The sequence below is a fragment of the Erythranthe guttata genome, chromosome 12, assembly GCF_056151865.1.
Source record: "Erythranthe guttata isolate IM_541 chromosome 12, IM_541, whole genome shotgun sequence".
In the NCBI taxonomy this organism is placed as follows: domain Eukaryota; kingdom Viridiplantae; phylum Streptophyta; class Magnoliopsida; order Lamiales; family Phrymaceae; genus Erythranthe; species Erythranthe guttata.
The window spans coordinates 7,963,962-8,036,050 of record NC_142544.1 but is presented as its reverse complement, the minus strand read 5'-3'; the positions used below and the strand labels follow the sequence as shown (position 1 = coordinate 8,036,050).

Genomic DNA, 72,089 nt, shown 5'->3' with positions numbered 1-72,089 from the left:
AAAAACACCAAAGTCTGTAGAGCAATACTCACCGGCACAATCAGTTCAAAGAGTTTTGATCGTATCTACTGTCTCAGTTTTCACCCGAGCCTTAAAGCTTTTAAAATGCACTAAAAGTTTCAGATTTTTCCTGTAAAAAGTAAACCCAAGTTTTTTGAGAAAAATTGTCAATGAAGGTAATTAAGTATCTTTTACATCCATTCGAAATTGGTCTCAACGGCCCCCACATGTCAGAATGAACCAACTCCAAAATTCCATTTGTCTCCATGTTTCCCTTCTGGAAATTGGGAACGATGTTGTCTACCAACAATACATTCTTCACAAATTTGAGAAGGAGCTGAGATTTGAGGAAGACCGGTTACCATATTCTTTTGTCGAAGAGTTTATAATCCCCCAAAACTCAAGTGGCTATATTGAAAGTGCCACAACCAAGATGGATCTTTCAGTTCGATCATCAAGAAGGTGTGAAGAGTCTCAATCATCAAAGGGAATAACCTGTTTGAACTCATTTGAACAATAGCAATAGCTCATCTCGTCGGATCATAAATTTCGCAAGCACCATTCTGAATAATAATAACATAACCCTTTTCTTGTAATTGACCAGCACTTCCCAAATTATTTGTATATTCACATCACCTTTTCCCATCACATTCATAGTAGAGAAATCTCCAAAACTGACAGTAGAATGAAAACCTTCATTTAAACGAATAAAATAAGACTTACTTCCACTCATGTGATTGTTGTAACCCGTATCCACATACCAAACACTCGGCTCCGGTTCTTTTTCACTTTGAACCGCCATTATTAAAGTTTCTCCTTCTTTGTTTTCAACAAAATTTGACTTCTCTTCCTTGTCAATAGGCAGCCTTGTGTAACATTCGTAGCGATAATGACCAAATCTATGATATCTAACACACTCGACTTTAGACTTGTCACCGTCTCGGTTGCTTCCTTTACTGTGAACTGGCCATTGTTAGCTCTAACGTTCATATTACCTCTACCGCCTCGATCTCCTCTTCATCCATATATTCCACCTCGATCTCCTCTTCCTCTACCCCTTCCTCTATAACTACAAAAATGAGTATTAGTAGAAGCATTTAGGGCCTGCTCCTCTACTGTTGAACCTCGGTTCATCTTTTGCTCATGGCCCAACAATGAACTTTGTAGTTCATCGAGAGAAAGGGCATCTATGTCCTTTGATTCATCAATGGAACATACAACATAATCATATTTTAGTGTTTGGGAACACAATATCTTCTCCACGATAGTGACATCTCCCATCTTCTCGCCATGAAAACACATTTTACTGCCGATCTCTATAGTTCTAGCACAATAGCTAGTGGCTAATCCTCCATCTTTCATCTGGAATGTTTCAAAATACCTTCTCAAGGCTTGAAGCTGTGCACGCTTCACTCTCGCCGAGCTTTCATATTTCTTCTTCATGGAATCCCAACTATCTTTGGAAGTTTCTTTGCAAAAAACAGTTTCGAAGATGGGACGATCAATCGTCTGAAAGAGATAATTTTTCGCCTTTAAATCTTTCTGCCGTTTCTCTTCCAAGTCTATCTTTTCACCTTTCGTCAAAGTTTCGACATTTCCATGTTCTCCAACACCAGTTTCTACGATTAGCCAAAAGTCTTTGGATCGCAGAAAATTCTTCATCAACATGCTGCAGTGGTCGTAGGACCATCAAATTGTGGAATGGCTGCTTGCACAAAGTTATTTTCTGAACCCATGGTTGATAAAGCTACAACATTTTCAAAGAAAGTATCTCACGTATTTTTCTCTCCTTTTGTTTCCCATCACCTTATTTCTCTCTCTTTTTGTTTCTCTCACCTTTCTTTTCTATCTTTCTGTTGGAACACTCTCACTCAAGTTTTTTTTTTAATTTGAGGACCTCACCCAATGATACCACTGATAGTAAATGAAAGATGATAATAATAATGAAAACACATGGGATGAAGGGATCTACAGCAATCAATATCTAAAACTTCATTGGAAAATAGTCTTTATATAGGCATACACAAAACATAAAATAAGGACCCCCTTAATAATCCACTAAATCACTAACACCATGAACTAAACATTTGACCCAGTAACGTAATATAAACCACCCACTAATACATAATGAAATAAACTACCCACTAATACATAGCTAACAAGGAATATAAAGAAAGAAAAATCAAACTAAGAATAAGATTGAAGGCGAAATGGGATTTTTAGTCGATATTTAGTCCACCCCAGTTTAAAATCAATATTTTAGGCCTATATGTTATAAAATTATGAGAGTTTTGGTTCTATGACCTGCTATAAGAGGTAATTCATTGGTTGGTTGTATGAGTTAACATTTCCTTTATAAAAATAAATAGATTAAAAAAAATAGATTGTGTGGCCCATGGATTGGATGGTTTTTTAGGGAAACTCGATCCTCGATAATAGAAGTGTAATATTTTTGGATTTGGTTTTTGAATTTTCGGAACTTAAAATCCAAAATCATAATCTCATAAATATTAATTTTCGGTCCAAATAATTAAAAAAAAAAAACGGAATTTTAGAGTTCATAATGAAAACTATTGTTCCAAATTTGACTTTTTTTGATTTGAATCGGTGGAAATAAAAAAATTGTTCCAATCTTCACCCCGATCAAAGACCCTAAAATGGGGGTGGGGTGGGTGGAATTAACATTTTCATTTGTTTATAGGGAGGTGATATTTGCGGTACTATTTTTACGAATACGAGTTTAAGTAATCCACTCCCTACCTATATTTCTCTTTGTAGAATTTTTTTAATAGCTTTTATATTAGAAATTGTCCCAGATCCCATGTTATCGTAGTGATTTACAAAGAAAATTGAATTCATCGAATGAGGATCGAGATACACAACCCAATGAGTTAAAATTTGTTCTTCTTAGTTTTATAAATCAGGAAAGCGCGACTCCCAACAAATTTGGGCGCCGAAAAATACGTTTCACGACCAAACTGGGCACGCGCAAACGTCCAACTCATTCCCAAACCGGACGCTCGGTCGGGTATTCCGCGCCCTGTTTGGGCGCGTAAAACTACTTTTCCCTCCCGGTTTGGACGTTTAAAACTATTTTTCGCGTCCGGTTTGGGTGCAGGCCACTTCTGGTTTTTTTACAGTACTATTGTTATTGTTATTACTCGTTAACCTTATTTTATTCATAATTATTTCAGGAAGAGCAACAACAAAATTCTTCTACATTTGAAGTTGATCATAATGATCATTTTGTAGTACCAGAACTATTAAATCGAGGATTGAGATGGTAGAATGGGCGAATACGACTGCCAAGAACCTTGGTGTAAAGTTGGTGAGTCGTAGTAGCCCTACCAAATAGAGTATATCTTACTTGTAATCTATTTGGGGGGGAATCAACCAACTACAACGGACATAGATGTGCCAAATAATAGATGGACTGCACAATGAAATGTTATTGTAAATTCTACTTGGTGGGAGCCCCACATTACGAGGATAGATGGGAACTTAGAATATTATATGGGAAACATAATCATGATCCCGTATATTTGTGGAGGCATGGGTCTACGGAAAAGACTCAAGAGGAGGTGGAAATTACTCGAATGTTGGCAAAAAATCATGTGTCATCGAAGAAGACTTTAATACATTTGAAAGATAAGAACTTGGCACATGATGTGCATTTGAGACAAATATACAATGAAAAGGTGAAAATGAAAAAGGAGGCTAGAGGTGGGCATAAAATTATGCCGCAGTTGGTTGGGTTGCTTGAGGAACATAAGTATTATAAGTGGATCCACACTAATCCAACTACGCATGAAGTTATTGATCTGATGTGGGCTCACCCTTAGTCGGTTAAAGTGTTGAGATTGTTTCCGTACGTTCTACTGTTTAACTATACGTACAAAACAAATGTGTACAAAATGCCTTTGTTGGAGATTATTGGTGTTTGCTCTGAGGGTCTGAATTTTACTGTTGTAGTGGCATTTATGCGCCATAAAAATGAAGAGCATTATACATGGGCGTTGAACAATTTGAGAAGGCTATACCTCCTAAACAATGTACTGGGTGTCGTTGTGACTGATAGGGAGTTGGGGCTGATAAAGGGGTTAGAAAATGTGTTCCCAGAGTCATATCATCTTCTATGCACATTCCATATCAATAGAAATGTGGGTCTTCGTGCTCCTCAATGCTTGGGTAACAATAAGTCTCGAGGAATTACCTTCGTTCGTGGGGTTTGACAAAGAGTTATAATGTGGCGCTCATTATCGAGATACATTGTACTTTTTTTTAATAAATAAATACAATGACTTTAATTTGTCATATGACTTCAACTTAATTTTATTACTAGAATCAAGTACAAGCGGCAACCAAAGCTCACAACTAATCTTGTATACATAGTTCTTGAATTACAATCATTCTTAAACACAACACATGATTAAACTCTATAAAATCTCTGAATAACTTCTACTCCTAAGAGTCTTCAACATAATCGTCCACTAATGTACCTGTTATTGAGAATAAGATGGAACATAAAGGAGGAGTAAGCCCAAATGGACTTAGTGAGGAGTACAAGTTAAAAACAGTGGAACCGAATAATAGTCACAACAAGAAAACAATAGAATTGTTAGACTTGGAATTGGACCATCTAGAGAAGGATCGCTCGATAAGGAACAATAGATACATGTGCCCCTTGCCTTGTGAGTCCCTTAGCCGTAACTACCTTATGACACTGATTAGGAAGCTACCCTGCTAATCGATCAATAGGCATGCCCGGGCGCATGCCGATCCATCCATTAGCACAATTAACCTCCAACTATGCCGATGGTCTAGATCCAATATGGGTCGAAGAGACCATCCACCATCAGCCAAAAACCGCCCAGCAATCTTTTTCGAATAGCCCCAGACCCAACTGGTTAATTATCCTTAGGGCGTCCCCAAAGGAATCAAAAATAATAGATATCGAATATACTTCCGACTATCTCAATTTAGGGTTTGAATCCCAATAATGAATTCCAGTTTGGAAAGAACCAATATCACAGTTCAACGATTGTGGGATTCCAATAAGTCATTGACCAGGATAATCCCAATGGGATTCCAATAAGAAGTGATAATATCTTGTGGTCACAAAATCACAAGTCAAGAAGGGTACGATCAATGGTTTCAATATACGAGTGACCACAATTCAAGAATGTATAACAACGATTCAAATGAAAGTAGAACAATAATGATTTCGATAATGATTGGTGAAAATGGATCTCAATCAACAATATTCTACGGTTAGAATTGAACCCGTAGAATTGTATAGCTCGAAAGACAAATGGTTTGAAAAGATCATCGAGAGGTCAAGATATGAACGATCTATCAATTCACCAACGAATGATTTAGTGGATGAATACAATAATCCTAAATGGTCCAAGAGTCGGGAAAAGAACGATTTTGGGTTCAATGAACCACTGTAGAAACAAATCATACTGAATCATAATAGAAGTGGTTCCAACTAGTATATAAGTAAAGATGTGAAAAAATTCCGAATTGATAGAGAAACAAATTGAAACTCGTTGAATTATTCAAGGTCGATAAAAGAACTCAATTGAGTAATCAAGGAATGGGGATGAGAAATTACTCGAATAATTCCCGAATCAAGATGAACTTATTAAGTTCCATGAAGAGGATTTCGAATCGATCAAAGATTTCAATAGCTCAAGAATTAATAATTCTCGGAAATCAAATTAGTTCACAAGATAGGTAACAATAAATATATATTGAATTTAAACGACAAGTCATAACAATAATAAACCGAACGATACTAGTGCTCGGCATATATCATGTTTTCCCAGAAAGAATAGGCGAGGGATAGGGATCCTCACCTGGAGACCAATGCAAGTGCTACAAATTATCTTTACGCTCAAGCGACTCTCAAGTCTTGAGCGAGAGCTTTAATACGCTCAATACCTATAAAAATATTTATCAATTAATAAGATTCCAAATACTTATTAAATGAATTCATATACATACGACATTTCTTAGTTTCCTCTATGTCCTTAAGGCCGAAAAACTTACTTACTAATTCTAATTTAATTTAATCCTATAACCCAACACCTAAGCTCAACACAATTATTTCATTTACCAAACCGGGCCGCAAACCAATAGAATTAACTCATTTTATTAAACGAGTTTCTCAACCTAATAATAAAACTAATATGCTGCCACAGTTCACTTGAAAACCTATAACAGGTTCCACGTTTATCCAAATTGATCACACGATATGTCAAATGAAAGATAACATAAAATACTACAAGTTCATCAAAGGATTTAGTCCCAAATTCTGAACCAAAAATAGCAGAAACTGCCTCAAACCAGCATTAAAGAACTGCTAGGATTTTGGAAAGATTATTTCTGGTACAACTTATTTGAAAAACCATAACAAACTGCATGTATATCAAAACAGAACAAATGATATGCCAAACTAAAGCTAACAACAATATCTACAAATTCACTGAAGACACCACTTTCAAATTATGAGTGAAACAATAGCTAAAACAGCCCAAGAAAATGATAACATAAACTGCCGGGATTTGAAAAAACAATCATTTTGGCACTATATTTTGAAAAATCATAATAATTCGAAACATTACCCAAATTTGACAAATCACATAACTAATCGAACATAACGTCTTCATCTACAACTAAACAGAAGACACTAACCTCAAATTATGACTTGAATACATAGGAAACAGTCTCGAAAGACACTAACCTCAAATTGCCAGAAGTTGCAGATGGAACTATCCTGTCGACCCCCCCCCCCCCCGTCAAACAAACCTTAAAACTCGAACAAACCAGGCAAGATTCAGATTATCCTTAAACATTCCCATACTTTCTACGATGTATAAGAATGAACTCCTTTAAATTTCTAATATGCCTATTGGGCCAGTCCAATAGACCTACGATTTATTTATTTACTGGACCACAAGCAGGTTTAAAAACTATTACAACGGAGGCCCAATCACCTTCAAATAAGATTTGGGCCCGATAAATTGGTCTCGTCCAAATCAAATAAGTATAAATAGAACTTAATTACTTCCACTATCCGCATGATTGACTTGAGCGTCGGAGGGGTTTCTGTCGGATCAACCCCCGACCTAGTTCACGTGTTCTCTGTTCGCAGGTATCTCAGGACCATCTAGTACGTGAGCAGTGATCCACTTTGCTGTCCCAGCTCCCTCTATCGCAACTACTTAAGGTGATCTATCATCATCATAACGGCGCCATCTGTGGGAAGGCATACAAGATCACGTAGCACGTATTATGTCACTGAGTCATCTTCTTGGAGAGAACGTGCTAATGTTAACAACCTCCCACCTCGGGAGGCTCTGGCTTGCCACTTTCTCCTCGTAATCCGGATCCACCTCATGATGTCCAGATAAATCCCCCGCAGAATCCACCACCGCCACCGGATAACACATGCACCTCAGACCCTAGGTCTCGGATGCAACAATCTACTCATCGCCATAATGCACGAACTGGGCGACGAGACCCACGTTCACCTTCTAGAGGCAACGCCTCTTGCCAACGAGTACATCCACACAATGCTGGAGATGATGAAATTCACAGTCGGGTGTCTTGCTCAAATCGCCTTCCCCACATAGGTAATCCTATTGGTGGAAGGGCAATACCTCTAATAAGGCGCAGTCCCTTCACTGTTGCAATAATCAATGAGATACTGCCCCAACGGGTAAAGGTCTCGAGTCTACCACAGTTCGAAGGAACTAGTGACCCACATGAGCACCTTGAAAAGTTCTACGCCATGGCAGATCTATATGGCCCAACTGATGTGGCGATGTGCAAGATGTTTCGTACAACGCTCTCCGACTGAGCATTGAGCTGGTTCAACTCCTTGCCCACTGGGTCAATTGAAGCTCTCTTTCAACTGAAGGATCGCTTCACCCGCCATTTTGCTATCAACAAAGAGTACGCCAAGACTCCCGCGTACCCAGAGAGAGGGCGAAACCCTCCCCAACTACATTCAATGATTTGTAGAGGCAGCTCACGAAGTTCCTAACGTGGGAGGAAGCATGCTCTCTGGAATCATTCAACAAAATTTGAAGCAAGGTAGATTCAAGGAATCTATTGCAGGAATACCTCCAACACTCTGGAAGATTTACTAAATCACGCTGAGAAACACGTGCGCATCGAAGAGGCTTCGGCCCTCGCTCATCCTAAGGGGAAAAGAGATAAAACATCCGGCGACCAGATGGCTGACGACAATCGTTAACATCTCATTGATAATATCCTTCTACGTCTCTGGACTTCCAATGATGTCAATGACACTTGGAGCCTCTCGAGCCCATAACATAATTGGTGATCGCATCATCCTAAACTGGGGGGCTGTCCTACCCTAAGGATGACACATCCTTTCACCTCTCTACATCAATTGTATGAAACACCTACATCATCTACTCAGTACAAGTTTAAATATTTCGAGCGATTCGCTCTCTACATGATTATTTCCCTTCGCCTCAAGTAGGCTTGTAACATTTAGATTTTCAATCAATGAATAAAGCAAGTTCTTTTTCCTTGCTCTCGGAATTATTTCTCTCCCACTACACAATTATCAGCTCAAGTCAACATTGACCCTGAGAGCACTTAGAGATGCTATGATGATCTATATAGCCTGGACAGCTTGATTTCATAAACTTCTCTATCTGTTTTTGTTGGGTCCTACATTTAAAACGTGGCCACAATTCTAACATATTTACGACCCATGAGGTCTAACAAGGGGCACGATCCCCATAAAAAAATCTTGAGAGACTGATCTCCTCATCAAGTACATCACACACAATGCTAAATGTAAATACATACAAGCAACGCGTCAAACCAATGACAATGTCATACAATATAAGCGTCAAATGAAATAGTAGTGGACAAACTCATCACTCCAAGTAGCAACACCTTGATCGGCCCCCAAAATACCTTCATTTCCAGTCGTCACGTGCCCACACGCGCCGCGGTCAGCCCCAGGCACGCGCCCAAAAGCGCACGCGCGTTTTTCTTCAGCGCCAGTCGTGCGTAGGACATACAGCCCAATCGCGCGTCGCGTGCCACTTCCTCCAGCGTGCGTCGCGTGTTAATCCCCTCCTCATCCAGCGTGCGTCGCGCGACCCTCCCTCATGTGCGTTGTGATTCCCCAGCCCCATGCTGACACGCCTCCCCATCTGCAGGAGTGTGATTACTCTCTCTCTCTCAAAGTCTTGGGCTCCGTGCAAGCCAGCCGCCAATCGCGCGGCTCATTTCTCAACACAAATTCGGACGGCTTCTCCTATTCGCGGCGATCCTCTCACATCTTGGACCCGCGCGGCTCACCCAATTGGTTTCACAACCACCGCCTCCACAAATCCTAATGGCGTATCAACCGCACGAGCGATTTTTTTCTTCGATGCCATTACAACAGCAATTTTTTTTTTTACCGGAACTCGATCCAATCACATTCTCTACTCGGCCAGGGAATATATTCTTATCTACAACAGAATATGCAACGAAAACTAAATGCCAGTCAAAATTAAAAGATACTAATTATATTTTATTAATATCTATTCTTCCACGACACAAACGAGAACATCGAAATACAGGTCTACTCTCGACATGACCTGGCACCTATTCCAATATAACACCCACATCAACTCGAGAGTAGGGGGCTTAATGATATGCCTATTGGGCTAGTCAAATGGACCTACGATTTATTTATTTACTGGACCACAAGCCCAGTTTAAAAACTATTACTACGGAAGCCGAATCACCTTCAAATAAGGTTTGAGCCCGATAAATTGGTTTCGGCCAAATCAAAGAAGTACAAATAAAACTTAATTCATTTAATCAAGGTACGCCCAATTATCGAGCTAATTCGACAACTCATATTCTCTCAATTACTTCTACTATCCGCACGTCTGACTTGAGCATCGGAGGGGTTTCCGCCGGATCAACCCCCGGCCTAGTTCACGTTTTCTCTGTTCGTAGGTATCTCAGGACCCTCTAACACGTGAGAATTGATCCACTTTTCTCTCCCAGCTCCCTCTATCTCAACTATATAAGGTGATCTATTTCTAGCATCATCATATTCTAATCCCAAATCCCCCAAAATTTGCCCCGAAACAGGAACGGCATAAGGTTTATTAATTGCAGAAATTATGGAATAACTGTCGGGATAACATCAACTTCGTACAGAGGTATAAATTTGGGGAAAAATCGTTATTCCTATAGTATTTAGTCTGTTCTACATATTCTATGAAGAAACATAACTCAATTTCGAAGTATAAAGACCTTAAATCGGATTCTAAAATTTCAGAACCAAGCTTACCGTCTGGATGAAATCGAGCAACCACCACCAAGCAAAACGGGCTGAAATCCCAATCAAATTAAAGCTTGTAACGAGGGTTTTTCAACGGTATATTCCTCTTGTTGAAACTCCACCGGAAAGATTGTCAATTCACCACTGTTCCTCTCTGTCGGTTGAACCATAACTCACCTCTAATATTCTTCATTTCTCTTCAAACTATTCCTCTGATTAATCACTCAATTTCTTGGAGTTCTATGTGATTTGTGGATGATGATTCTATCGACGAGAAGGAGTAATTTATAGGCAGAAGTGAAGTTGGAAGATGCTATCAATTGGATGAATATGACGAATAGAAAGTATGACTCACTCTTTTCTTTGTTATCCGCCTATTTCATAAAATTGTTTGCCAAGTTTTCAATTATAGAATTATTATTTATGCTTATCCCCAATATTATCTCATAATAACACATCAGCCCCAAATCTCATTATTAAGTACAATAAACTCTTAAAGGAATCTCATAAGCATAAATTACGGGGTGTTACATGTAACTTCACTATCTATTACAGAATTCGAAGGTAACCTTGCGGCGATGGTCGACGAGTACATAAATAATCCAGATCTACTCGAGTACATAGAAATGACTTGGCTCAGATACAAAGATATGTTTGTTCGTGCATGGACGTATTCCACCTCGGCAGTACCTCGACAAACACGTAATACAATATTACTTGTGCAATATAAATACGTAATTTAATATTACTTGTGAATTAAAATTTTCCTATACTGATTAATTAGGGTTGAGAGCGGTCATCAAGCAGTAAAACGTCGTCCACCGGTGGATTTAACACCCTTTGGTGACAATATCACTCATCGATGATTATTCAACTCAATCAGATTCTTAAAAAAATTAGCAAATCAAAGAGGATCCGAGCGAAAACTATCAATATAACCATTTTTAGAATTTTATCTTTCGGAATCGTCACACATGCGACCCTTCGACTTTTGGACGTTGAGCTTGAAAAAAATGTCGAGAATTGCAATTGTTACTTGAAGAACACTCATGGTCTCCCCTACAAACAAGACATTGATCTTAAAGTAAGAAGACGTGGTGGTGTGTTTTATTCTGAAGATGTCGATAAATTTTGGAGGACCATGATTTTGTTGGATGGCAATCAAGCAGAGAGTGTTGATCCAGTCCCCGATCATAGGACACAAGCACTTGTAAGATTAGAAGGATTAGTTGACGAGTTGCATCAATGTTCTGACGTTGAGATTAATGATGTGGCGGACATAGTTTTTGAAAGGATACACCCTGGAGAGACGGAATTGAATGATCTGTCAGTAAAACGACCATGAGGCATACCAGGGAACAACTCCACACAGAGAGAATTGTCAGCGTCAGAACCTCAACTAAAAGGTAGTAGAGGCTGTCGAGGCAGTAGAGGTTGTGGGACACCTTCTGATTCATCTAGCAGAAATCATAGTCAAGGTCGTTCATCTACTATGAGTGCGTCCGAACCGGAACAAATTTCCCAACCTGAGTTTATCCGAAATCTACGTTTTGCACTTGTACCCGATGTGGTGATGTGGAAGAACGTGTTAGGCGATGGTAACTGTGGGTACCAAATCTGTTGCATGTGCTGTCAAGGGCGACGAGGATAATTGGTATGATTCTTTAGAGGAAGCAGAGCTTCTTGTGTTACCTTAATTTCAAAAAACCTAAAGAAATATGAAAAAGCAAAAAAGATTAAGTAGTAATCTGGCATAATAAAATAAACCTAAAATATGTAGTAGTCTGTCGATAATAAAAAAACATAGAAATAACTAACAGTATACTGATAACAAAAAAATATATAAAAATAACTAGTAGTCCCTCATGTGTCGTCTGCTCTAGGAATATGGCATACGTGACGGTCCGACATCATGCTCAGCATCCATATAATCATCGGGGGTATCGGGTGGCTGCAACTATAAATAATCAGAAATGGCGTGCACATATCCTGAACCTGTCTGAACACATCTTCCGGTACGATATGATATCCTGGAATATGAGATGGCGGCAAGTGATCGTAGTAGTAATGATGCAACAATCGTGTGATGTCGTACACGAAAGGAACTGGAGATTGCTCTTCTCTCTCTAATAAATAAGTACTGGGATCTACACGAAGGTGAGTACGAGGTATATACCAATCCATGTAATTGGTAGTAACCTCCCAAGTTGGATGCGCCCTATGACCGTAGTAAGTCTGCTCAAGTTTGTGCACGTGCGGGATACTCCATCCATGATCGTTGGACTCGTAACGTACTTTATACGAAATAAGTTTTATTTCCCTCTTAGCACCACGCATTGGTTGAATAGGGGACGCCGGAACAATCTGTGGAAAGCCGAACTGGCGCAAGACTCTATCGGACATGTAAGGCTCGATCGTATCCATGAACCTGATGGAGTGTCTTCTCGACATCATGTGCCACATTCGGGTTAAACGGAGTCCAATAAACCTATTATAATAGAATATACATATTAATAATACAGTTGATTCAGACAAATGAAACAATAAATTATACAAGTTACTTACATCCGTTGCACGTAAATGATCAAGCATTCAACTATACTCAAATTATCGACTGCTATCATTTTGAACCACGTCTGATATAAGCCACCTCATGCACCACGGCTCCCCTATAGCGTGTGTTTTAACCATCGGATGTCGAAAACTCGAAAAATACTCGTATATCCAATACTACACCAACGTATTAAACATAATTTAAAAACAATACAAATATTGATTATATTAAATAATTTAAAAAAAATACACAAATTAATAATTATCTCTAGCATCGTAAGACATCTGGAAATCTGCTTCGCCTCAGCTCGTGAAGCCATGCCCAACTCGGTATAGATTTGTCTATGTACCGGAGCCCCACGAGTACTCTTCAATCTACTTGATGTCCTCTATAAGTGGGCAAAAATCTGGCTTCACTTTGGCTCCACTCTTATTGACAAATAAAGACAATCCCAGCAAGTAAGTGATGTATGCTCGGACCTTACACTCGGATGAAGCTGATGTAATCTTTGTATAGCTCATGTAAGTCCTGTAATCAGGGCCGCCACTGTGCCACCAAATCTCTATCGGGAGAATATTGAGTCCGAATGCCCTCGAGCCAGATTCAATCACCAAGCGCTTCTGTATATCAGTGTAAGGACGACGTCCACTAACTCGGAATCCCATGATATAATGCACATCATGGAGTGTAATTGTCATCTCTCCAAAAGGCATATGAAACATGTTGGTGTCCGGCTGCCACTTCTCAATGAATGCCTCCATCAATGGATTATTATGCTGAGGGAGTACACAATGCTGCAATTGGTACAAACATGTACCCTTCCAAGCATATGTTGGCCCACGCCAATCAGTCACCGCTTTCGTACAGGATTGCAATTTAACCATAAGTCGCGCTTGTACAAGATATATCCGATCTTAAGTATGCAACTATCTACTATACGCATTTAGAAAAAAATCAATAAAAAATAATATAATAAATATTACCATTTCCTCCCAAATGTGATAGGTGACGTGCGCTCCGAAACTCGGTATCAAGTGATAATTAGTAGGTCCACCAGGTGTTGGACCAGTCCACCACTACTAGAAAACTGCCATTTAGCAACGGACATATCCGTGGCTAAATACCATTAATCCGTTGCTAATGAGGATTTAACGACAGAAATGCTCCGTTGCTATGTCCGTAGATAAAAGCCGCGTCGCTAAATTTTAGTTACGAACCATGTTTAATCCGTCACTAACATAGCTACGGAATAATTCGTCACTAATGATAACGAAGACGTCGCTAACCCTGGTCAACAAAATGAAGTTGCTTTGACTTTCAGCGATAGATTAAAATCCGTCGCTACATTTTTGTTGCTCTATTGAATATATTTGTCACTTGTTCCATTTCTAAATCCGTAACTAATTGAGACCATATATATATATATATATATATATATATATATATATATATATATATATATATATATATATATTTCAAATGTGCTTGCTACCATATTTAAATGCATGGTTGAATATACTGTATACCAACAAAAATGTTCAAAAACTCAATATATATTCAATAAGCTATAAATATAAATGCATTCCGATGATCATTCAAAAGTTTGCTAAATAGTCAAAATAAAACAAATTTAGTCATATCCTATAAATTCTTTGACAAGCTTTGCTCGTATTCAGTCCTATTCTGTAAATTCGTTGTTCGCTCTACATCTTCAGCACTCAATATCTTCAGCAGATCCTACTCGATAACTTTGATGCATTGCTTGAATGACAACTGAAAAGAATTAAAGATAATACTACAATAAGAAATGAGCATAATTTAAGATATGAAGAATTACAACTAATTCATCTATATTCTAGCTAGAAAGTCAAACATGTAGTACAAAGACACGTATTAATAATTTAAATATCTCAATGTTGAATGCGTAAATCACTTTCTTTACAACAAAACCAACGAAAATAGGTATTCACTTACTTGGCCATAAAATAACTACGGTGAATCATCAAAGCTTGATCATTCTAACAAACCATGTTTACAATTTATCCAAGCAAGTCAAGCTAAACTGTGTATCTGCAAGTGGAAAGCAATAATTCGCATTCAGACTTCATAAAATAATAAAAGATAATAATTAAGTCACAATGAAGCATGGTCCACACTATTTTTGAGTAGTTGAGTACTTTGGAATTAACCAGATTTTTTTGCATCAGCAATTGGTTTCTTTCTTTCTGCGAACAATTTAAAACATAAATAAATATTTTTACATAAAACGTTTAATGCAAAATGTTGTTATGCATGTATCAAAGTTATACAATAGAATAGTGAGTCAAACAAAATATATGGTGATTTACCTCAACTTCATTCAATGGTGATGTACCTCAACTGCACCCATGTTGACACCATTTTCATGTAGAAATTGTTTAAATCCATCATAGTAGGTATTAAGATTAAACACTTAGAAAAAATGGTAACATAGTCAATCAACTATATCTAATAGATTCAGACAAATGCTCATGGAACTACCCAACTTAGTATTCTAGATATACTCCTAGAAATATAAATCATGGATATAAATGTTTACCAAAAGTTTAGATAGTAAACATAGTGATCTAAAAGATATAAAATTCCAAACCACCAATCCCTTTTGCAGATGACATACTATTTGTTTTTATGTTTTACTATACTTTACACTAATTGATTTCTTTATCAATTTACAAAACTAAAAATGGAAACGCATATTACAAAATGATAAGAATTACTTTTTTCCCTTTCTCTACACTAATTGCATGGAAAATGATTAACAACCAAAATACATGTATCCCCATTCTAAATGAGTTCTTATGATTACAGTGCTTCCAAAGAATATAGTATTTTACCAATAATGTATGTTTACCAAAAATTGCAGAGGAAAGAAGGTTTTCAAGATGTTATCTGTAGTCAATATAGTACAATATTAAAATGCTTAGAGTACTAGACATCGCTCAAATCAGGAAAAAAAATATACACAAAAGCTCAATAAAATAGATTGGCAAACAAAATAAAGTTTGGGTAGGTAAGCACGTACCATATTTTTCTCAATCAAAATGGATCGATCTAGAAAATCACTCACTCGACCCTAAGTCTCTGTTGAACATTCAACTTTTCAGTCCCAAAATACAATTCAAGAACTTTTACATACAATTTTAAGAAATAAAGTTATATAACCCAATATTTTAGATGTCAAACTAAAACCCAATTTAGGGCCTTTACGCAAAAACCCTAACTTCCAATTGAAGAGTGGGATAGCGAGAGAGAGGGGGGAAAGCAAACCTGGCCTATGGAGAGACTATTGTGGCGGAGGTGATAACAAAAGGCCACCCACGGTGGTTACAGCCAGAGCAAGGCGAGACATAGAGACGTCGTCTTCTGTTAACCGCATAAGAGAGAAGGAAAATGAAAAATAAAAGGGGATAAAGAAGACGGCGGTATGAGAGAACGATATATGTGTTGAAATATATTGTTTCCAACAATTATATATTTTCATACTTATTAATTTATAAATATATGTCATATATATTTTAGATTGAATACTAGTATAAATTATTACATTAATTTTATTTTGATTGATTATTGATTTCAATTAACTAATATAAAAATATAATTTTACTATTGCGAGAATCTACTGTTTAAATTTTATTTTAGAATATTATATTTATCTGTAGCTATATTCGTTACTATATATTTTATTTTAGAAACGAAATTATTATTCGTTACTAAATTTTGTCCCCAAATATCTACGTCTGTGACCGATTGGATGTCTGTCGCTAAATCTATTTCTAAATAATTATTTTAGAAACGGATTTGTTCGCCGTCACTAACTACTGTCGCTATAACTGAAATTTAATAAGTAAAGAGACGATCTTTTTATTCGTTGCTAAATATGTTGCTAAATACAATTTTCGAAACGGATATGTTGTCTGTTGCTAATTTCCGTTGCTATATCACAATTTTCTAGTAGTGCACTTCCACGGACGAGTAGCAGTATCGGAAGAAGTACCACCCCGACGATGAGTAGCACCACCGGATGAAGTAGCGGCAACACCGGCCAAAGTAGTCGGAGATGCGGAAACGACATTACCAACATCATTGCCATTTAATCCAAAATTTGGCACCGAATAAACATACTGACCCTCGAATCCTACATGTGAATCATCATCATCCTCATCTTCATCTGTATGTGCCTCTGACTCTCGCAGTCGCAAATTACGCTCGCCCCGCCGTGTAGATCCAATAAACTTACGCATGTGTGTCCTACCCTCTCATTATGCAGTAGTCTCATCTACCGATCCATCGATTCCAGCAAATCTATCTGGTCTCATGTCACGTGTCATCGGTCCCTTACCCAATCCGCGTGGCCAACTCATCGACATCTACAAAAATCAACATATACAAATTACGTAAATAATAAATAAATTAATTAAAAAAATAAAATTGAACATGACGACCGGTCCAGACGCCGGTCAGGGGTCTGCACGCCTGGACCGGACGTGCAGGCCCCTGACCAACGTCTGGACCGAACGCCCAAAAAAAATAAAAAAATAACCTTAACCAGACGATCGGTCCTGATGCCGGTCAGGGGTTTGCACGTCTGGACCGGACGTGCAGACCCCTGACCGGTGTCTGATTCGGTCGTCCAAACCAACTATCCACGCCCAAAACGGGAGTGTGAAAGCAGTTTTCACGTCTGGTTTAGGCGTGAAAACAGCTTTCACACGCCCGTTTTGGGCGTGGAAAAATCGAAAAGCCAGCAACCCCAACAACTTCAAATCGCAATTTTCTGAGGATTTTCACATGATTAACCACAAATTCAATATATATAACTAATTTAAATGATTAATTACCTTTCAATTTTACGAGATTTCCGAATTTGGAAGGATTTGTCAATGGTTAAGGGTTTTCATGAATTTTGGGGCTTTTGGGGTTTTTGGGGTTTGGGTGGATTTGAGGGTTTTTAGAGAGACAAAGACAAGACTACTATAAATGGTATTTGTAATTTTAGTACCGCGTAAATCATTTCAGTTATTTATATGTATATATGTTATACTTTTCAGTAAGAAAACCCGAATAAACTAACTTTTCATTGAATAAAATATACCATCATATTTTTCTTACGAAGGAAATTAGAATTTGCTTTGTAACTATTTTTTCAATTAATATTTCATAATTTTTAATTGATAAAAATATCAATTAAGTCCATATTTATCTAAATATTTAATTTTTACAAATTTATACTTGGCGCTGAAAGTGAAAGCGAACCAAAAATCAAATTCAACATAAAAAAAAGTTACTTTCTAAGATATTGAAATTCAAAAAGGTAAATATGTGATACACCCTCTATTTCTGAAAATATATATGAGGAGGTCCTATGGATTTTTCGGACCTAGTCAAAAACTCAGATTCTGATTTTAATTTGGTAGACTACTTGGGCAACTTGAAGTACATGTTTCGCCCTTTTAGTTTCAATTCAATAGATGCCCTAATCCCACTATCCAACCAGATGGCGTTTCTCTTCTCTCTCTCTTCTCGTTCCACAACCCGTCAGCCACCCACCGCCACTCCGCCGCTCACCGCCAATCCCCTTTGCCTTGTGCCGCTTTTCACCTGCCTTGCGCCGCTCTCCCTTCCGGCGACATCGCCGCCCATCGTCGATGAATTTCCGCTCGTAGATGATGAGAGGAGGATTGGTGACGGCATCTTCCTTCTCTTCGAGAGAAGCACTAACCCGGCGGTGTGATACCTTTTTCAGATCTGGAGATAGATAATAGCAAAATTGCTAAACTTTGTTTTTGTCTTCTCTTTCAGTGCTGACGCAATTAGCAGGCAACAACGATGGACACATGCATAATTCTTTAATTATTTCAAGGTCTGGTAATCTTTGCCTTATCAACAATGGCTTACCCATCTATCCCTATACATACATCACTTTTACTTATGTATGGACACATAATAAAGCCCTTGTACCATATTCTCTCCAGGAAAACTGTTCATGATTCAACAATTTTACAGTTCATCACATAATAAAAAAAGCAAAATTCTTTTTGCATGTTTTGTTGTTTGTACGTAGTTTTAATAATCATGTGATGATTATCTCCGAAAAACTTAATGCTAATGGATGAAATATAAGGATTCCGATGTAGACAAAAGGCCCGAACAAAGTGATATTAGTCTGCTATAGTCATATATAGTAACATATAGTAACATGTAGTCATGTATTGGTTATGTGAGTTTTTTAACGTAGATTGATGATGATGATTTGTTCTTTGTTGAAGAACATATTCGTGTGATTGTGTATTTCGATCTATATTTGTACAAGTTGATATATAATATCAAGATTTAAATTGTGATTTTTGTTGTTGGTTCCAATGAAGTTCTTTTTTGTATATAATCGATGGTCTACAGAATATGTCGAACTTTGGAGCCAGAAGAAGGTACATGCCTATATACAACTTTGGAGTAATAAGAAGGTACATGACTGTATATAACTTTGGGGTAAAAAGAAGGTACATGACTATATACAACTATTCGTGATTGTAGAACATTTAGTATACTATAGTCATTTGTAGTCAATTTCTTTATAGAAAACTTATTGAAAAATTATTTTTAAAAAGTATTAAAAATAATATAAAAAATTAAAAAAAATCAAAAAATTTAAAAATTTTAAAAATTTAAAAAAATTTAAAAAAAAAGTAAAACATGGTATATTATATAAAAAATAATAATAAATAGACAGTGATACTTTTCTATTAAAAATCTATAAAAATGATAAATGCAAGTCCAAAAATGCTAAATGCAGTTGGCCAAAATGCGTAATGCAGTTGGGCGAAAATTGCACGTAAGGGCACAACAGTAATTCTGCCGCTCCAGAGGTATTTCAAAGAAAGATTTTAGGGGTGGACCTAGACCTACATATTTTTTGTATTTAGGAGTGTATATCAAATGGCCCAACTAAAAATATGTTGTAAAGCTAAATGACATGCAAAATCATAATTAGTATAAAAGAACAAATATAATAACAACTATATTTTTTATTGCAAGCTATAACAAGGTCTATTATATGCTACATCAGGTGAAATACATTCGGTAGATCTTTACTATTCATATACATGTTGGGTGCTAAATACCAACACGCAAGTGCACGTATCGCAACAAGTAGTAAAGTAGACTCGTGAGAGTCGGATGTCGATCCCACAGGGAATACGCAAATTATTTAATCCTAAGTACAAAATCCTAACAATTGTGATTTTTATCCAGCCTACGCAGGGTTGTCAATTTAATCAATTAAACAATTAAACTAATTAAGAAAGCAAATAATCACGAGAAAATATCAATATAAAACGGATCTAGGATTTTATCTTCCCCCTATGTGATAATTCTTCACCCAATTAATTTCCTATCATGCAAGTTACGATTCCCGATTATTAACCCAAGACACGAAATTACTCATAACCAGCTGTCGCTGTATTATAAGCCTATTATTCATAAAAGATTCACTATATGTCTATGCAAACCTAGTATAAATAAAGCATTAAATAACAAGTCTCGTAAACGGCTACCTAAGGTATTATCTATATGTCTACGATAATACATGCAATTAACACACTCATCCGGTGAGAACTACTCGAAGGCTCTTCTATCCATGTTCTAATTATTAAAACGATCTGTCAATCAATTCTAACAATAACAAATAGCAACATAAATTAGCTACGTTCATGCGCTAAATAAGATCAAGATAGAAGAAATAATTGAAGAATTAAACTTGCATAAAAGTAGAAAAATAGGTTCGAATTACCACATAGGGTTCCAATAAAATCCTAGAATAAAAACTTAGCTACTCATGTTCGTTACGAAAAGCATAATAAAAATAAGAAAAATCATAAAAGCTAATAAAAGAGGAGAACTATGATGAAGAGTCGTCAAATCTTCGTCTTCGTTCTTGTGCTCCTTGATTGCGTGTAGAAAGATGAAAAATAACAACTAAAGATAAAAGATAATAAAAGATAATTCCTAATTGTGTGCTTTTGGCCTTTAAATAGGGTGCAAAAATATAATAGGGCGGGTTTCCTTGTGTAATTAAACTTCCTTCACTACGCCACCTCGACCATCCGGACGGTCGTGCGAGAATACGCTTTAAAATCCGGACGGCCGTCCGGTCCTTAATTCTCCAGAATTCTGATTTTTTCACTTTTGGCCCACTTTTTCCCCGAATTTGCAGTTTTCACCCCATAAGTTGCCAATTCTTCAATTTGCACCTAAAATACAAATAATAGCCATTTTAAGCACCAATTATCGTCAAAACATACCAAAAGCTCCAATTAAAAGGTGTAATTAAGTGTATAAATATACACTTAACACACCCCCAAACTTGAACTTTTGCTTGTCCTCAAGTAAAATCAATCTAAGAGCACAAAACACGACTATACATCTCATTACATAGATCGATGGGTCAACTTCGCGTTTTCAGAATTTGCAATTATGATGATAATTCCTAGGTATTCGCAAGCTTAACATTCAACGGGACTTAGTCACTCACTATTACCAAAAACCACAAATCATACAATTGCTTCAAGTATCCAATATTTGCATGTTAAAAATAGAGAGAATTTATACTTACATGCATATATTTGACTCCAAATACTCACCAAATTATTTTACTCAACTAATATTGAACAATAAGCTATTGGGATCATTGGGACTTTGTGGCTTTCAATTGTTAGGCTCTTTGGTCCGAGGTAGGTAATATGGGAATGTGTGGCTAATTTTCTTGAATTGAGGTGATTACGCCAAAATTTGAAAGATAGGCGTTTGAAACAATGAATTCACCTCTAGGGACTTAAATAAACTCGATTCTCCAAAATTCACACGTCAACACTTTTGCCTTTTAGGCAATGGATCGAGTTTTCAACCCAATTCATAACTAGTCCCTATTTCTCCCTTCTAATCTATTCTTCTTCTCCTTTTTTTTTCTCTTTTTTTTTTTTTTTTTTTTTATTCGAAGAAGAAGAAAGATCTTATAAGAATTTTTCGACCGACCTCCAAGGGATAATTATTCAAAAATGTTCACTTTTCTACCTTCTACATATTGGCTAAAAGAAAGAACACCTTTTCTCCGAGGCTCAAATCAAGGTTCTAAGGATAATTTGGCAAAAAGGGTAGGCTTGAAAGGCTCAAACAGTTCAAAGAAGGCCCAAATCATATCCCAAATTACTTACTACCAACACTTCGTATCATAAATGTCCTAAGGTGAGATTTAAAACCGAACAAAGCATGATTGAGCACAAATAAATTCCAAAATTAAAATGCAAAACATTCAACCAAAGCAATGCACAAGGTGTGATTCCTAGCAATAATTTACTTCTATGTTCCGTTGAATCGAAAGCTAAACGAATACATACTCCTTATCAACATAAAACAAGTAATCTCATCATCAAACATTGACCATCTCCCATCATCATAGTTCATCGATGCATCGAAATATATATATATATATATATATATATATATATATATATATATATATTTTTAAATAATAAAAACGGAAATTCACAAAAACTAAAGCATGCAAAATAAAAAAAATAAAACACAAATAAAGCGCACATAAACGAAAACAAGTAGTTAACCACCCCCAAACTTAAAATTCACATTGCCCTCAATGTGATTCGCCCGGAGTTCAAGGATAGAAAACACCTGTTTTTAAGCGTCGGGACCATCGTCGGGTTGCTCACCAACTCCACCTTGCGCATGAGCATCACCATCTCCTTCATCATCCGAAAGCTCGGGTACCGGCTCAAGAATCGGTGCGGGCAACGGAGCCGGTTCGGCGCATTCGGGATTGCCGCATGCCAAATGGCGCACAATAGCTTGGAGCATCTTTCCCGACCACCGTTGGAGGGATTCGATCGTGCTCACCTTGTGCTCCACCGTGGCAAGCCGATTTCTCGTGAACACCAACTCTCGCTCCGTTCTTCTTTGAAAACGGCGGTCCGAACTTGTGCTTGGACCCTCAGATGGAGCTATTAGTTGGTCCTCGACGGGTTGCTCGCCATCTTGGATGGGTGCCTTGTATTGTCGGGCCGCAAGGTTACTCCCCGGCAACGGCTCCAAAAACTTGTTGGGTGCTAAATACCAACACGCAAGTGCACGTATCGCAACAAGTAGTAAAGTAGACTCGTGAGAGTCGGATGTCGATCCCACAGGGAATACGCAAATTATTTAATCCTAAGTACCAAATCCTAACAATTGTGATTTTTATCCAGCCTACGCAGGGTTGTCAATTTAATCAATTAAACAATTAAATTAATTAAGAAAGCAAATAATCACGAGAAAATATCAATATAAAACGGATCTAGGATTTTATCTTCCCCTTATGTGATAATTCTTCACCCAATTAATTTCCTATCATGCAAGTTACGATTCCCGATTATTAACCCAAGACACGAAATTACTCATAACAAGTTGTCGCTGTATTATAAGCCTATTATTCATAAAAGATTCACTATATGTCTATGCAAACCTAGTATAAATAAAGCATTAAATAACAAGTCTCGTAAACGGCTACCTAAGGTATTATCTATATGTCTACGATAATACATGCAATTAACACACTCATCCGGTGAGAACTACTCGAAGGCTCTTCTATTCCTGTTCTAATTATTAAAACGATCTGTCAATCAATTCTAACAATAACAAATAGCAACATAAATTAGCTACGTTCATGCGCTAAATAAGATCAAGATAGAAGAAATAATCGAAGAATTAAACTTGCATAAAAGTAGAAAAATAGGTTCGAATTACCACATAGGGTTCGAATAAAATCCTAGAATAAAAACTTAGCTACTCATGTTCGTTACGAAAAGCATAATAAAAATAAGAAAAATCATAAAAGCTAATAAAAGAGGAGAACTATGATGAAGAGTCGTCAAATCTTCGTCTTCGTTCTTGTGCTCCTTGATTGCGTGTAGAAAGATGAAAAATAACAACTAAAGATAAAAGATAATAAAAGATAATTCCTAATTGTGTGCTTTTGGCCTTTAAATAGGGTGCAAAAATATAATAGGGCGGGTTTCCTTGTGTAATTAAACTTCCTTCACTGCGCCACCTCGACTATCCGGACGGCCGTGCGAGAATACGCTTTAAAATCCGGATGGCCGTCCGGTCCTTAATTCTCCAGAATTCTGATTTTTTCACTTTTGGCCCACTTTTTCTCCGAATTTGCAGTTTTCACCCCATAAGTTGCCAATTCTTCAATTTGCACCTAAAATACAAATAATAGCCATTTTAAGCACCAATTATCGTCAAAACATACCAAAAGCTCCAATTAAAAGGTATAACTAAGTGTATAAATATACACTTAACAATACACACAAACACACACACACACCCACACCCACATTGGTGTGCTTAGATCAACAGTAAAAAAGTCACCCGGTGCAGTCTTTGTCGGGTGTAGCATATAAATAATCCTATAACAAAAAATAAAGATATAAAATAAACAAAAATATTTTTTTTAAAACATTGCATTTTGGTAATCAAATCTGTAAAAACAAATACACATTTAATCTGAGAAAAAAACAGAGAGAAAAAAACCTAAAAACTCTAAAGTCTAAACTGATTATGTAATTTCAAAGTTTAAATTATACTAACTAATTCTAAATTAATTGTAGAAATTTCAATTTGTTTTCAAAGACAAGATGTGTAGTCAAACTAAAAATACAAACTTATAATATATATTAATATTTTGTTAATAAAATAGATTTGGTTTCCATCAAGAGTGCACATATCATTTTTTCCTCTTCTCTTCGAAAATATCTCTTTCGAATTTTTTCAAAACAAAATTCTCAACAATGGTGTAGTAGGTATTAAAATCAGATGTCCAAGAATAATGCAGTGATGATCAACGCATCCAATGTACTGAAGTGAAAGGAGGTTCAATTAGAAACTGCAGTCACACAAGGTGTTGAGGAGCTTCTAGTTCCCAAGGCGGTTCAGAGACTGCTTAGAGAATTCACTTGTTGGGCCATGGGAACACAATTATGATTAAGTATAATTAAGTAGATTTATACTTTACTTTTTTGGAGGTGGTTCATGAATGCTACTACTTTGATAGATGTTGATTGATAGTGATTAGTGGAGTTTTAAGAGTATCGTTAATGGACTACGCGAAGCATTGATCTCACGAGAGAGGAAAATTCTTATTTTTATTTTAAAAGTATATTTAACATAAATTAACAACTACAATGTATGAATTATTATGTCAAAATGAATTATGTGTTAAAAGATAAATATTTTCCAGCTATTTGTATCATTTGTTTCATTAAATGGATGATGGTGATCTAAAATATCTAATTGTTGAAAAACGTATGCTAAAACTCTACTAAAATATGATCTAGATTCTAGAATATTTATCGGTGAAAACAACTTTTAAACTCTTCCAAAATAGTTCCTTAGTTTACATGTTGATATTTTCAATTATTATTACTCTTTACCCCTTATAATATGCCCTATGTAACACTAACCCTTGTACTATTAAAAAATCATTTTCCCCTCAATTGTATATTTGTGTTTGTAGTGGATTACGTTAATTACTTCGTAGTGGATTACGTAATTTTTAGTGGATTTCTAGTTAATTACTTCGTAGTGGATTACGTTATTTTAAGTGGATTTCGAGTTAATTACTTCATAGTGGATTACGTAAATTTTTAGTCGATTTCGAGTTAATTAGTCCGTAGTGGATTGCGTACTCTTTTAGTGCATTTCAATGTGTTCGTAGTGGGTTTCGTTTGAATTTCAGGTTAATTTCATAGTGGTTTTCGATAAATTTTATAGTGGATTTCGACGAGCGTCCTGTGGATCTCATAATGGTTTTCTATATTTTTTTAGTGGATTTCGTTTGAATTTCAAGTTACTTTGATAGTGGTTTACGATAAATTCATAGTTGTTTTCGATGTTTATATAGTTGTGTATACAAAGTGGTTTTAATGTTTATATAGTTGTCTATACCGAGTAGTTTTTATATTTATATCGTTGTTTATACATATTGGTTTTCATGTTTATATAGTTGTGTATACATAGTGGTTTTCATGTATTTATATAGCTTGTTTATACAGAGTGATTTTCATAATGTTAGACTATGTCTTCGATAAATTTATATTGGTTTCTAACATATTTATAGTGGATTTCGTCTAGTTCCTAGTGGGTTTCGATAAATTTATAGTGGTTTTCAACAAGTTCATATCGATTTCGACAAGTTTATAGTGAATTCCACTTGGATAATTCTGCTAGATTTTTTTTTTAATATTAAAAAAATATTAATGGAAAAAAAAATAATTAATTAAAAAATAATTAAACAAAACATTGTTTATTAATAAAAACTAGGGAAAAAATCAATAAAAACCATTTTTTTAAAAATAAAATTGGAATTAAGAAAAAAAAACCATTAAGAAACAAAAATAAAAATAAAATCATTTAAAAAAAATGAAAAATGAAGAACATGAAAAATATAAATAAGGAAAAAAAATTAAAATAAAAAATCAAAAATAAAAAAAAAATTAAAAAAATAAAAAATAAAAGGAAAAATAGAAATTGAAATGACGTGATATGGGGAGATATTAAGGGGATTTGCATATTTAAAAAAATATTAATTGATTATCCATAATAATATAATATGGTAACTTTTAGTAATATTAAATGAGGGTATTTTCGATAATTTGAGTCAAATGGGTCTATACCAATTACCAATTAATTGATTTTTCATATAGCCCCTTATATTAAGTATACTAGTAATTGTACCCGTGCGATGCACGGGCCAACAAATTGCATGTTTGGATGTTGTAAGTATATACACAAACATTTGATGTATTCGTATGATGAAAATTTTATTACAATCATTCATTAATAATTCATCAGTGGAACATAGTAAATTAAGTATACTTACTACACAAAACAAAAAATAAAAAATAAGCAAATTTTATCGACAAAAATAAAAATCTAAGCTGAGTGATTATTAATTTTGAATTAATAAATAATCGAGAAAAATAAAAATCTAAGTTGCAACTTAACTATAGATAAACTTAACTATCGATCTCTATACCTCAAAATATTGAGCAATTAGTAAATACTCACCGTAAATTTTGAAATACTTCTTTGTAAACAACATTAGTTGTAATATTTGAAGTATGTCCTTCTTTGTCGGTTATAAGTATTTTCAAACCACTGCGCTTGGTAACCCTTGAAACAGCAACGTATAGCTGGCCATGTGAAAAAACGGGTTTCGGAAGATAAACACCAACATGTTGGAGAGATTGTCCCTGACTCTTGTTTATAGTCATAGCGAAGGAAAGGCAAATAGGAAACTGTCGACGTTGAAAGTGGAAAGGAATTCTCTTATCTGATGGTGTTAACGTCAATCTTGGAATTAAAACCTTATGTCCAATGTTAATACCTGAGATAATTTGGGCTTCCAAAACACGATTTCCTAATCGAGTAATTGAGAGTCTTGTGCCATTGCACAATCCTGATGACTGATTTATATTTCTCAACAACATTACTGGAACAACCCTAAGAAACCCTATAAAAAAGGGTTACCATTTATTATTATATGATAAATCGAAAGCATTACATTTGGCTTTAGGTTACCATTTCATAAGCATATTAAATTTAATATTACCTTGCCCAAATCCCCAAGAATGTCTGCAGCCTTCTTGCCTATGATCTCGGTAACAACTTTATCAAACATCACTAATGAAATGGATCCAGTAACATCAAACACCAATACCTGAATCCGATATCTGTAGTAATAATTTGTTTATATAAATTTAAAAAAATTAAATACATAAAGATGTTTGTAGCAAAATGAAATTTAAATTACCTAGGGATAGCGGGAACATTATCAATGCACTTTTCACAATAGAATTGAACACCATTACGATCAACTTTCCTAAAACATGTTGAGCATGATGGATACCACCATTTACTCTCACAGTCTATTTCTACTACTTTAGCGAGCAACGCAACAGAACGTTCCTGAAAAATTATTTTACATTATTTTACATTAGTCTTATATGATTTATGAAATAAACCTACAAAGGGTAATATACTTACACTTGTACAATCCATTAAATCACTGATTGTCATATGTTCTGTCTGAAGTAAATCATCAGAAATTCCAACGGACCTGTGAGTTGATATTTGACTAATTGATTGAGAAAATGTTCCAGCTTGCATCATCAATCTAAAAGTTTAAAATAATATTTGTTATGTTGAAGAAACTCACAAATTATGAGATAGTATAAAATATAAAATATATTTGTTATGTTGAACAAACTCACTTTTCTCTATACTCTCTATGTTCCTCTAAATTTTCATTTATTAGTAACTTACTGCCGTGGAAAGCGTTGGAAATACTATTCTTGCCTACAATGCAAATAAATAAATTAGATCATTAACATTAACTTAAACTTAACTTTAATCAACATGTAACTATATGTAAGTACTTACCATTGAAACTTTTTACCATGCATAATTGCAAAATAATAATGATAGGGCTATCCGGTTTGTCATTGATCAAATGTGTAGACAGTTCCTCAGCATATTTGTCCCATAGAGCACATTTAAGTTTGTTGCCACTGGAAATAACAGTTGAAAAAATAAGAAACATATATAAATATAAACAATAATAAATTAAACAACGCATACTTACGATAAGTCTTGAAGGCCGACTTCCAACAGCTTGTGGCTCCGCCCATTTTTGTTTAGTTCTCTCAAAGCATCCCTTTCAATAACATGTCCAATAACATCTAAAAGGAAATAATTGTTATACAAAAAAATATAAAATTTTGGTATAAATTAATGGAACACATAATTTACCAAAATGAAATTACCTATAAGCCATGTATCATCCCCGTTATTAATGATATCACGGAAATCCGTAAAATTAAAAGTGACAACAGGAATATTTTCAGCAAGAAAATAAATTGAGATATAATATGCACAATAAAAAAAACAAAAATTTACAAATATGCCATTAGGGTTTTTCTAGGGTTGCCCAGCGTTTCTTTCTTTTATATATAAGATGAAAAAATCACAAACAAAAAAGTCTAAAATCAATACATATACATCATTGAAAAAGTCCAAAACAGAAATAAAAACAATACATCATTACAAACGCAACACAGGAAAAATGGAGGAAATAAGAAGAAAAATTTACCGGCAGCCTTTGGTGCCACGCGGCTCCTTCTTGCTTCACGCCGCCGCCTATAAAAATCGAATCAAGTCTTGCCCACATCGTTGCTCATATCATTGCAATCTTCGAAATCAAATACACCGCCGTCTTGGATATGCCGGCATGAGAGAAGGTCGACGCAAAGAGGCAAAAACATAGGTGGTTAGGGCGGAGAGGAGCGGCAGACATATTGGTGTTGCTTGGATGGGTAGCATCCATATTAGTGTTGTTGCCCGGAAAGTTCATGGCGGTGACCACACATAAATCGTGGGATGAGCGGTGGAGAGAGGGGAAAGGGGGGCCGCGGTAGATAGAAAGGAGATGTTTGTGAGAAATCGAATCGAGAAAAAAATAAAAATAAATGAAAGATGAAATAGGTTAGATCTTGATAGGGTTTGGAATTTTGGGTGGAGATTATAATTGAATTATTGTAAATTAATTCTAAATAATAGAATTATTTCAAAGAGGGTTAATTGGTATAATTGTGAAATTGTATTAATTTTTATTAATTAAAAATAATTTGGATTTAACTTAAAAAATGTGAATTTGTTTTGGGCTCATTGTAACTGGGGGTTCTAACATTATAAAGGGGAAATAATATATTATATTTGAAGTATTGTTTGATGAATTATGTGTAGGGACGAAAGTCGGATGAATAGGATCGGATCGGAATTAGCCTTTTCGAAAAAGTTCCAAAAAAAACAATCAGAAATATAAAATCAATTCCAATTCCAATGAATAATTTTCGGAATCTAAAAATTCATTCCAATTTCAAAAGGCCAGGGAATTTTGGAATTTCTGAAAAATTTCGGAAAATGCATAAGTTTTAAAATTTCAAAACTTAGCGGAATATTTTTAAAAATTTCATAATTTTCCAAACAAAATAACATACACGTCGATAAAAGTAAAAGTATAAAACTAATAACTATTAAATTTCAGTTCAAAAAAAAAAACCACATCATAATATTCGATTATACTTCTAAAGACAATTTAATACGTCAAAATCCTAATCCAAAACTTAAATCACATTATTGTTTCAGAAACAAAAAAAACAAAAAAAAAAAAAAAAACTTAAAATAAGTATTGTATAATATATATTGTTTATAGTTGTATTTTTTGAAACTAAATCGGATCGAAAATCGAAAATTCCAAATTATTTTATATAATTCCAATTTCAATCCATAAAGATCAGAAAAATTCGGAAATCGAAATTTCAAATGTCGGAATGAATAAAGTTGTTCAAAAATCAGAAATATTCGGAACCGAATCGGCATAAATTGGAGTTTCCGTTCCAACTTCCACCCCTAATTATATGTGTTGTACTATTTGAATCTATAAGACTAACCTGAGATAACTAAGTTTTAAATTTATATTTCATTACCACAACTAGATACGAGATTAAAAAACTGGGTAAACGAAATATAGTAATTGCCAAATTATGATTTGTATTTTTCAAATTATTGTCTAGGGAATTATATAATGGGTTGAACTATTTTAGTGTCTTTAACTAATTTAAACCCATCTAAATTTAAATAAATAATTTTTATAATATCTATTTTGTTACAACTACTGGATAAAAGATTTAAATAATAGGTAGATAAATTAATTTAATGCTAAAATAACAAATTTTGTAAGTTATTGTTAGGTGAATTATTTCTATTGGACTATTTCAATTACTTTGACTAATCTAAACATATTTAAATTTCGGTAAATAATTTTTAAATACCTATTTCGTTACTATTATTGACACCACACAGTCCACCAACTTTGAGAGTCCATGGAGAGATAAGGATAGCCAAAATTATCGGAGAAAAAAGGATGGGGACTCTCATGGTCTAACCTCAACAAACGGAGAGAAGTTGAGTAAATCTAGAGATCCTATGGTAGGAAATTCAAACCGAATTGATAATCAACTCAAGATTACAGATAGCATCAAATCAGCGTGAAGATTCATTAAACACCGACTGATGAGGAATTCTTGACTCTTAAAGATTCTCTATTATTGTCTTTAAATACTTCATTTGTACAGCCTAAGTGCTCGCATTGAAATAGCATAAAATAACTTGTTAGTTCGTATTCTCTCAATATTCTGTTTTTCTTCTTTTTTCTTTATGGTATCAAAGACAGTGTGAGCACTAGGCGCTACACAATATTACAGTCACAAATCTGATTTTTTTTCCTTTCCTTTTTTTTTTTTTTTTTTTTTTTTTTATTTTACTCTCTTCAATACGTTATCTCTCAACGTTGGCAACTTCATCACTCTTCGACTCACCCCAAACAACTATCCTTTGTGGCGTGAACAAGCTTTGGCCCTTGCTGAAAGCCAAGAATTGGTTGGGCATCTCACGAATGAGGATCCAGCACCCACCAAATTCACAACTCCAACTCCGACTGACCCCGCAACCGCGGAACTAATCGCCCCACAATTAACAGCTTCTTTCATAACCTGGCGCAAGTCTGACCGTCTTCTCCGAGGGTGGATCATCGGAACCCTTTCTGAATAAGCTCTTGGACTTGTCGTTGGCCTAGACACAGCTCATGCAGTTTGGGAAGCCCTAAAAAATGCATATGCTCAAGACTCACAAGAACGTGAGTTTACATTGCGGCAACAACTGACCTATCTTCGCAAAGAAGACCACACAACAATTTTCGAACACATTAGTAAGTTCAAAGTTTTGTGCTATAACTTAGCAGCCATTGGAAAACCTGTTCCAGATCAAGAAAACGTTTTTTGTCTCATCACTAGTCCCGGTCCTCAATATGAAATTTTCACAACCACCATGCTAAAACCGCCCAGACCTTTGTATTCCGAGTTGGTATCTCAACTTCAAAATTTTGATCAAAGACGAAATTGGTTTTCAAACCAGTCAGATGCCTCAACTTATAACCACACCCACCAAATGGCCTTTTATGGACAAAGACAACAACGTCCACAATCAAAACCGTACAACTATCGTGGACCATCACAAAAGTTTACTTCCAATGGGCGTGGTTTTCAAGCACAGCAACAAAAGGACTCGACCCACGGGTACAATGACAACTCTCCTTCGGCAAATCACCAACGACGCCCTCCGCCACATGGTCAACGCCGAATGACTCCTACAGGGAGGGAAAGATTCCGTGAGCAACAATGTCAATATTGCGGAACGATGGGCCATATTGCTAAAATATGCTGGTGGATACCAAAGAAGCCCACTCAACAAGATGAAATTCCGCAAGCACTAGCCGCTCTCACTTTGGATAATACAATTGCAGATACTGAATGGACAACTGATATCGGGGCCTCCAACCATATGACAGGTAAGGCAGGTATGTTAAAAAATATTCATCAATATTCCGGTGTTGATTCTGTGTTAATTGGCGATGGGTCTTCTATGCCCATTTTTGCAATTGGCGATTCTTCTATACAACAAAAGAATGCAACCTTTCCCCTTAATAATGTTCTGTTAGTTCCAAATTTAATGAAAAATTTACTTTCTGTCAGTCGACTAACCACGCAATTTCCTGTTAACTATGAGTTTTCTGATATTGATTTTTGTATTAAGGAACGGGGAACAGGGCAAGCCATGATAACAGGGACACGCAAGGGTAATCTCTATGTATTACCTACTTCTCCAGAATTGTATTTTTTCCATCGGTTCAAATCTGGAACTTTACGTATGCAGATGTTTGGCATCAACGTCTAGGACATCCTCAATTTTCAGCTTTACGTATGACTTCAGAAGAGAACCACGAACATCAAAGGAGCTACAACTTGCGCAAACGTTGCAAAGTTTGAACTTTTTCTTGGAGAGTATGGGAAAAAATATTACTTCATATGATATTCCCACTATCCCAATTCTTACTACTAACAAGGGTGGAAATTTGTTAAGAGAGATACAGGATGAAATGTTAATAGAAACACCTTGTGAAGATTTAGAAGCAAAAAAAAAATTGAATGCAGAACAGCAGGAAGCCTTTCAAATAATGTTGGAGTGTATAAGGCAAAGGTGGCATGTTCTTTATTGATGGACCAGGGGGGACTGGAAAAACATTCTTATATCGTGCATTGTTGGCTCATTTACGAACTAAAAATAAAATTTCAATTGCAACAGCAACGTCTAGAGTTGCAGCTGCAATTATGCCTGGGGGGAGAACAGTTCATTCACGTTTCAAAATCCCAATAGATCCAAGTGAGTCGACTGAATGCAATATATCCAAGCAAAGTGGAGTCGCTGAGTTGTTACAAAGAACAACATTATTTATCTGGGATGAAGCTCTGATGGCAAAGAGATGGGCTATTGAGAATGTGAATAAATGTTTTCAGGACATAATGGGAAACAATGAGGACTTCGGTGGTAAAGTGATGGTGTTTGGTGGAGATTTTCGTTAGGAATTACCAGTTGTACCAAGAGGTACAATTCACCAAACAATCTCGGCGAGTTTGGTGAGTTCATTGCTATGGAACAAAATGAAAAAAATCACATTGTCAAAAAATATGAGAGCGCAAAGTGATCCAAGATTCAGTGAGTTCTTACTTCGAGTTGGAAATGGAGATGAACCAATTGATGTCGAAGGTAACATTAAAATTCCAGAACAAATGACAATCAAGTATGACAATGAAGAGCATTCAATCCAACATCTTATTGCTGCAATTTTTCCAAATCTTAGTCAAAATGTGGAATCGTCTGCTTACATGACAACTCGGGCAATATTAGCAGCAAAAAAATGAAGATGTTGATAAATTGAATGAAAAGTTATTTATATGTTTCCGGGAGAAGCAAAGACATTCAGGAGTTTCGATGAAGCTATGGATGATACAAACAATAATTATGAAGAGGAGTTTCTCAATTCTCTGACTCCAAATGGTTTGCCCCCGCATAAGTTGGTATTGAAGAGAAACTGTTCAATTATTCTAATAAGGAATTTGGATCCATCAAATGGCTTATGCAATGGCACACAAATGGTGTGTAAGAATTTTAAAGACAATGTGATTGATGCAGAAATCGTTTATGGTCAGCATACCGGCAAGCACGTATTCATACCTAGAATACCACTTTCACCAGCTGAAAATGAAGGATATCCATTCAAATTTAAGCGAAAGCAATTTCCAATCAGGCTTTGCTTCGCAATGACAATCAATAAAGCACAGGGCCAAACAATTCCTAATATAGGAGTTTATTTGCCTCCGCCAGTATTTTCTCATGGCCAATTATACGTAGCTCTATCAAGAGGAAATTCTTCAGCTACCACTAGAGATTTAATCAAACCGGATCCCTCAAATGATAGACAAAACATTTTCACAAGAAATGTGATTTACAAAGAAGTCCTAAATGCAGGTATGAAGAATAGTATTTTAACTATTATAAAGCATCGAAGCTCTTTATAGATACTGAACTTGAAACAATGTTGGTAATGGTATTTGCTTTTCTGGAACGAGGCCTTAATCTTAGTTTGTTGCAGCAACAACAATTTGTTAATTTTAGACCAACTATCATAAAAGTTCCTAGAGAAGATACCAACTGACGTTTAAGGCTAGCATGCGAATTCTCAGCCTTATTATAAACGTATAATAACGTGAGAAATTTAAACAAAGTTTACATTTATCACTACTCAAGTAATTCATATATAACATACCTATTTGATGTGTACAATCCCAAGTGCATGCACGTGTCAGTATACGCCGATACAAATCTATCCTTATAAGGGTCTAACCATGTAGGTTTAATGTAAGATAAGACATCAGGATAGTCTATTAATTTAATTTTTAATGTAGCTAACTTGGAGTTAAACAACTCCTCGCTCTCTTGTTTAATAAGAATGCTCCACTCTGACTCAAATGAATCCCACATTTCTTACAATTTGCTTTTAAGTTCTTGTTGATGTGCCAACGACATATCATATGACGACTAGTAGGATATATGATCGCTATAGCCTTCATCATTCCCAAGTATCGATCAGTGACAATAGCAATACGCATAGGACAACCTTTCATGACCGTCTGAAGTGTTGTTAATGCCCTCTCTGATTTCAAGTATGCGAATGCCACAGAAAATATCTTATGTGTAGATGTAATACCCACACTTTCAAGTAATGGAAGACGATAGCGGTACATGTCACGTATGGAAAGTTACGTACAAGATTAATACTAGTGGGGTGTGTCCGTAACATGTCAGTAACTTCATCTGTCTTCTTACATGATCAATGCCACTGAATATAATTGTTTTCAACTAATTTTCCCATTAGAAATTCCATTTGTGTGCTTTCTAATTATACTGCATCATGTGACAAACATTATACAATGTCTTCAAGATAGTGGCATTTGATTTATCCCTTTGTTTGAATGTTGCCAAGATCTCCTTAGACTTTACCAACCCCTTCAACATATCTTCAACTAAAGTCATCTCATGAGTGGACAATCTCCCCACAAAGAAATGTCCTTCCACATCCTTGAAATCCCCATGATTATGAACACCACATATAACAGTCAAACTCCCACCTCATTTTTTTACCAATCATACCTAACTTTTGCCCTTTCAATCGAGCTGACATCCATTTTTTTTTCAAACCTGTACCGCGTTTACGTTTTCCTCCTCCTTCACGTACAATATGTTTTCGATAAATTCCAGCACGCTCACATACAAATGGTCGTCGACACCTATTGTTCCCGTTGTCAGAAACTTTAATTGTCAGAACCATTACATATTGTCTACCAACATCACGTGCCCATGTAATCAATGCATCTCGTAAGGAATGTATCATAGTTTGTAAATACAATTGAGTGATCTATTAGTATTTCTTTATGGGAACCTTTGCTACTATTGTCACTCCGGAAGAAAGAAGAAACGTTGTCAAATTCAATCAATATTTACCGAATGTTTAACCCAATTTTATATGATATAGATTGAAATTTCTTTCACATTTCGGTTGATATTGGCCAAAATATGATAGTTATTTTCGGTTATCATCTACTGAATCTACATATATGAATATTGTTACATAAATCGAATAAATTGACAAAATATTTGATAAGTTTACCTCTTTGGATATATTTTCAACATCTCAGAGTTATCATTCTCTTTCTATATTATACCATATTTTAATATATTTGAGAAATTGGAGAGCTAGGGTTTACAAAAATTATGTTTGGCAAGAAAAATACGTAACAGAAGAATGGGTGTGGACCGTGAGAGAAATAATATTGACTGCGGTGGTGGAACAAGATAATTTTATTGTTTAAGGGTATTTCGGACATTTATTATAAGATTTTCATAAAAAAATATTATGGTGGTGAGAGGAGATAAAAAGGCGGTGGAAATAGAGTGTCTCTTTTTAATCATGTTTTGTTGAATCAAATTTAAATCTTGAATTTGACACGGTGCATCGCACGAGTGAGATACTAGTAAAAATATATAAGACAATAAGAAAGAGATAAGAAGTTGATTCCATTCCATGTTTAATCTATTTTATAATACTAACAATTAACCAATTAAATATCCACTAAAAACATGCAAAAAATATATAAAGTATGAGTCAACTTATACAATTAATAGATAATGACTAATTCTACTAACTTACCCACGACTCACTGATAACTAACTAACAAATTACTACTAATTTACCAATTAACTCACTGATAACTAACTAATTAAATTATACACGTATCACAAATATTACTTTTATTCTCAAATTATTCTTCCAAAATATTTCTCCATAATAAAATGAAAATAACAGCCAAAATCATTCCAAAAATTGCCTTGTGATTCGTTATTATGCCGAAAATCCCATAATCCGGGAGAGTAACTTCGAAACGTATAACCATGCCTGCAAATGCTATGTTAATATTAATAAAAAGGATAAAAGAATTTGAAATAAAATACATATTTATATACTTTATATTTTATGGGAGAGTTTTCTTTTATTTTTTATTTTTTTGCTGTAGTAGTCAAATCAAACAAGATAACCAAAATTGAGAATTTTCAAGTATCAATTTTGGAAATGTATCAAAATGATTGCCAAATGATACAGCGATACTATGATGCCTTGAATTAGAGCATCACAAAACACATGCAATTTTCTAACTATCAAAAACCAATATCATATTTTACAAATACAATACAATCAAACATCAAACATCAACAAACAATATTTACTTAAAAACCAAGTCAAAAAATGGGGCACCCTTTGACAACAATACCCTTAGCAGTAGGGCAAGTAGCCAAAGGGCAACCATCACTAACACTCCCCCACCACTCAAGGTTAACATGCGCCATATCCAAGCACAGATAAAGCAGTACACCCATGAACGCCAATCCAGCATCAAGCGCACCCGATAGCACATAATTGTGCCTGCTCCACCAATCCCGATAGTATCTATACGCCACGTAACCCGACAAGAAACCTATGATTATCCAGCTATTGTAGTTCACCGTAGTTGCCGGTGGCATGTTTATTATCGACACCAAAAGCACGGGGACCGTAATCAGCCTAATCCACTGCAGGTTTGGGAACGCCTTGTGTGCGACCCAGACGAGAACGGGGGCCACCGCCCCCAGCAGAAAAGACCAATTTATGGCGGAGTAGTAACCGAGGTCTCCGAATATTCTTTCGGGCCCGATCAAACCCCATATAACAGAGGCGTCGTAGAATACATGGTCGCTCTGGCACATTGGCGTATCCAGTGTGGTCCAAGGGTTTGCAACTGCACGCCTTGGATTTAAAAGAAAAATCTTCTCTATATATTTACCTAATATATAAGTTTAAATATGTAATTTTGACGTGTAATGTTGTAGCTGAACTGGTAGAGTTCTGTCTTTAATACCAAAGAGGTCCAGCGTCCTCAACCCTGTAGAGACAAGACCCCTCTATTTTGTTGTTTTTTTTTCTAATTTTTCTGTATATATTCCTTTTTCTAATTTTTGTGTATATATTCCTTTTTAAATTCTAATTTTTCTGTATATTACTTAACTTTCAAAATTGGCTTGTAGTTATTTGGTTGAAATTTTTTACCCGTACAAGATTTAATTTCCATTACATACTATATTTCAATTGTTTTCAATTTTTTTGAATATGCATGAGGGTATTTTTTCATATTTCAAAAAAATCAAAATCTCCTAACAAAACGTATATTTTGCTATTTGAAACTTTAATTTATTTACCGTATGAGGTTTTTTTTTTTTTTTTTTTTTATATATTGAAAATTCAAAATATGCTAATGAAATACACATCTTGTCACTTGCAACTTTAATATTTTTACCACTCCTTTAATATTTTCACCAATTTTATGTTTAAATATTTAAAAAATTAGCCCAAAATTTATAAAATAATCCCTTTTAAATTTGAAAATATTACATATTTTTATTATTTAATGTGTATAGTATTCAAAAAATTCGGGGGCGCTGCCCCCGAACCCCCCATAAACTTTTACCCAACCGCTGCCCCCGAACCCCCAAACTTTTAATTTCGTACACTATTGGCAAATATCATGGATTTGCCACTGCCCGGACAGGTCCACAGGCTGCTCGAGGACGGCACTGACCTGTCACATATGTTGGGTACTGTGTCCATTAGCCACCAAGCAGTTCCTAGATCTATTTACAAACAAAAGCATGCTAAAAAAATATAAAAATCCGGTTGAACCCGGTCGAATTGATCCATTCGTGATCCATTTACCAGCTTAGTTCTATGTGCAGTGTTAAGTGTATATTTTTACACTTTATCGTATCTTTTTATTTGAGCTTTTGGTGTGTTTTAACGATAATTGGTGCTTAAAAAGTTGATTTATTGTATTTTAGGTACAAATTGAAGAATTGGAAAAGTATGGGGTCAAAACTGCAATTTTGGCGAAAATATGGGTCAAAAGTGAAAATATCAAAATTCTGAAGATTTAAAGCTGAGACCCCCGTCCCAGTTTTAGTTCAAATTGTGGGACCCCCGTCCGAGACTCCGAAGTTGCGCATTAAAGGAATTTTAATTGCACAAGGAAACTGCCTTCTTCCCCAATTTCTTCACCCTATATAAGACCAAGCCAAGCACACAATTAGATATCTTTTTTACGCAATTTGGAGAGCAACAAAGCAATAACGAAGACGAAGAATTCGAAGACTCTAAGCATAGATTTATCGTTTATGACTTATTTTATTTGTGTTTTTCCTTTAATCATGAGTAGCTAAATTTCTTATTTCTAGGATTTTATTTGGAACCCTATGTCGGATTTATGAACCCTTTTCTATGATTTTATGCAAGTTTTAATTCCGGATTATTTCTTCTACTTGTTTTATTAAGTTCATGAAACTGGCCACTTTATGCGCTTTTATGTTATTGTTAATCGCATGAATCGGAAGATCGGGTTAATAATTAGAACTGTGGTAGAAGAGCCTTTGTGGTATTAACATAGGAATATAGTTAATCTCTTAGGTAGCCATTATTGAGATTTGTGCTTAATGCTGTGTTCTAGAATTAATTGCATAGGAATATAGTAATTGAATCTAGAATATTAGAATTGTAATACACGCGGAAGCGGGTTATGATTATTTTAGCATCTCAGGTTAATAATCCGGGTTAATTGCTTGCATAATTGAAGGAATTGGGGGAATAATAATCACATAGGGGGAAGAATAAAATCCTAGGCTTGTTTACTCTGATAAATCTTCGTGTTTAATTTGCTTTCTTGCTTTGTCGTTTTAATTTGCTTTTTAATTTATTTTAGTTAATTCTCTCTAAAGTCGACTGTGTAGGGTGGGCTTGATAATAATTGGTAGAATTTAGCGTCTAGGATTATATAATTAAATATTCCCTGTGGGTTCGATATCCGGACTTAATTGTCCACTATATTACTTGTACGATACGTGCACTTGCGTGTAGGTTTTCGACCAACATGCAGCCCCGGTATGATATTTGACAGAGGTGTGTTATTTTTACTCTCCTAGTCTCTCATTTAGCTCAGCAAATTAAATAAATTACTATATTTTGCTTAAAACTGAAATTACCATCCCAAAATTCCTATTTCGCATGTATACTATTTTTATTAATGGAAAAATTAGTTGTAGGTTCCTCAAAAATATTCTCTATAACTATAAGAACACGTGCATTTTGCATTTTGCATTTTGCTAAAAGTCCCTGTACGCTCCCCTCTAACGGAATCGCTTAGGAAAACTAACAGTAACATCAACGCGGTGATTTGCACAACTTAATTATATTAATAAACAACAATTGAGTCAAAATACAGTGACGAAAAAACTAAAATAAGAATAGATGTTTCCCACAGCATATACACAACTTAGATAACTTATTTGCGTAGTTTAGTTACACAGCTTAGTTAAATAAGGTGAAGAAAAAAATTAAATTTCGGGTCCGTACATCCCCACCAACATTACTATCATCATCACCATCACCAAACAACTCTTAATATTTTTTCGGTTTGATTTCTATGATTATTAGGTTACAACGGAGATGAATGAGTGTAACCAAAGTCGTATGTGTGTGCGTGTGTGTGGTTGCGTATGTGCATATGTAGGTGTGTGATTATGTTTGTGTGGCTGTGTGACAGAACTTTTCAACGATGACATCGGCGGGGAGTAGGAATGGGATTGATTTGACGAAATTGAACGGAGTTGGGATCTGACGGAGTGTGGGGAGTCTGAAGAACACAATTTTTTAACAAATTGCAAAAGTTGGTATATCCTAACTTAAAGACAATTTGAGTTTACGGGTCTAACAAATTAGCCCTTTATTATAATTAATCTATATAAGACATAAATTATTAATTTTGGGAATATATAACTGGGAGTTGAAAAGATCATTTTTGGGGGAATAAACAATTATTCATTATTTTTTCAATTAAAAATTGAATTTTAATGAATTATTGAAATGTCGTTTAAATGTTTGTCGGCGATGGTGGTGACTGGTGAGGAATAGAAAGAAACTAAGAATAAGATTGAAGGCAAAATGGGATTTTAAGTCGATATTTAGTCCACCCCATTTAACATTTTAGGTCAATACGTTATAAAATTACGAGAGTTTTGGTTCTATGACCTGCTATAACAGGTAATTCATTGGTTGGTTGCATAAATTGACATCTTCTTTATAAAAATAAGTAGATAAAAAAAAAGTAGATTGTGTGGCCGATGGATTGGACAATTTTGGAGGGAAACTCGATCCTCGATATTTGGAGTGTAGTATTTGAATTTTTTTTTTTTTTTCGGAACTTAAAATCTGAAAATTGGAATCTCATAAATATTTTTAATAATTTTGAAAAATTAAAAAAGCAGAATTTTAGAATTCATGTTGAAAACTATTGTTCCAAATTTGATTTTTGAATTCGAATAGGTGAAAATAGAAAGAAAAAAAAATGTTCCAATCTTCAATCCTATCAATGACATCAAAATGGGGGTGGGGTGGGTGGAATTAACATTTTCATTTATTTATATGTATATATGTTATACTTTTCAATAAGAAAATCTGAAGAAATTTACTTTCCATTGCATAAAATATACCATCGTATTTTTCTTATGAAAGAAATCAAAATTTGTTTTGTAACTATTTTTTTAAATTAATATTTCATAAAAAATTATTGATAAAAAAGCAATTAAGTTAATATTTATCTAATTTTTTTCTTTTACAAATCAATACTTAGTGATGAAAACAATAGCGAACCAAAAATCAAATTTGCCAAATACCAAAAAAAAATACTTTCTAAGATATTGAAACTAAAAATATGTTGTAAAGTTTGCACCAAAACGCGAAATCCCTCGCCCCCAAGGCCCTCATTCCTTGGCCCGACAAAAAATATGTTGTAAAGCTGAATGATATACAAAATTATAATTAGTATAAATAAAATATAATAACAACTATATTTTTATTATTGCAAGCTATAACAAAAAACAAAAAAAATACATAAAATAAACAAAAATCTTTTTTCTATAACATTGTATTTCGCTAATCAAATCCATAAAAGCAAATAAAGATTTAATCTGGTAAAACAATAGAGAGAAAAAAACCTAAAAACCTAAAGTCTAAACTCATTATGTAATTTCAAAGTTTAAATTATACTAATAAATTATAAACTAATTGTAGCAGTTACAATTTGTTTTCCAAGACAAGACGTGTAGTCAAACTGAAAATACAAACTTATAATGTATACTGAAAATACAAACTTATAATGTATATTAATATTTTGTTAATAAAATAGAATCACTATCAACTAAAGAAAATCTTTCTTTGAATATTTCTCTTTTGAATTATTTAAAACAAAATTCACCATAACGGTGTAGTGGGCGTTAGAATTAGATGTCAAAGAATTATGCCAGAAATAGAGTGATGATCAACGTAACCAATGTACTGAACGGGTTTTGACTTGAAACTATAGTCACACAAGAAGGTGCGGACTCCAAGAAAGTTTAACTAGTGCTTAGAGAGCTCACTTGTTGGGCCATAGGAGCACGATTTTGATAAAGTATAATCGAGTGAATTTCTTTTTTGATTTTTTTGAAGGGGATTCCTGAATGCTACTACTTTGAATGATGTTGATTGATACTGATTATTGGACTTTTAGGTGCACATCAATGGATTACGCGAAGCCTTGATCTCACAAGAGAGAAAAATTCTCATTTTTATTTTAAAACTATATCTAACATAAATTAACAACTAAAATGTATTATTATTATTATTATGTCAAAATGAGTTATGTGTTAAAAGACAAATATTTTCCATCTATTTGTATCATTCATTTCATTAAATGGATTATGGACATCTAAAATATCTAATTGTTGAAAAAAATCTGTTAAAACTCTCGTAAAAAATATGAGCTAGATTCTAGAATATTTATCGGTGAAAACAACTTTTAAACTCTTTCCAAAATAGTTCCTGAGTTTAACATTTATATATTTTCAATTGTTATTAGGGTAAAATATACTTTACCCCTTGTAATATGCCCTGTGTAACATTGACCCCTAGTACTATGAAAAATACATTTACCCCTCAATTTAATGGTTAATCTATTTGACTCTTAACGACGTTAGTAGTAAAAATAAATTTAATATTTTTTTAATAATCTTTACTAAATGACACATTTTACGTATTTAAAAAATGGGGTCTTTACAAATAAACCCATCAATGGGTACTTATTCGTAAAGAGATCCGGATAAAAAACTACTTTACAAATAAGTCCACACATGGTCCAGATTTTTCTAAAAGACTAAAATAGCCCTTCATACTTTAATATGCCCCAAATTCATCTTTAATTTAATTTGACCTTAATTTGACCCCAAATTTCACAAATTATTCAATTTTGACCCAAAACACATTTTTATGGACAAATTCGTCCGTCACAGCCGATCTCCGGCGTAGACTTTTTTTTTTATTTTTTTCTACTGAATTTTGTCGCCGGTTTCCGGCGTTGACTTTTTTTTTCTTACGGATTTTTTCGCCGGTTTCGACAGGCGCCGGTCTCCGGGGTTGAATTTTTTTTTTTCCTCCTAATTTTTCAACCACCGGTTTCCAGCGTTGACTTTTTCGATTTTTTTTTTCCTCTTTTTGTAACATTTTTTTTTTTCATTTAAACAACAATATTGCTGTGATTGACAGTAATATTAACTATATTACTGTCAAACACAGTAAAAATTAACTATACTACAGTTTAACACAGTAATATTACTATATTATTCTCTAGCACAGTAATATTAATACAACAAAACTCATTATTATTGTGCAATAGAGTAATATTACTATGTTGAGCGTTCAACAAATGTAAAGATAATAAAAAGCCAAAATAATTAATATTACAGTGAGTGACAGTTATATTACTATAACAACAATAATATTACCGTCAACCACAGTAATATTACAATAATAGACAGTAATATTATTACGTTACTCCGTGAATAACTCAAACAAACAAAAAAATTCAAACAAAATAATAATAATATTGATATGGTTGACAGCAATATTAGTATATTACTATAACAACAGTAATATTACCGTCAACCACAGTAATATTATTGTGTTTACAGTAATATTACAATAATAGACAGTAATATTATTACGTTACTCCGTGAATAACTCAAATAAAACAAAAAACCCAAAAAAAAAATAATATTGATGTTGTTGAAAGTAATATTATTGTGTTTACAGTTATTTTACTGTCAACGACAGTAATATAATTACGTTGACTTGTCAACAAATCAAACAAAATACAAAAAAAAACAAACAAATAATAATAATATTACGTTAATTTACTGTCAACGGCATAACAATTACATAAATGTATTGTCAACGGCAGTACAATTACATTAATTGACTGCCGTTGTCAGTATAATTACGTTAATTTACTGTCAGTGACAGCACAATTACAGTCAACGTTTAGCGGCAGACGTAAAAAAGTAAAAAAAAAAAAAAAAACAAAAAAAGAACAAACAAAAAAAAACATTAATAAAAAGTCAACGCCGAAATCCGGCGGCGGAAAAAAACAGACCAGAAAAAAAATAATAAAACAATAAATCAACGCCACAGACCGGTGAAAAAATCCGGAAGAAAAAAAAATCAAAATTGGATTTTGTGGTCAAAATTGGATTTTTGTGGACAAAATTGATTAAATTGGGGTTACAATTAAGAATTGGGTATAAAGGGTTGGGAGTAATATTGTCATATACATGAATGTTTCCTTTATTTATAATAAATATTAAAAGGATGGGCTTATCGGTGAAAGAGATATAACCCCTAAACCTAGAAGAATAAAGATGTTTGGTTAGAGACTTATGAACAAAAACCCCCTTAAAAATATTACATGTACTTTAATAAATTAAATAAATATTTAAGATAGTATTTTTTTAATTTTGGATTTAAAAAAATTTACTAGTTAAATATTTAAATAAAAAATATTTAGAGAGTATAATTTTTCATATATTAGATGAAATTATTTAACTCATCAAACATGCACATTAAAAATACTATTTATTTGTAAAATCAAATTACGTATAGTTAATCCTAAATGAAAAGACAAGTTAAATAAATTTTGATGTTACAAATAAATACAATAAAACATTAACTATATCATTAATGTTAATGTAGAATTACATTTTTTAATATAAATATTTACTCAGTCAATATTTTAATATAATATTTAAAAAATTATACATATTAAATATTTATTTAATATATTATTCACAATGCAAAAATATATTTTTTTTAATGAAAGCAATGTGTCATTTCTTATCACCTATTAAAAAGTACATTTAATTTGATGATAAAATTATAATTATTTTGTTACTACTGACACTGTTACAGCAACTCCAGCGCGGGGTTATTAAGAGCAACTCCAATGGAGGCACTAAATGAGGTATCAAACTAAAAAACTACCACTTTGATGCTCTAAAATTAAAAAAATTCTTCTCCAATGGAGGCATTAAATGGAGAATTATTTTGATACTCAACTACCCCGAGGTGCAAAAATACTCCCTGGAAAATGAGGTATCAAAAATATAACCACTCCATTAACCTATCACAATTTGACACATGGCATTTAAAAAAATAATTATTCATATATTTAAAATTTGATAATCTATTTGATACTCGTGGTTGGAGTGAATTTTTTTTCAAGAAGTATCAAAGTATTATATCAAGTATCAAATGAATATTTAATGCTCCATTTTGATATCTCCCATTGGAGTTGCTCTAAATGGGTTATCAAACCCCTTAACCTTCATTTGACTCCCCAATTTAAAAACTTTCTCCTCCAATGGGGTTATTAAACTAGAATTTTATTTTGATAACTCATTCATCGGGAAGTAAAAATACATCCCAAATAAATAATTATCAAATATTCTCCTAAAAAATAGGAGCACGTGAAAAAAGAAAAATCTCAACAGAATTGAGTTTTTTTTTTCTTTACGTAAAAATCTCAACATAATAAAATTAAATTCTCTACGTTTTCAACAAATTTCACTGAAAAAAAAATCTAAAAAATATCTTAACATAATTTATTTTTTTCTCTAGATCAGCTACAACAAAGTTCCACGTAAAAAAAAAAAAAAAAAGAATCTCAATGTATATATAATTTTTTTTTATATTTTGAAAAGGTAAAAACTTAATTAATATTAATTTTGAGGATAGTAAATCGATTTGTATGGTAATTTAAAATGGATTAAAAGATAAATAATATATAAATAATCATAAATGTGTTTGATAATTGTTTTTTGATACTTGTGGTTGGAGTTCACTGGTTGTATAGATATATCAAAGTATAATCCTGGCTATCAAATAAGTATTTGATAACAATGGGTTTGAGTTGCTCTTAGTAATAAAATAGATTAATCGTTAAGTTGAGGGGTGTAAGTGTATTTTTCAAAGTACGCAGTGAAAGTGTTACATAGTGTATAGTACAAGGGGTAAAGTGTATTTCTTCTTCTTCTTTCATCATCATCATCATCATCATCATCATCATCATCATCATCATCATCATCGTGAATTTAAAGAACGGAATCCTAAGATGAATCTTATATCGTGAATTTTTAATAACCATAATCAAACATCACTTTTATTCTCAAATTATTCTCTCAAAATATATTTCCCCAAAATAAAAAAAAAAATAACTTCCAAAATTATTTCAAACATTGGCCTATGATTTGTTATTATGCCGAAAATCCCATAACCCAAGAAAGTCACTTCGATATGTACAACCATGCCCGGAAATATTAATATTAATGAAATGTAAAAAACGAATTTGAAATAAAATACGTATGTACATACTTCATATTTTATTTGAGATATTTTTTACTGTAGTAGTCAAATCAGACACATCAGCAAAATTGAGAATTTTCAACTAACAATTTGGAAATGAATCGGGTAATGAGAGCATCACAAAGCACATACACTTTTCTAATTATGAAAAACCAATATCATATTTTACAAATACAATACATCAAACATCAACTAACAATATCTACTTAAAAAGAAGTCAAAAAATGGGGCACCCTTTGACAACAATACCCTTAGCAGTAGGGCAAGTAGCCAAAGGGCAACCATCACTAACACTCCCCCACCACTCAAGGCTAACATGCGCCATATCCAAGCACAGATATAGCAGCACACCCATGAATGCCAATCCCGCATCAAGTGCACCCGACAACACATAATTGTGCCTACTCCACCAATCCCGATAGTATCTATACGCCACATAACCCGACAAGAAACCTATGATTATCCAACTATTGTAATTAACCGTAGTTGCCGGTGGCATGTTTATTATCGACACCAAAAGCACGGGGACCGTAATCAGCCTAATCCACTGCTGGTTTGGGAACGCCTTGTGCGCGACCCAAACGAGAATGGGGGCCACCGCCCCCAGCAGAAAAGACCAATTTATGGCGGAGTAGTAACCCAGGTCTCCGAATATTCTTTCGGGCCCGATCAAACCCCATATAACAGAGGCGTCGTAGAATACATGGTCGCCCGGGCAGGTCCACGGGCTGCCCGAGGGCAGCACTGACCTGTCACATATGTTGGGTACTGTGTCCATTAGCCACCAAGCAGTCCCGAGATGTACCAGTGATGATATTAGAGTGCCGACTACCTGATAGAATATTAAATATATATTACAATGAAAAATGAAAATGAACCTATTTTTTCTATGTCGGAAAGAAAACGAAATTTTTAATTTAATGAAAAATAAACCTGGGCCATGAACATTGCTCTCGGGGGTATTTTCATGTAGTGTCCGAGTTTGAGGTCTTGGAGAAATATGAGTGCTTGTTTCATACTGATGTAGCCGTATACTTTGAAGCACATGTTAGCAACTGGATATCCCGGATACAAGTACCCGATTATGTACTCTGTGATCACGTTCAGTCCCGGTGTCTAATCATAAAACAGCGTTCGATTTAATGTTAACTAATTATTTAATTAATCATGACATATATTTGACCAACCAAACGAGACGTATAGAATCTCACTTGGTTTGTGGTGGCAGCGATGACTCCAACGGGGAGAGTGAAAATGAAGGCGAGAGCACAAGCTAATAAGACACCCCACCACGGCAACTGGAGTTGGTCGTTTTGAAAGTGACAGATAAGGAGGGTGCCGGCTATATTTATCATAAGAATGCACAGGAACCACCATTCAGGGACTTGATTGTAATTTTGCATAAGCTTCGTGTGTATATCCATCTTCTTCTCCTTGAAAGCTGACTTGCTCAGCATCCACAGGTCCCTGAATTAACAATGATTTGTCGGTTAACGAGAGCCCAATGAAATATCTTATGCAAAGTAAACTTGAAGCCTACTTTTTTTACTGTAGTGACGAACCTAACAGATACATTTATGGAACTCGAAAAAGCAGTATGAAGAAAACTCTGCTAAAAAACGAGACTTCGTTTATTCGTATTCTATTTAAGAGATAAGTCGACAATAACTAGTCCAGGTTAATGACAGACTACAGCATAAAACGTTTTTATTTATACGTGATGTTTACTAACTATATAAGTTGTAGAAAAAAATCGATCAGCTTAAAAGTTCTTGGACACAGTACATCGGAGTTTATTACTTAAAAGGGCATATTCTTGAGCTTCGTAGCAAATACATAACGATATGCAGAAAAAACCATCTTTTTTCGGAAAAAAAAAAAACAAAAACATATACTATTGAAAGCATGAATCACTACCCGAGCTATTATTTTCAACTCACCTTCCGTGAAAAAGGAGGACATGAACAATGGTGGCAGTGAGACAAGCGAAGCTAAAAGCATACGTCATAGCAAAGAACGTGCTGAGATAGAGACGCCCTTCACGCTCGTACGCGTCCAAATCGATGTGGAAGTTCGAATCTATAATCGCCGAGATGTTATATTTCTGCCCGTTCGATGTAAACAGGTCATCGGAAAATATGGGGAAGGTCTTGGCTTCGTACACATTGAGCCAGTACATTGTAGGTGCAATTACGTACACGCAAACAAAATATCCGACGGCAATGTTAGCAGTAGCAAACCACGGGCTGGCTAACGGGCTACCGAGGTAAGACGATATGCTTGACCAATCAAGACCAATAGCACCAACTCCTAAACCGTGGAGCCCAGAACCGAGCTGGTGGATAAGGACCGAAGAAGAAAATATCCAGCAAAGCCATGAAATTGAAGTGAGCTTCGGGAATAGGTACCCTGGAAATACGTAGTAAGTGAAGCTACAAAGAAAGGCGATTAGGAAGAACTGATTTCGTGTCACTCCACCCTTTGCTCTTACTTCTTTCTCGTGAAGTGCCCTGCAATTTAGAAAACGAGATTGGTTAATGAGACTAGAACAATCAAATTTCGGAGCTGCGATAGTGTGAAGGCAGATTGAAATACCTATGTACTTCAAAACCGAATTTATTTCACTTCATTTTATCTGTTACGAATTCAGTTGAGGTTTCCGTTTCTAAGGCCAAACAACTTCTTTAATTAAACGAATCGAACCTGATCTCCGACTAGTGCAACAAACTTTGCATTAACAATTTCAAGATGTATAAATTTCTACAGTTTATGGAAAGTTGGAAACCAATTGTGCTTTTTTATAGGATACAAATGCTCAAGTAACAACGAAAAGTCGAAAAGCAAATTGCCGAGATGTCGAAATTGCCATTAATGAGAGAACAGTTAAACCATCTTTACGAACATTTAAGCCCAAAATTACTATTGAATGCTTTCCATATATAAATGTTGACAAAGACATACAATATCTGCTACAAGGAGAGAGAGATAGGCTGAATCGAATCACACCTGAAGAGAGACACCTGAACAAGGTTTTGTGGCCACCACATGGCGGCGGGCTCGACAAGGTACCTCCGGAAAAGCCCGGCCCAACCGAAGCCCAATATCTGAGTGGTGAGAACCACCCCCAACGCCACCCAGAAAGTCAACCTCTGCTTGTAGAATATCTTCACCGCGCTGACAATATGGATCGAGTAAGGGTTCGCCGCCCCCGAGTTGGCGAAGATCGTGATCAGCACGTGCTCCTTCACGTTGAACCGTCCCGGGTTGAGGCAGAACTCCCACCTCCGGCCCTCGAAGAACACCCGCCGCGTGAGCGCCGCCGCCATCAGGTGGCCGAGGGGCACGACGGCGATCTGGGCGGAGATTGCGGTTATCGAGAGGGGCTCGCGGCGGTACCAGAAGAACTGGTTGAGGAAGGAGAGGAGAACGCAGGCCGCCGCGCCCAGGGTCCACATCCGGAAGGTGACGACGGGCAGGGTCGGGTCGTCGGTCGGCGGGACGGTCATGGCCACTTGCTCGACCGGCGAGTTTTCCTCCGGCGGCCGGTGGCGAACTGCACATTTTGGAGTAGAATTGTTTGAGCTGAGGGAAAAAGGAGATCAAAATTGGATTCAACTGAATCTAAATTGAGAAGAGTGATGACTTACGGAGTGGAGCAGAGATTTCTTCCTCATCTTCGATCATCTCTCTCTCTTTCTCTCTCCTCACTCTCTCTCGCTCGCACAGCTTGGATAATAAATCAGAACGTGGTGAAAGAGTAACGGGGGAGGGAGAGAGAGATTGGACAGGTCCACGTGGAAGTGACGTCAATGATGACGTAAGCAGATTCCTTCACCATTGGTTTTGTTTTTTTAATCTGATTTGGGGATGCATTTGGATGCCTTTTTCATTTAGATGCATAATACAATAGGCAAATGTTTGGATTTGTTTTGGGCCGGACCGGTTCAACCGGTAACCAATCCGGTTCGGTTGGATAAAGAAACCTGCAAAACGTCAAAACCCGCGCTGGAAGGCAAACAAACCGAGAAACTGCTGGTTTAACCGGAGAATTGGAAACCCCAACCGGGTTTGCATGATAATTGCTATTTTTGTTGAGACAACTGTTATTTTTTATTAATTTACGTATAATCACTTATTTATTTGGGGCAATATGCCAAACACCCTTCATTGGGAATTTAATTCTTGATAAATCCTTTTTTTATAAATGATATTTGAGATAAATCCAATGGGTCTGAAAAACCATATATGCCCCCACTAACTATTAATTAGTATAATAATTTAATTTAAAAAAAATTACACCCATAATCTACACCCAAATCTTCTCCTAAAATTATTCCCCTCGTCACGTTAATTCAGTTTTTTTTTCCCTTTTCTTTTTTATTTTGTTTAATGGTTTTCTTTATTTCCATTTAAAATAAAATTTTGTAATTATATTATTATTTTTTTTTTCGGTTGTTTAGTTTAAATTATTTTTTTTCTTATTTATATTTTTCATGTTTTTTATTTTAATTTAAAAAATGGTTTTATTTTTATTTTTCGTTTTTTCATATTTTTTTTTATTTCAAAGTTTTTTAAAAATCGGTTTTTTTATTTTCTTTTCAGTTTTTTTAAATAAAAACTACTCTATATAAACATGAAAACCACTCTATAAACATGAAAACCACTCTGTATAACAACTATGTAAACTTGAAAACCACTCTTTATAATAACTATGTCAACTTAAAAACCACTCTGTATATATAGTTGAATAAAAATTTGTACAAAAATTATTGAAAACCACTATAAAATTGTTGAAAACCACTATAAATTTATCAAAAACAAAGTCTGACGTTATGAAAACTACTCCGTATAAACAACTATATAAACATGAAAACCACTTGATATAAAACAATTATATAAACATGAAAACCACATTATATACACAACTATATAAACATCGAAAATCACTATGAATTCTAACAAGAAAACATCAAAAATTCTGCGAAAAAGAAGCTATAAAACCACTATAAAGGACACCATCTTCTCTCGAATGAACCCTAGAGCATAGTCTGTGTAATCATCTTCTTCTCGTTATTTGAAACGTAAACAACTATTTGAAAAAATCATCATCTTCTTCCGCCCATCAGCAATTTCGTCAAAAAAAATATCATCAAGAACAAAAACATTACCAAATTTAAAAGAACAAAAATTCAACCTTATATCATCACACTACAAGAAATTTTGGTTTTAGTGACGATATTGTATGGTCGCTAAAAGTTAGAAAATGGTAGCTAAAACTTCTAGCGACCAAATTAAGCTTGGTCACCGGTGGTCACAACAGGGTAGTTACTAAAAGTACTCAGTGACAAGAAAATTAATTGGACGCTAAAAGATGAGATTTAGCGGCGAACTAATAATGGTCACTAAAAATATAATTATTAACGACCATTTTTTGACTCGCTAATGTAAATTTTATGGTGGCAATAATATTAACATGGTTGCTATAGCAACATATATAGTGGCCATATAATTTTGGTCGCTAAATGATATATACGTATAGTGACCATATTTTATTGTTGCTATAGCCTATAGGATATATATTTGGCCACCACATTTTTTGGTTGCTACATAATATACATATAGTGACCGTATATGTTGGTTGATAAATAATATATCTGTTGGTTGCTAAAATATATACATATAGTAACCATATTATTGGTTGCAATAGTTGTTACATGGTTTCGACAATTATTAAATTTACTGACCAATTCAGACCAATAATTAATTGGTTGCATTAATCATTAATGTTTATTTGTAACAGTGGTTGTAAAAAAAAATTAAAATAAAACTAAAGATTGCAAATTTACATATTACCAATCAAATGTGAATATTATAATTTCAATCTACCATACTCAATACAATAATAAATCAATCATTCCAAATAATAAGAAAGATTCCAATAATTATTTCATAATAAATTCCACTTCATAAATTGTTAAGCGACAACAAATATGACGTCCACGATAACGCGTTCTTTCACTTCATCAAATAGTCCAACCTGAAAAAGGGGAAAAAAAAATCAAATAGAAAATAAGAAATCATATGATAGAATCAATTTCAATCATTTGTCACTTAGTAGCACTCATAATTCAATAATGTATATGGGCTCTTGCATAAGTAGCTACTTACGTCGTCCAGTCCATGTGTTTAATGTGATGCATTGCCTGAGAATTATTAGTTAGGACGGAAATTGTAATTCATTTGTTCTACTTCGTATAATAATTGAAGAAGCTTAAAAAATAATTAATACGAAATATTGCATGAAATGGATCAGAACTTTGATTTCAGAAAACTCGCCTAGATTCCAATGCACAATATAGCTGAGCTTGCTCCTCCTGACTCCCTTCATCAATTGACCACCAACCTAGTTACCTGATATAAAGAATTTATCCACAATCAGTAGAAGTACAGAAATAATTTTGACAAACTTTATGGTTCATTTTTATATAACGTACATTCGGTATACCTGGATCTGGATCCACGACAAACAAATCTCGTATAATCGTGAGCAACATCCGGTAAGCTAATACTACTTTCTATGTCAGCTTCTTGCACTAACAAATTAAAAGAGAGAACAAAAATTGAACTGAATATATTTAAAAAAAATTGTAATGATGAGATCAACACATTACCAAATACTGACTCAATATCGTCCAACCAAGAAATTTACTTAACATACCCTCATATGATGTTATGTATAATTCCTGCACATCATAGCAAATAATATTTTCTCCTATTAAACAACAATAAATATATTACATAGAAAAAAAAAAAATAATAACACTCTTGAACCTAAATATATGGTACCAAAGAACAAAATTCAATACATTGGACCGACCTTTTTGTGTAGAAGTTTCTTCCAATTGAAATCAATTTCTCATTCAATTCCCACAGTAATGTTTTGAGTAATGTTTTGCGTTCTGCAAATCCCAATAGTAATACTTGATCAAAATAAAACGTGTCACATGAATTAGGTCAATAACTTGAATAAATAACTAACATAGTCTTTCTCAAATAACAAAGTCTTCTCACCTCGAATTAGCACCAAAAGCAACATCATAGACCAAAATTTTCTTAGGTAGACAACCACGAATGACACACCTGAAATAAGAATCCATTAGTTTCTTAAGCTTCACCTTCGACCACATTACTTTAAACTTGTTGCTCAATGTGCATAAGACAAATTTCAAATAACTAATGACTCAAATAACTAATGACACAGATAGATGCTAACTATGGACATTAAACTAGAAACCAACGTTATTTGTTGTCACATTTTCTTCAAAAAATCGTAGCAGACCGTACGCTTATCTAAATTGGGAAAACAATATACCAAATAAAAGTTCACAACTTTATCTACAATTGTGATGTGATACCAACCCCCAATTACTAAGATAACACATCAATAACAGTCCGAAAAGTTGAATACAGAAAACTGCCAGAATTGTTTTGGACAAACTTGTTTGCTGTCACAGTTTATTTGAAAAATCATAACAATATGTAGAGTTATCCAAATCGACCAAATAATATACCAAATCAAACCTCAAAACTCAATATACAAAACATCAGAAGACACATAGCCTAAATTATAACTCCAACATAACAAAAACAGCTCCGTATGAAGATTAGGCAAAACTGCCCTGTTTTTAGACAGATTCGCTGTCGTCTGATTCCGACCCCTAAAAGGCTATAACACGTGCTCGAATTGGAAACAAATAAACACTTTCTCACAGTTTTCGAGTCCTCTCCGAGTTTCGAGAAGGAATGATTCCCAAATTCACACTCCAAACCCTTCGATTTTGGCTCCGAAAACAGATGCGTAGCAGATTTTATTTCCCTTTCCGGCGAGCAGGCTGAATTTCATACCAAATTTCGGCGTGCAAATTTTTGTTCATTTTTTAAGATAATAAGCCATGATAAGTAGTGTTTTGCCCAATAGAACTTTTGACAAACACCTGGTGTGCACAATTACATCATAAGAAGAAAAGAAAAAAGGAAAAGGGAAAATGGAGGTGGGAATTGGGTTGGAGTTCGGAGAAGAGGGTTTGTTGTTAGTCATACCGTAACCTCCGCGATCGTTGAGCTTGGCCTGAACGATCATGGTTGAGATGAAGCGGGTGGCCTCATTCGCCTCCTCGAGATGGCGGCTGAGATCGGCAGGGGAGGTCACGAGACGGTTCTCCTCGAATTTCTTCCGGGCTTCGGCGGCGGACTCCCAGAGCATAATGGTGTCGCCGGCAAAAGTCTGACGTGTTGCTCTCAGCACCGCTCTGTATGCCCTGATCGACGAGATTCATTCTCGAAGGTCTCCAAACTATTATTTTTCCTTAAAACCCAAATCTGAAATTATCTTTTCAAATCCCCAATTCTTTTCCTGTAATCAAATCTTCCGAATCTCCTTTATTGAATTCGAAAATTTTCGAATAAGGGTAGGAAGTAGGGCTTGGGGAAATTGGGTGAAATAGGCGAATACTTTTGGGGAAAACAAAAGAGGTAAGATAAGAGGGATTTTGGTGCAAACATAATGAATAAATTAAGAGATAATTTTTTCTTGATTTTCTGCAATATTATGCGAGAATTGGTAGAGATCGAGAGAAAGAGAGCGGAGAGAGTAACAGATGTTTTGTGATGCAGAAACGAAAGAAAGATATGGCTGTATTTTTTCATTATTTGCATTTTCGCCCCCCATCTTTCTTTTATTTTCTTTTCATTTCTTGATTTGGTTAATAACTAAACTAGTGACCAAATCGATTTGATTTCCCAAGTAGATTCATAGTAACCAAATTCAAGTGGTTGTTAGCAACCCAATTAAATGGTTGTTAATAATTAAATTAAAGACTCGTAGCAACCGTAAAAAAAATTGATGTTAAATTGGTCACTATTGACACTAAGTTATAGTGACCATAAAAATTGTCGCTACAAACTTTAACTTTAGTTGCTACAAGATGTCTCACTATTAGTGACCACTTTTAGCTACCAAATGTTCGTTGGTCGCAACAAGATTTAACCCTTCCCACTTTTGCTACAAAATTATGTTTGGTCACTAAATATGAACATTCAGTGACCATTTAGTTATGGTCGCTGAGAATTTGGTCACTGAAACTAGTTTTTCTAGTAGTGTCACTTTCTCTTATCGCTTTACCGATCTCCATTTTCTGGCTTATAACAATATCAATTTTCCTGAATGAGAATTCAAAACAATAACAACAATAATGACGATCAATCACCGGATAATTAAACTCGAGAAGCTAGCAAAAGCGTGTCGTAACAAAAGTCTGAAAATTTTCAATTAAAGGAGTATTTAAATTCAAGCAAATCAAAATTACTAGACCAAACATAAGATAGATGCGAATTCTGCCATTACTTGCAAATACATATAATTATATTATCAATATATATAATTATATATATTGAGTAATTAATAATTATATAATTACCGTTCCTGCACCACATGATCCAAATACATATAATTATATTATCAATATAATTAGTTTAATTAAATTGAGTAATTAATAATAATTACCGTAAGCAACAAAGAGTACGGTGTCGGCATCCCAATGATTAGGCACGATGAAATTCGCCGCGGATGTGGCGGCCGGCAGCGGCGGGGAGGAGGAGCGGCGGACGGAGATGTTGAGGAGGATCGGCTGCGGATATATTTCCGCTGCGATGAGGATTTCTTGACGAATGATTGCAGGGTTCGTAATTAATTGCGATATAATAGGAAAAGATATTACAAATCTTTTTTAATTTTTTTATTTCCAATCATAAAATAGACGTTACCTTTAGGTTAGGGGTAAAATTGTGATAATTTATTATTTTTTATTATTTAATGCTGAAATGGATTTATCTCAAATAGTTCTAAAAAAATTGGATCTATTGTAATTAGCCTTGTGTAATGGGGGGCTTTTGACAAATAATCCCTATTTATTTAGATAGTTAATAATTAAATTTAAACATTTTAAGATTGATGTTTAAGATACATATGTTATTTTTTATATATATTTTAAGTTTATCACTTAAAATTATTTACAAATAATGAATAATATAAAATAAAGGACAAAATCACTTCGTCTTCTAGAAATTTATAATTTTCGCACTTTCCTCCCTACAAATTAAAAAATGAGACTTCTCACCTCAAAATTTTGTTATAGTTGCACTTAGCCCCGAAATTCGAACTCAGATGCAAACTTTAACAGATATCAAATTTCTCTGTCCATTAAGAGGCATATGCTTCATTTTAGGGTATATGTGTGTTCCTTTTTTATTTTTTCCGATTTTAAATTTATTCATCTAATTCTAAAGACTAAATTGCAATTTCAATTTTTTTTTAAAAACCCTAATCCCATTCCTTCTTTCCACCACGGCACCACCACCTCCTCTGCTACCACTGCTCTTTATTATCTTAAAAAACAATCATCTTCAAACAGAAGACCCACCAACTAATGTTACGATCTCACCATTTTCAAGTTCCTCACAAAACTAACTATTTAACCACCACCATAACCCTCATCCCGATGTTGCTCAAATTTCACATTTCTCATTAGGGTAAATAGCACTTAACTCCTTTGTGGTTTGTACATTTTGAACATGACCCCCTTATGGTGTGAAATGAGGCACATAACCCCCTTGTAGTTTGGATATTTCGCACATGACCTCCTTATGGTATGAATTAGGCACATAACGCCCTTGTGGTTTATACATTTTGCACATTACCCCTTATGGTATGAAATTAGGCACATAATCCCCTTGAATAGAAAACTGGAAAAAATTAATTACCCCTAAAGTTTAGCCAAATTGCAACCATACCAAATGTTCGCTTGTTACTCTATCAAGTCAAAATTTCTTGTTTTAATTTGAAAGTAATTATTCTATAAAATGAAAAGCTTAATGTATTTTTTTGTAAAATGAGAAATATAATATATTATTGTGTTTTTTTTTTAATTTTACAACACAAAAGGTATATAATACTAGTTATTGTACAATTGACAATTTATTCAATTTTAGAAACCTATTTGAATATCTCATATATTACAAATCAAATATAAAAGGATTAAACTCGATATAAAATTATGAACTATCAATTTATTTGTTCAATTATAATTCGATAAAATAATTCTACATATTTCAAAGCATTAATATTATTATTAATTGTGATTATTATTTACTATTTACTATTTTCTATATAATATATTATATTATAGCTGTTATCGAATTTTAATTTTTTAAGAAACAAAGTCGTTATTCTTTAGGGGTAATTTAGTCTTTTTCAATTTTCTATTCAAGAGAGTTATGTGCCTAATCTTCTATATGTTTTCTTGAATCAAATTCTCAGTATCTTCAGTATGATTCGAGAAAACATACTGATCAAGATGAGTTCGTGACAACTTTGAAGGATAAGGAGATCAATCTAGTTGGACTACGTGGTATTGGAGCTGCGGGGAAGACGACTATGGATCTGAATATCATGAACATGGCAAAATAAAAACATGTGTTCGACGAAGTGGTGATGGGATTTGCCACTCAACAAAAGAACATTGGGGAAATTCAGCTTGGACTAGCTGAATCATTGGGTCTGAAGGTGAATGAAGAAACTTCAACGGGTAGAGCACATGCAATTCGATACAGACTAATGGTCAAGAAGATAAACATTTTTGTTATAGACTATGTGCGCCAAAGGCTGGTATTAGAAGAAATTGGAATATTGTATGAAAGCGGTGCTATTGGGTTCACAATCACTCTAACGTTGTGTAACATGAACGTTTTCACTGATATGAATGTTTAAAGGGGTTTTGAACTGAAATTTATTTGGTGAAAGTCAAGTTGAGATTTGTTTCAACGCGATTGTGTGAACAACGTGGGTTTGCTCCCGTTGCGAAGTGTATTTTTGACGAGTGCAAGGGTCCCCCACGGCTAATAATGCAAACCAGAAAGGCCCTATTGATTTTGTTTTTTGCATCGAATTTGGGATGCATTTGGATGCCTTTTTCATCAAGATGCATATAGGGATTGTTTGTTTCTATGTGATGTGGGATGAAAAGTTGTGGTAGTAAAAATATCGATCAATTGTTAAGAATATTTGACCATTAAAAGAAAATGTTATCAAGGTGGACCATATTTTAAGAATAATTTAGGTTACTTGTATAATTAAAATAGGTACAATCATGGTTATCAAATCGTAAATCTAATCGAAAATCGTTTTGTCAAAATTGCGAATCGTAAATCGTAAGATTTTTTAAATTTCTTTAAAATATTAATATATTAAAGGATGTACACGTATTTATGAGACATTATATAATATTAACAACATATTATATATATATATATATATATATATATATATATATATATATATATATATATATATATATATATTGTTGCATAGAAATCGACAACCAAACTACAAAATTATATGATTAACATACTAATATTTAAGGGTAAATTACAAACACCCCTTGAGGTATGGTCAAATTATAAAAACCCCCCTCTTATTTGGATAATTACATCTACCCCCTCAACTATGATTTTTTCTTAGACCTCCACCTTTATGGTGCCAAATTCAACATAGTCATCTAGATTCCGTGAAATGTGCTCTAGTTTGTACTCTTTTTGTGTAAAAAATACAGTTTCCGATGCACCACAAACTGATATATACAAGCTAAAAATCACATATTATGATCACCTTGCTTCATAATGTAGAGTTTGAATGGGATAAAACGGGTACAAAAGTGATAATATTCCATATAATCTCGAAGATTCCACTAAATTTGATGAGTTGAGGGGGTGGTTGTAATTATCCAAACAAGAAGGGTGTTTTTGTAATTTGACCATACCTCAGGAGGGTGTTTGTAATTTACCCAATATTTAAAATTTAATAGTAAATGGACTTTACAAAAATTTAACAGAATAAAAACAAAAATTTTATTATTAGAAGAATTTGATTCATTATCATTTAATTTGTAGTATTAGTCAATGCAAATTTTTAATTGTAATTAGGTTCAATGAATATATATTCAAGATCTCATGCAAACTCGTATATGCGGTTAGTTGATGACAATCAACATTCAAATAAAACATTGAAAAAAAAAAGAATAGAACTCTCTTGAATATATCTCTTACTTTAATTAGCGTGTAAAGTACAATAAAAATATTATCGATTTTTTCTTAAAATACAATTGGAGATAAACAATATTAACAGAACAAAAAAAATAGTCATAATAAGATGTACAAGTGTTGGTATTACAAGGAATTATCATATATTAACTTGTGTTTGTACTTAAAAACTAATATTTTAGCACACTTTTAATTTTATTCTGAAAATATATATATATTTTTTGAAAATCGTACAAATCATACGAATCGGATCGTAAATCCTACAAATCTAATGTAAATAGTACAATTTTTCAAAATTTACGATTTATTTAACGATTTAAATCGAAAAGGATTCAATTTGAATCGAATCGTACGATTTGAATGGCATGTACGATTTTGTTAACCATGGGTACAATTAGTTAGAAGTCCCTCAATTCTAACTATTTTTTTGCAATAAGAACATTTGTTGAAAAAAAAAATCGATTTAAATTCTCTGCGATTTTCACCTCATTTTCTCTTATTTAACCACCAAATTAAATTAAGTACTATTTTTTGCTTGAAAAAATTGTAATTACCGTCCCAAATGTCCTATTTTGCTTGAAGTACTATTGTGGAAAAAAAAATTAAAAAACGGTTGATGACCAGCACGTGACGCAATAATGATGTGGCGGGCGGGGGTAAAATTGCAAAAAAGAATGGCTGAAAATGAATGTGGAATTTTCTCAAATGGAGCAAAATATTTTGAATATCTCCCATTAAAAGTAGTAATGAGGGGTTTTCTCAAAGAACCCCTATCCAAATATCCGTGTTTGTTAAACTATGCCTCACGTTGAAAGATTTTTTTCAAAAATAAAGTTAATCAAACATGTTTACCGTCAAGTATGTTACTATTTCATTTATATAGTATAAAAAAAAATATGATAGAAGAATGAAAATGTGAAGATTCAATTAACACTTTTTATCTATTAAAAAAATAATCATAATAAAGGGTTTTAAAGTCACCTATATATAGTCTAGAAATTTGGAGATTTCTAGCAACTATAGTTCATTTGTGTGTGGCTTCTTAAATGAAAATCCATTCTCAATCCATGCGGTATATCCTCCTCCCATGTTATGTACATGCTTGAAGCCCTGCAATTGCAAAAACGTTACTTATTTAAAACTCGTTACCATTCCTTTCGATTTATAAAATATTGCACCTGGTGAAATGCACTGGTGATTTTACATCATAGATCTATACAAATAATAACTCATAGGTGTGTGTTATTACATGTATATCAATGGTGCAAATACATCTGATATATTTCATCGAGTATAGTATCTACAAAATCTCTTTCCTTCTTACACTGTATCCTAATTTATATAATTTAGCCTCCCAATCATTTTCTTTTCACAACATAAAAATATGAAACGACCAATTGTTATTTATGAGTAGTTTACACTTTACATAATCAATTCTTAGTAAATTGTAAGTAGGTCACATAATCATATAGTGGGATATAACCTTAAAGAGTTCAATTTGTAATATTTTAATTATTTTTTTATAAATATGTTTTTATTTTATGCTATTTTATGTTAAATAATTCTTTAAAAGAACTGGGAGTGCACAACTCTGGAAAAAGATTCATTTTTTTTTTCTTACATAGAATCATTCCTATATGTGTAAATACATCAAACATCTAAATTTTCTGTTTTTATTAGCATACCTGATTTAAAATATTGGTTTCCACCATTGTATATCATAATGAGAAAATATAACTTACAAAGAAAAAAATGTATGAAATAGATAAAACAAATACGTAGTTTCGTTTTAAATTTTTGGATACATAATATTAGAATTTAGGAGGCCCTAAATTCTCGTAAAATGATATTATAATCAAAAGTTAATACCACAATCCGTAAATATTGTTCAATTTCATGTGTAAAAATATAAATGTAGCGGTTCATTATTTAGCTAAACGGACCGAGTCAATAGATTTTGAAGGTTCTATTTCCTCAAACAATATGCCTATCAAGGTTTTGGTTGACGGGATTCCATTTGTATTGCATATAATTGTTTTTTTCGATGTGATTAATGTAATTCGAATTCGTCGAAAAACAACTAGAAATCAAGAAGAAGAAAAATTGAACTTACTGCATTCAGAATATCAGTAGTTGCATACACAGACCTGACACCACTTTTACAACCCTGAAAATGGAGATTATTTTAGCAAATTAATGGAAATTTCCAATACTTGTACAACAATTTTTTTAATATAAGTAACAATAAAAGAAATTTATGAATATCATATTTCCCTATTATTATTATTATTATTATTATTATTATTATTATTATTATTATTATTATTATTATTATTATTATTATTATTATTATTATTATTATTATTATTATTATTATTATTTCCTTACCACAATAAGATGATCTTCCTTGTCACAACGAGACACGACTTGATCTATAAAATTGGGGTTCTTCACCATACCTGAATTAAAAGACCTCAAAATTGATTGAGAGCAAGTAATTAAATCATTTGGCCAATAGAGTGGAAATTAAAATAAAAGTACATTACAAAAATTATCTTAAAATCTAATGTATCTACAAAAAGTCCAACAATAAGTGTTTTTTTTCTATTATTAATAACATTCACCAACGTAAAACCTATTATTAGAATGAAAAAAATAAGTTATCCCACATCCATGCACTTTTTTCTAAAATTAGAGAAATTTATCAATTTTAATTTTCAATATTATTGTTCATGTTTTACTATACATTAATAATACTAAATAAACAAAACTCTCCTGTAAACTCATAAGCTCTTGAACTATTACAAAATGAGCACATTTTTCTAGGGATGGCAATGGGTACGGGTTTGGCTGGTTTTGGACCCAGAACTGACCCATTTGGGGCGGGTCTGGGTCAGCTAAATGGTTCTGAGTCGGGTAATGGGTTTAAATTTCTAGAATCGGATGGTTCTGGGTCGGGTTACGGGTCTTATTGGAACCGACCCGTGTGTGTGTATATATATATATATATATATATATATATATATATATATATAATTTCGGATTTCATTTATCAAACTATCAATTTCCATCTTGTCTATTCTGATATGTTGCAACAATGTACGTGGGTACTGGTGAATGGTGGTTAGGAATACATGGGATAGTGTTTTGATTTAGTTAGTATATCATTAGTGGTAGATAAGTAGTGGCTCAATTAGTTGATAATATTTCCTAATTATCCGTGTATTATTTAGCTTGGCAGTTACTATATTTATTGTAAGGCTATATATATATATATATAGCTACAGTAGATAATAGGGAAAGATATGAGAACGTAATTGTTTACTTAGTCTTCTTCTCTTATTCAACTTCTCTTCTTGCTTCAATTATCCTCTCTTCACAAATTATACCGTATCAGTGGTATCAGAGCCAGGTTCCATGGAAACTCGAAATAAATCCAATGCCGAATTTCGCACCGAAGTTTTCGAAATCCTTGCCAAACATGAATCGAATTTCGATCAAATACACAATACCCTTCAAATTGTCCTCACCGAGCTTCAAGCTCTAAGGACTTCTTCCAACCAACCTAAATCTCCCGACAATAATGTTAACCCCTTTGCTGTGGGAGAATCTTCACAAACAGGCAAGCAAAATCCAGCCATAGCGACAACACGCGCATCTCCAACTCTTCTTCAAAGTACAAATCTGAAGCTACAATTTCCGAGGTTTACTGGTGATGATCCCATGGGGTGGATATATAAGGCGGAGCAGTATTTTGAATTTCAAAATATTCTAGCAACGCAACAAGTTCAACTCGCTTCCTTTCACCTTGAGGGGATTGCCTTGCAGTGGCACCGGTGGTTAACAAAGTTTCGAGGACCCTTATCGTGGGACGAGTTTTCCAAGGCTGTTTTGAGCCGCTTTGGTCCAACCGATTATGAAAATCCTTCTGAAGCTCTCACGCGTCTCAAACAAACTACAACAGTGGTTGAGTATCAGGAGGCCTTCGAAAAATTATCCGACCAAGTGAACGGTCTTCCGGAAAACTTTTTAATCGGTTGTTTTATTGCAGGTCTTTCCGATGAGATTCGCCTTGACGTGAAAATTAAACAGCCGAAATCTCTAGTAGATGCGATAGGCGTTGCAAGACTCGTGGAGGAAAGAAACATGCTGCAACAAAAATTTCCACAACCCATTCGCTCACAAACTACACCGACAAGCTCGAGAGTCACAACCAATTTCACATCGGGAATCTTAGGCCCTCCACCCACCACATCAAACAACCAGTCAACAATTGACAATTCAAAGATCTCGCCACCCACCTTCACAAAGTTAACTGGTCATGAAGCCCGTGAACGGAGACAGAAAGGCCTGTGCTACTATTGCGACGAAAAATTCACACCAAACCATCGTTGTCAACGACCCCAGTTATATATGATCGAGGATGTGCCATTCGAGAATTATGATCCACCAAACAATCAAAACGACCCCTTACACATTTCCAGGTTATATCCTTGAGGACAAGGAGTCTTCGAGCGGTGGGGAATGATATGTTGCAACAATGTACGTGGGTACTGGTGAATGGTGGTTAGGAATACATGGGATAGTGTTTTGATTTAGTTAGTATATCATTAGTGGTAGATAAGTAGTGGCTTAATTAGTTGATAATATTTCCTAATTATCCGTGTATTATTTAGCTTGGCAGTTACTATATTTATTGTAAGGCTATATATATATATATATATAGCTACAGTAGATAATAGGGAAAGATATGAGAACGTAATTGTTTACTTAGGCTATGTTTGACAGAATTAAGCACTGAATGCTGAATGCTTAATACACATCTGAACAGTTAAGAACAATATAGGAGTGCTGAATGCTGAACAAATAAGTTTATTTGATAACTGAATATCTTTAATATCTGAATGATGTAATTTTCCAATTTTATCCCCGTAGACAAATCTATTATATAGATAAATTATTAGTTCTATCTATTTTTTTTAATAAAACGAGGACCAATAGTAGATACAATATATCCTTCAATATAAAATAATTCAAGTAGAATCAATTTTTTTAAGTTAAAAACTATAAGCTGCTCTTGTAATATATTGCTCTTATATCATTCTTCACTATCACTATGTGAACTTGTGTATATACCACTGTGCGAAAGAACGAAAGGAAATGAGTCACACAATTACATATAGTTTATATCTTGTTCATAATTGTTTAGGTTTTATATATATTTTTTTGTAGGGGTGAGTTCGGGACGGGAATTCGGGATTTTCGGGATTGGGATTTCGAGATTTGGGATAGAAATTTTAAATCCCAATCCCGTCCCATATTATTAAATTCCGGTATATCGGTATCCCTAAATATTTCGGGATTGGGATCGGGAAATCCCATATTTTTACCTAAAAAGTATGAAATATTGCATTTTTTTTCCATTACTATTATTTTATACACTAAACCAACTTGAATATATATATATATATATATATATATATATATATATATATATATATATATATATATATATATATATATATATAAAATAATGTGTGTGTGTCTGTGTTTGTATTTGTTTATTAGTTTTTTTGTCCTAATTCGGGATTAAAATATCCCGATCGGGACAGGACGGGATCCCGAATCCCGATCCCAAATGCCCAGCCCTATATTTTTTCTTACAATTGTTTAAGCTTTTATCACATTTTTCTCTATTTTGATTAATATTGTTTAATAGAGATAAATTTGATATAATAAAAGAATTTAATGTTTTCTAGATTCAGTTTTTAATAAGAGAAGTAAAAGACAAATGATGTTGGAGTTCTCAAAAACTTTAATTGGATAAAATTGTCCAAAATTCATTCAGAGCTATCTCTGGTTCATTAAGTGTGATATTCTACACTTAATCGGTCAGCATCAAATGGTACAATTCAGATATGTTAATCAAACACACTAAATAGTACTTTGCTGACCGAATAAGTGATTATGCTCATTCAGCGCTCATTAAGCACTAAACAAACATAGCCTTAGTCTTCTTCTCTTATTCAACTTCTCTTCTTGCTTCAATTATCCTCTCTTCACAAATTATACCGTATCATATTCTCATTTACCTATTTTCACTGTTTTATTTTTCGAATCTCATTTCTCGTGAGTAATATTTATCACTTGTCGACCACCGCTAATTGTTTTGTATTTTGAGTTTTACTTATTATCGAAGTTAAATATAATTAATTGTAATTTTAGTGTTCATGTTATATCACTTGTAGAGATTTTTTAAAATATTATATTTTAGTATTTAGATTATTTCGTAAAAATATACAAGCAAAATGTTATGAAAGTTAAAAAATATTAAACTTTTTGTATGTTAATGGGTCTAGCGGCTCTGGCGGGTCAGAACCGTTTAGTTAGGGTCTGAGTTGGGGCGGGTCTGGGTCTAAGCTAAAGCGGGTTGGTACGGGTCTTGGGTGTTTATATTTTTCGTGGGTCTGGTTTTGGGTTTAGGCAAACCCGGCCCAAAACCGACTCGTTGCCATCCCTACATTTTTCCTATTACAATTGATATTGTCATATATGTAAATAATTTATTTATTTTAATTTTAAAATGTTCACATAATAATATTACCTTGTGGAGTATTAAACATGTACGGAATGTTGAAGGCGTTCTCCAAGTGACCATTCTTGAATTCTTCTTCCGTCCTATTTTCATTAATTCAATTTAATCAAAAACAATAAATAAAAATTTAGAAAAATAAAGAAAAAAATGAGATTATCTAATTAGAAATAAAATGAAATATTTACCTAACATCAATATAGAGGTGTCCTTGGCTGAGGAGTTTCTTAACTGCATGTACATCAATAGTGACAACTTCTGCACCTAAACTACAAATAATCACAAAATTCAGAAGAAATCCACATTGGAAAACAGCCTTAAACATCGTCATAATTAAATTTTGTGTATAGAAAATTTGTTGTATATAAAGGCACAAAGTTTTCGGTTCATAAAAATAGATTATATATATAGAGATAGAGAGAGAGAGAGAGAGAGAGAGAGAGAGAGAGAGAGAGAGAGAGAGAAAGAGAGAGAGAGAGATGGTTTCGCAGGTCAAATTAATTCAATTTTTTAACCATATAAAAACCAATGGTCTCTTAGGGTGGTTTTACTTTTGCATCAAATTAAAACAGGTTGCGGTAGAAAAATATTTTCCTGTGGGCAGATTACGTTTCCTATTGTTTCTAAATTAACTGTGTGCACTAACACGGGTCAATTTTAATTATTAAAAAAGCGCGGGGTATATATGTGTGTATATATGTGAAAATATTAAAAAAAAATTAAGTTATTTTACACTAAGGTCCCGTTTGGTTGTCAAGATAAGTCAAGATTAGCTAAATAGTTGAACTTAATTTGATGTTTGGTTGCCAAGATAAGTCAAGATTAGCTAAATAGTTGAACTTAATTTGATGTTTGGTATCCCCTATAAATTACCGGGTCGACCCGCCAAAATTATATAATCATGGCTTATCTTGGCTTATCTTGTCTTCTAATGTGTTTTTTTGTTGGACGTCTCAAGCTCCAATAAAATAATAGGGTTCCATTAGACTATTTAATCTTATCTTGGCTAATCTTATCTTGTCAACCAAACGGGGCTTATAAGTAAACTAAAATAAATTATAGGGGCTCTTTGATATAACCCCTCAATACTTGTTTTAATAGAGAAAGGCACAAACTATTTTGCACAATTTGAGAAAAAACTACTCCAAATTTCAACCACCTATTTTTTCATTTATGTCCCTCTACCTTACATCTCATGACCCATCAGCCCACTATCCACATGACCCAAGTCATGACAGTGCCTCTCTCTCTCTCTCTCTCTCTCTCTCTCTCTCTCTCTCTCTCTCTCTCTCTCTCTCTCTCTCTCTCTCTCTCTCTCTCTCTCTAATATATTGTTATTATTTTATTATTATTATTATTAATTTATTTATTATTATTTATTTATTTATTTATTTTAAAAAAAATATTTTATTTTTATTTTATTTTAATTTTTTTTTCGTTTTTTAACTTTTTTCCTCTATCAGGTATGTTAATCGACTATGAAGCATATTAAATCGACTATGATGAACTATAGTCGATTAAGAAACCGACTACTAAAAATAGCAAATCACAACTACAAAAATATAAACTCAACTATATTTTACAAAAACAAACAATATACAAACATTATAATTGATTTATACAATTGGAATCAATAAACAACAAATCCAAAATAAAAATAAAAATTGGAGTCAATGAAGCATATTAATCGACTATGATGTGAAGCATAGTCGATTAAGAATCTGCTACTAAAAATAACAAATCACAACTGCGAAAAAAATACAAAATCAATTGTATATTACAAAAACAAAAAATATACAAATATGATAAATGATATATACAATTGGAATCAATAAACAAAAAAAAAAAAAAATTGGAGTCGATCAACCTTAATCGACTGCCAGAGCATAGTCGATTAGCTTAATCGACTATGAATATGTACATAGTCGATTAAGGTTTCAACCTGTGCGAAATTCTTTACAGGCGTCGTCCTCCGCCCAATCCACAAAAAAACGCTAAATCTGCCTCCCCATCGTCACCACACCGCCACCACAACACACCACCACCACCTTACTTTGACATTATGACGGTTTTTTTTATTACAAATAGATAAATAAATAAAATCACAACTCGCACCACCAATCAAAATCCGATTCCGGCGACAAATCGACAAGCTTATCTCTATTCGCCCCCGATGTAGCAATCATGGCATTCGAATTCAGAATCGCTATCAAAATCATTTATAATGTTTGATGGGTGCTTCCTCTTCTTTCTTTCTCCATCTCCCGGCGGCGGCGACAGTGGCAGTGGCGGAGAAGATTGCCGGAGAAAACAGAGGAAAAAAAAAAACAAAGAAGAAGAGAAAAGAGAGAAGAAGAGAAACGCTGGAGCGTGAAAACGGCGAATGAAAAAAAAAATAAGATTAGGGTTTTGAAAGAGTATAATAGACAATTAAGGGTAGTTTTGGAATTATGAAAATATCACATGGGTGGAATATTAGCTAAGGAGGTTTTCTCTAATTATTTTTGGGAGGGGGTGTTTCCTTAACTCATTTTCACACATATATATATATATATATATATATATATATATATATCAGTGTTCTAATCCGCCGATTAATCGGTCTCCGAGGTGAAGGCGATCCAAAACCTTTACGATTTTAGTGTAAATGTTTGAAAAATCGGTTTTTCGCCTGAGAGGCGGTCAAACCTTTAAGGCGGGTCAAAATTTGGTGGCAAAAATCGGCCAAAAACGGTCAAAACTCGTTTTTTTTTTTTTTTTTTTTTTTTTTTTTTTTTAAGTTGGGATTTTAATAAAACAATGAGTTTATGCTTTATTTTGTTTATGTTAACTATTATTGTTAAAAAAACCTAATCATGTATGTCAGGAGTATATGTAATTTCAAAAAAATGCCTTTTTATTTATATTTTACAAGGATATATGTATTATGATCTTATTATTATTAAATTTTTATTATGTTATTAGGATAAATACATGATGGAGATATAACTATGTTTAAATATCTTTTTATCTATGTTTCGAGTATTTATAAATAATACCTACAAATATATTATATTAAATTTTAAAAACCGATTTATTTCCGATTTATCACCGATTAATCACGCCGCACCGATTAATCGTGAGTCGGTCCCTGACCGCCTCCGACCCGATTACAGCTTTTTACAATCTTGATATATATATATATATATATATATATATATATATATATATATATATATATATATATATATATACATATACATATTTTTTTTTATGTAATATCAATTCAAATAAAAAAAATCGGAAAATACTGAAAATCGAATTTTGGAAATCGAAATGAAAAAAATTATTCCAAAATCAAACTTTTCGGATTGTAATCATGGAAATTGAACATTACATTCCATTTTCACCCCTAGTTTTGGGGCTACATTTTTTTTTTTGTGTGTAATGAAGGAACTCACAGCCAACCATATAGGTGCACTCGTTAAATCTACACTCTCGTATAATAGCTTGCAAACCATACGAGAGATGTAAATCACACTAGGCTAATGATACGCGTTTTCCTCACGTATAAATTACCGCAAGTATACGGTATTGCATTTTGCAGAACAGTGGTTCCGGATATCGATCCACAGGGACCTTGTAGATTCACATGCTGAGTAGTGTAATTATATTATCGTTATATTATCTAGCCGATCGTAAATAAGTGGATTGGTGATAAACCCTAATTTATAAGCATGCAAGATCGTAAACATGCAAATATGGAATGTACGTAAATAAAGTAACGAAAACTCAACGCGGGGGACTTTGATTTTAAAGGGGACTTCTAGGGCCAAATCCACCTATGTATAATCAATAACGATCTACAAATCCGTTATCTAATGTCACATTCCTATTCGTTAACCCAGACGCTAATGTACTCTAACCCCCGTCTCCAGTGTAGTTAGAGTCTACCCACAGGTCCGACGTCTCCGTTCAGAACCTGCTATTAAGAGAGCATTTAGGTCAAGTCCTTTAGGGCTACCCGAACTGCATCATGTCTCCGTTTTCACACCCCGAGCTATGTTTTCCTAACTTCAAACAAGAAATCCTCTCTCGAGTTCATTCCTATTTAATATCAATCTGAGAGCTGATCAACACAATCAGAAGCATTTAATACAGGAAAACATAAACGAAATCAAAACACGACAAATAGATAGCAGAAATGACGATCGAAATCAATATATACAAGGCTTCATTACCCTAGAAGAAAATGTTCTTAGTTCATAACAAACATAGTATCAAAAGAATGTACAAAGGAAATGAAGAACAAAACGTAAAGAAATTGCGTAAGAAAAACCCAAGTCGGAACCCCCGTTGATGATTCCCGCGAAGAACTGTCGAAAACCGTAAAAAGTCGAAGAAAGAAACGAAGAGTGAGGGCTTGCTTCTATTTATAGTAAATTGCAAAGCTTCCTCAAGAAGCTTTGCTTTTTAAAATATCTGCCCTCGAAAATCGTGCCAGATCGCGATCCAATAAAGTCAGATCGCGATCTGGCTTCTCGAAAAAACGTGAACCGCCATCCCAGATCGCGATCCAATAAGTGCGGATCGCGATCTGCCCCAAAATCACGATGCTACTGGAATTTGTCACCAGATCGCGATCCGACTTTCCTGAATCGCGATCTGGGTCTGAACTTGCTTGCTACATGAATATGCATCCAGATCGCGATCCGACTTTCCTGGATCGCGATCTGGGTCTTAATGATCACTTTCTCGGCTTGAAAAATCGGTTTCGCTTCCAAATGGCTTCGACTTGGCAACAAAAGCTAACAAAACCTAAAAAAAGAAATAAAACAAGAAACGCAATAATATATACAAATAAAGCCGAAACTCGGACGAACGAAGACCAAAAGTCGAAGATTTGATAAGCAAAAATCGTGCAAAACGAACACTTATCACACCCTCAAACTTAGATCTTTACTCGTCCCGAGTAAATCAAAACGAAACTACAACAAAAATGAAATAAAAACAACAAACTAAACTAGGCCACTAACGTAGGGAATCACGATTGCATTTAGCGTATGCAACAACAAGCCTTTGAACCCCTGGGTACCCCCGACGAGTTGTGTCTCGTGAGGGTTTTCAGACAACACACCCACAAAGTTGCCGGATTGGTCAAAGCATTGCAATTAATTTGAAAGATAAAACGAGCTAGATAACCTAAAATCTCATAATGGCCCATGGCTTTAAGGTATTCGACTTTCCTACCGACGCAATTAGTTGTTTCTACACCAAAATGAAAGATAGACTCAAGAATCCGTAATTAACCAATAAACACAATCATCGAGGGTTTTGAGTAGAAATGTGGGTGAAAAGTAAGTTTTGATTCTGAAATTCAAAAACTCGAGCTGGGCATAAGTAGGTCTTTTTATTCAATAAGAAATGACAACAACAATATATTGTGATTTTCATCACAACTTTCTTCTTTCTCTCTTTTTTTTTTGTTTTTTTTTTAAATGACGACAATAAA

The 72,089-nt window shown here is 34.1% G+C and overlaps 6 protein-coding genes and 1 long non-coding RNA gene across 10 annotated transcripts; 2 read left to right on the top strand and 5 right to left on the bottom strand.

Moving 5' to 3' along the window:
* Positions 1–27,549: 27,549 nt before the first annotated feature.
* On the bottom strand, positions 27,550–28,880 carry LOC105949919 (uncharacterized). Its single transcript, XM_012973227.2, has 7 exons — positions 28,802–28,880; positions 28,621–28,717; positions 28,419–28,546; positions 28,250–28,334; positions 28,023–28,152; positions 27,790–27,944; positions 27,550–27,709 (listed from the first exon to the last, which is right to left on the bottom strand). The coding sequence occupies exons 3-7, from the start codon at positions 28,435–28,437 to the stop codon at positions 27,562–27,564; spliced, it is 537 nt and encodes a 178-aa protein (XP_012828681.2). The 5' UTR covers positions 28,438–28,546; positions 28,621–28,717; positions 28,802–28,880; the 3' UTR covers positions 27,550–27,561.
* Positions 28,881–29,100: 220 nt separating this feature from the next.
* On the top strand, positions 29,101–33,514 carry LOC148766375 (uncharacterized). Its single transcript, XM_088827261.1, has 3 exons — positions 29,101–29,275; positions 31,648–32,451; positions 33,237–33,514. Exons 1-3 carry the CDS (start codon positions 29,101–29,103, stop codon positions 33,512–33,514), a joined length of 1,257 nt encoding a protein of 418 aa, XP_088683387.1.
* A 105-nt stretch (positions 33,515–33,619) lies between these two features.
* LOC148766374 (ATP-dependent DNA helicase pfh1-like) lies at positions 33,620–34,647 on the top strand. The gene is made up of 3 exons (XM_088827260.1): positions 33,620–33,698; positions 33,903–34,460; positions 34,511–34,647. The coding sequence occupies exons 1-3, from the start codon at positions 33,620–33,622 to the stop codon at positions 34,645–34,647; spliced, it is 774 nt and encodes a 257-aa protein (XP_088683386.1).
* A 2,524-nt stretch (positions 34,648–37,171) lies between these two features.
* Positions 37,172–50,800, bottom strand: LOC105965798 (oligopeptide transporter 7). 4 transcript variants are annotated; one of them, XM_088827175.1, is made up of 7 exons: positions 50,502–50,800; positions 49,861–50,407; positions 48,795–49,364; positions 48,066–48,321; positions 47,788–47,970; positions 47,566–47,686; positions 37,172–37,781 (listed from the first exon to the last, which is right to left on the bottom strand). In XM_088827175.1, the coding sequence occupies exons 1-7, from the start codon at positions 50,536–50,538 to the stop codon at positions 37,609–37,611; spliced, it is 1,887 nt and encodes a 628-aa protein (XP_088683301.1). In that variant the 5' UTR covers positions 50,539–50,800; the 3' UTR covers positions 37,172–37,608. The 4 variants fall into 4 exon arrangements, with proteins under 4 accessions (XP_088683301.1, XP_088683302.1, XP_012845808.2 ...); XM_088827176.1 differs by having other exon boundaries at positions 49,861–50,436; positions 50,502–50,752; XM_012990354.2 differs by lacking the exon at positions 37,172–37,781 and having other exon boundaries at positions 46,964–47,686; positions 49,861–50,436; positions 50,502–50,752.
* Positions 50,801–52,676: 1,876 nt separating this feature from the next.
* LOC148766373 (uncharacterized) lies at positions 52,677–53,434 on the bottom strand. Its single transcript, XR_016034802.1, has 2 exons — positions 53,349–53,434; positions 52,677–53,265 (listed from the first exon to the last, which is right to left on the bottom strand). It is a non-coding gene; the product is annotated as an uncharacterized LOC148766373 (long non-coding RNA).
* A 37-nt stretch (positions 53,435–53,471) lies between these two features.
* LOC105960260 (mitochondrial zinc maintenance protein 1, mitochondrial-like) lies at positions 53,472–55,186 on the bottom strand (the record flags this gene model as incomplete). The annotated part of the gene is made up of 5 exons (XM_088827177.1): positions 53,472–53,597; positions 53,732–53,813; positions 53,926–53,994; positions 54,625–54,746; positions 54,955–55,186. Coding segments are annotated over 3 exons (381 nt in total), but the record flags the coding sequence as incomplete, so codon positions are not given.
* Positions 55,187–60,812: 5,626 nt separating this feature from the next.
* Positions 60,813–67,002, bottom strand: LOC148766372 (thiosulfate sulfurtransferase 18-like). The gene is made up of 5 exons (XM_088827105.1): positions 66,787–67,002; positions 66,611–66,684; positions 62,395–62,465; positions 62,120–62,173; positions 60,813–61,116 (listed from the first exon to the last, which is right to left on the bottom strand). The coding sequence occupies exons 1-5, from the start codon at positions 66,927–66,929 to the stop codon at positions 61,024–61,026; spliced, it is 435 nt and encodes a 144-aa protein (XP_088683231.1). The 5' UTR covers positions 66,930–67,002; the 3' UTR covers positions 60,813–61,023.
* Positions 67,003–72,089: the final 5,087 nt, after the last annotated feature.

Bases quoted from the DNA above. Each gene is read 5' to 3' on its own strand.
- LOC148766375 (XM_088827261.1), top strand. From the start codon at position 29,101: ATGGAGGAAATAAGAAGAAAAATTTACCGGCAGCCTTTGGTGCCACGC. The intron at 29,276-31,647 runs GTCGACGCAAAG...TTTCTGAATAAG, and splicing joins ATATGCCGGCATGAGAGAAG to CTCTTGGACTTGTCGTTGGC. The intron at 32,452-33,236 runs GTATGTTAAAAA...CAATTGCAACAG, and splicing joins CCATATGACAGGTAAGGCAG to CAACGTCTAGAGTTGCAGCT.
- LOC148766374 (XM_088827260.1), top strand. From the start codon at position 33,620: ATGAGAGCGCAAAGTGATCCAAGATTCAGTGAGTTCTTACTTCGAGTT. The intron at 33,699-33,902 runs GTAACATTAAAA...TTCCGGGAGAAG, and splicing joins TGAACCAATTGATGTCGAAG to CAAAGACATTCAGGAGTTTC. The intron at 34,461-34,510 runs GTATGAAGAATA...AGCTCTTTATAG, and splicing joins CAAAGAAGTCCTAAATGCAG to ATACTGAACTTGAAACAATG.
- LOC148766372 (XM_088827105.1), bottom strand. From the start codon at position 66,929: ATGACGATGTTTAAGGCTGTTTTCCAATGTGGATTTCTTCTGAATTTT. The intron at 62,466-66,610 runs GTAATATTATTA...CTTTTAATTCAG, and splicing joins CATGTTTAATACTCCACAAG to GTATGGTGAAGAACCCCAAT. The intron at 62,174-62,394 runs GTAAGGAAATAA...CTCCATTTTCAG, and splicing joins AGGAAGATCATCTTATTGTG to GGTTGTAAAAGTGGTGTCAG.
- LOC105965798 (XM_012990353.2), bottom strand. From the start codon at position 50,538: ATGATCGAAGATGAGGAAGAAATCTCTGCTCCACTCC. The intron at 50,408-50,501 runs GTAAGTCATCAC...CAAAATGTGCAG, and splicing joins AGAAATCTCTGCTCCACTCC to TTCGCCACCGGCCGCCGGAG. The intron at 49,365-49,860 runs GTGTGATTCGAT...TCTAAATTGCAG, and splicing joins GTTCAGGTGTCTCTCTTCAG to GGCACTTCACGAGAAAGAAG.
- LOC105949919 (XM_012973227.2), bottom strand. The intron at 28,153-28,249 runs GTGAGTTTGTTC...TTAAACTTTTAG, and splicing joins CATAGAGAGTATAGAGAAAA to ATTGATGATGCAAGCTGGAA. The intron at 27,945-28,022 runs GTAAGTATATTA...ATAATTTTTCAG, and splicing joins ATTTAATGGATTGTACAAGT to GAACGTTCTGTTGCGTTGCT.